Here is a 72,089-nt window from a genome sequence, read left to right as displayed (position 1 = left end):
TGTAAATTAGTACAACCATTTGGAGAACCGTTTTGGAGGTTCCTCCAAAAACTAAAAATTGAGCTACCATATGCTCCAGCAATCCCATTGCTGACTATATATCCAAAGGAAAGGAAATCAGTATGTCAAAGAGATATCTACTCTCCTATGTTTGTTGCAGAACTGTTTACAACAGCTAAGATTTGGAAGCAACCCAAGTGTCCATCGACAGATGAATGGATAAAGAAAATGTGGTACATATACACAATGCAGTACTCTTCAGCCATGAAGAAGAATGAGATCCTGTCATTTGCAACAGCATGGAGGGAACTGGAGACTGTTATGTCAAGGCAAATAAGCCAGGCACAGAAAGACAAACATCAGACGTTCTCACTTATTTGTGGGATCTAAAAATCAAATCAGTTGAACTCATGGGCACAGAAAGTAGAAGGATGGCTTCCAGAGGCTGGGCATGGTAGTGGGGAGTTGGGGAAGTGGTGGAGATGGTTAATGGTTAAACAGAAACAATGAATAAGACCTATTATTTGATAGTACAATAGAGTGACTATAGTCAATAATAACTTAACTGTACATTATAAAATAAAGAATGCAATTGTATTGTTTGTAACTCAAAGAATAAATGCTTGAAGGGAAAGGAGAAGGAGAAGAAGGAGGGGAAGGAGGAGAAGGAGAAGGAGGAGAAGGAGGAGGAGAAGAATAAGAAGGAAGAAGAAGAAGAAAAGAGAAGAAGAAGAGAAGAAAAGAAAGAAAGAAAGGAGGAGGAAGAAGAAGAAGAAGAAGAAGAAGAAGAAGAAGAAGAAGAAGAAGAAGAAGAAGAAGAAGAAGAAGAAGAAGAAGCAGCAGCAGCAGCAGCAGCAGCAGAGCAGCAGCAGCAGAGCAGCAGCAGCAGCAGCAAAAGTACTAGTAGTATAGTAGTGGTAGTCATCTTCACTGGCCCCTTCCAATTATGATGGATCTTAGACCACAGGCAACTGACCAGTGTGGGTGTTCTACAAATATGTCCCTATATGTATATCCGAGTTATACATTTGCGAGCCAGTAAATGAATTCCAATTAGGTCTGCAGAAACTGTGAACTCACTAGTAGATCTTGGCCAGAACTCACCTGGCCCGCACACGCCCCCTTTCTAACAGAGTGCCACATGACTTTTGGGGTATCAGTGTCAGCTCCTACTCTATGCTTGACATTTCTCAAGATACCTGGGCATTCTCCTTTCTATAGTTCATGGTGACGTGAATCAATGGATGGATGCCTCTTGAGGGGAGGTCTGGGTGAATCATTACTGTGTCCACAGGCTGTGGTCCTGCACAGACCTTCTCTGCCTGGGTACCCAACCTCCTTTTCAGTCAAGAAGTTCCAGGTGTAAAAAGTTGATTCAGGTCCAGAAATTGGACAAAGGATCCTGAGTTTCCTGTGGCAGGGGTTGGAAGGGCCGTGAAACTCTTCAGTCTACCTGTCATCAGTCTTCATTTCTTCTGATGGCACATGTTGAGAAGTACTTTGTTTTACTCAGGAGTAAAGTGGCAACACATTCTATTAACAATTTCCATAACTCTCTGTTGTCAGGTTTCCTTGGGGCTCATTACAGTAATTCAATCCACCTGGCTGCTGACAGTCAAATGCTGACACCTGCCTTCTATAGTTTAAGGGTCTTGTCATCTCCATTTCTATCTGTGGGCCTACTTCTGTACTTTCTTCTCTTACTGTGATTTAACCCTAGTTATGGCCTATGGCAAGGGGATGTTTGGGAGGTACATCCTGAAGGGATTATATGTTGACTTGAGAGAGAAACCTGTACATTTTCTTCAAGCAAGAAGAAATGCTAGCTCATGATAAGAAGGAGTAGCTCACTTCTGCAGTTCAAGAGATTCCTCAGATTTGTGGAAATTCAGGTTTCTAGAAGTCTCATTCCAAACTACACTATGGGTCTCAATTTTGCCCAATGTGGGCCCTGGACCTGGAGAAACAGTCCTACTTTGGGAGGAAATTTAGCCTTCTTTGGAGGTTTACTTCTCCGATTATTAAATCACAAGCTTTCTCTGCCATCCTGTGCCAGGAGATGAAAGTCTCCGTATAATCCCAAGGAAGCCCTATGGCTTTCGCAATTGGCTTTCAAGTGCATAATAATTTATCTGTGATTTCTTTGTCTTTTCCTAGAGTGTGAATAGAGCTTAGTAGTAGCCATGGAATTTTATTTATCCATTACAGTCTCCACCATATTTTTCAAATGCCTGAAGCACTGCAACAGATAGTCTGTGTGACTGATTTTATTGTGCAGGATGTTTATGTGAGAGTACATATGGGATGAGCACTTGTGGAGAGCAGAGTCAGAACACAGAATTTGGAAAAGGAAGGAAATGAGCTACTATGAGGTCTCATTACCCTCAGCCAACTCCATAGGGTACTCTGAAGCTAAAAATGACCCTTCGGGTTTTCTTACGTTGATTAAAAATGTCTGATTTTATACTCCTGCCTCCGCCGGTCACTGAACGTGGGCCACTCTGGAAAAACAAGGAGGCTCTCTGGAGCTGAGGTGTTCTCCAAGGAAGCTGGTAGCTGAAGGCTGTCTGCGGACAGCACTCCCAGCAGAGCGAGGAAAACATCCTAAAGGGGAATCTGAGAGTGTTTTAAAATAGAGTGGATTAGTAGAACATTTGAAACAGATCAGGAAATGACTGCCTTGGAGAGATAGATTATTAGTCACAGTTCCCAACAGAAGAAAGGATGCCCAGACGTGGGAAATCTCACGGCAAAGCACCAGGGTTGGTCCGGGGGTCAGAGGGAGACAGGAGAACTGCAAGCCAGAGCATTTGTTGTGGTCTCTGCCTCTGTGGAAAAGAACAGGCAAGGCAGAGTAACCAGTTTAGGACTGGCTAGTTTGAATAATTTAAACAGCTTTGGGGCATAGGGGCTGTCCCTAGTTGCCTGGTACCTGGTCCTGGGGTGATTAGGGCAGGTGGATAACGACCCAGGGTGTGAGAGCCCAGTAAAGGAAGTGGTTGGAGGTACTGTATCCGTGTTGATTTGTTTGCATTTGAAAAGCATGCTCCAGGGCAAGGTGTTTACTATTTCTAAGAATTGCCTTACCAGGCCTGGGAGGAGCAGGCCTTCCAGGGTCAGCAAGGCCCAGGATGTCAAAGCATCAGCATACAGAAAATAAAAGACTTGCTTAATAGATCTTTATGTCCACCATGGAGGGTATGTGAGGCTAGAGATGACAAGAAGGGTCTTTTCCAATTTATCCGTCTTTCTGGTGCTAGGCACAGGGCTTAGAACATCATATGCGCTCCAGAAGTGTTTGTTAACTGGACATCGTGAACATCTGGTTCTGGGTTAGGCAGTAGACAATAAAGAGGAAATGATGACAGAATCCACCGCATACGGAAAGTATTCAACACGTATTTGGTGAAAGAATCAATCTATGGATGAAGCCCAGGGACTCCTAGTCAACACATCTCAGAAGAATCATGGAAAAGCCAGAAACTGACAACCACCTTCTGTGCAGCTGTGGATCCCTCCTTTGTATTTCACTGAGTGAGTTTCAGGAGGGTGAGTTTCAGGAGGGTCTGAGTAAGGTTAATGAGTAAGAGTGGCAGAGGGTCTGAGAAAGCATATCTTCCAAATCAGAGGCAAACCAGGTCAGAAGCAGGAATACAGGGGTGACAGTCTGTCAGAGTTGGGGATTACAGCAGGAATCACACCCTAGAACTGATACAGTTTTTGCTGATTCAGGACACAGTGGGGAGAAATGCAGGTTACAAAATAACCATCAGGGTGCCGAGTTTTGAGATATAGTATAACATTCTCCCCTTTTCAGTACATCATTCTGTGCTTTTTGACAAAAGCATGCAACCATGTGATCAACCCAAGAATGAAGATCTAGAACATGTCCAAACCTCCATAAAGTGTCCTCATGCCCTTTTAAAGTTGATCTTCTATAACCCAAGAGAACCACTGATTGATTTGCTCTCTCTAGTTTTCCCTTTTCTATAAAGCCAAAGAAATGGCATTGTATGTAGTCTTTTGAGTATGTCTTCTTTCACTTAGCATAATGTATTTGACAGTCATCCATTCTGTGGCACGCATATTATGTTATCAGTACTTAGACCTGTCTTGTTGTTGAATAGTCTTCCATTGTAGGTACATATCACAATTTGTTTATCCATTCCCCGGTTGATGCGCATTTGGGATGTTTCCAGTTTTTAGCAATTAAGAAAGTTTTGCTGGAAGGTTTTCTGGGAAGAAGGATTTCACCTCTCTTGGGTAAATACCCCGGAGTGGGATTGCTGTATAAGTGTATCTTTAACTTCACGCAGGCCGGGCGCGGTGGCTCAAGCCTGTAATCCCAGCACTTTGGGAGGCCGAGACGGGCGGATCACGAGGTCAGGAGATCGAGACCATCCTGGCTAACCCGGTGAAACCCCGTCTCTACTACAAAATACAAAACAAAACAAAACAAAACAAACAAACAAACAAAAAACTAGCCGGGCGAGGTGGCGGGCGCCTGTAGTCCCAGCTACTCGGGAGGCTGAGGCAAGAGAATGGCGTAAACCTGGGAGGCGAAGCTTGCAGTGAGCTGAGATCCAGCCACTGCACTGCAGCCTGGGTGACAGAGCGAGACTCTGTCTCCAAAAAAAAAAAAAAAAAAAAACTTCACGCAAAACTGCCAAATTGTTTTTCAAAGTGTCTGGGCCATTTTATATTTCCACAGACAATGAGAGACAGTTCCTTTTGTTCTTTTCCCAGCACCTGACAGTGAAACAGCATGGTACCGATAGAAAAACAGACATATAGACCAATGGAACAGAATAGAGATCTCATAAATAAGACTGCACATCTACAGCCATCTGACCCTTGACAAACCTGACAGAAAGAAGCAATGAGGTAAGGATTCCCTATTCAATAAATGGTGCTTGGAGAACTGGCTAGCCATATGTAGTAAATTGAAAACGGACCCCTTCCTTACACTTTATACAAAAATTAACTCAAGATAGATTAAAGACTTAAATGTAAAACCCAAAACTATAAAAATCCTAGAAGAAAATCTGGGCAATACCATTCAGGACATCGGCACAGGCAAAGACTTCATGACAAAAACATCAAAAGCAATTGCAACAAAAGCAAAAATTGACAAAGGGGATCTAATGAAACTAAAGAGCTTCTGCACAGCAAAAGAAACTATCATCAGAGTGAACAGACGACCTATGGAGTGGGTGGAAATTTTTGCAGTCTATCCATCTGACAAAGGTCTAATATCCAGAATCTACAAGGAACTTAAACAAATTTACAAGACAAAACAAACAACCCCATTAAAAAGTGGGCAAAGAACATGAACAGACACTTTTCAAAAGAAGACATTTATGCGGCCAACAAACATAGGGGAAAAAGAAAAAGCTCAACATCACTGATCATTAGAGAAATGAAAGTCAAAACCACTGTGAGGTACTATCTCACAACAGTCAGAATGGCGATTTTTAAAAAGTCACGAAACAACAGATGCTGGTGAGGCTGTGGAGTTTGATCACTTTCAAACTGTTGGTGGGAGTGTAAGTTAGTTCAACCATTGTGGAAGACAATGTGGTGATTCCTCAAAGACCTAGAAGCAGGAATACCATTTGATCCAGCAATCCCATTACTGAGTATATACCCAAAGGAATATAAATCATACTATTATAAACATATATGCATGAGTATGTTCATTGCTGCCCTATTCACAATACCAAAGACAATGAATCAACCCAAATGGCCATCAATAACAGACTGGATACAGAAAATGTGGTACATATATACCATGGAATACTACGTAGCCACAAAAAGGAGCAAGATCATGTCCTTTGCAGGGACATGGATGGAGCTGGAAACCATTATCCTCAGCAAACTAACGCAGGAACAGAAAACCAAACACCACATGTTCTCACTTAAAAGTGGTAGCTAAACAATGAGAACACATGGACACAGGCGGGGAAACGACACACAGTGGGACCTGTCAGGGAGACGGGGGGAGGGGGAACATCAGAATAAACGCTAATGCATGCGGGGCTTAATACCTAGGTGATGGGCTGATAGGTGCAGCAAACCACGACACACGTTTACCTATATAACGAACCTGCACGTCATGCACATGTATCCCGGAACTTAAAATAAAATGAAATAAAATTTTAAAACACATGAGAATTTTTAAAAAAGAAAAAGTTTTAGGCCTAAAAATGACATTTACTTCATGAAAGCAGAAATCCAAGAGTTCATAGTTTTAAAGCGCTGTGAAGTGAAAGCAGAAATGTCAATGAAAGTGAAATTGACAATTAATAACTAGCCACATACAAAATTTTTTTTGAGACAGACTCTCACTCTGTTGCACAGGCTGGGGTGCAATAGCGTGATCTCGGCTCACTGCAACCTCCGCCTCCCGGGTTTCAAGCGAGTGTCCTGCTTCAGCCTCCAGAGTAGTTGGGACTACAGTCGCCCGCCACCACACTAGACAATTTTTTCCATTTTTATTTTTATTTTTTTAGTAGAGACGGGGGTTTCACCAAGTTAGCCAGGCTGGTCTCGAACTCCTGATCTCAAGTGATCCGCCTTCCTCAGCTTTTCAAAGTGCTGGGATTACAGGCATGAGCCACCGCGCCTGGCCGCCACATACAAATTTTACTTAAGATCAATGTAAATAACTATTGGATTAATAAGAAAATTCAAATTAAGAATATTTTACAAAGTCACAGTAATTTAGAGAAAGTCTTCTGACTGGAGTCAGGGGACTTGAATTTATCTAACTGCTTCTACCAATACTAGCTTAATGTTACAGAAAAACATCAATTATGGCCTTCTCCACTACTATTCACTAGAATAGAAGCTATTGTTTCAGAAAAGTGCTCAAAACATAAAAATGTCTTCAAATATTAATAAAGTAATCACATTCTAAAAATAATTATACCATATATTATTGCCAGAGAAGGTGGTGACATTCCAAATAAAACTAAATCCAGAATTTCTCATGGAAAAAAAAAAAAAAGAGTAGTATGAACAGCTCTTGCCTTCTTCTCATCTTATTAATTGTGATACGGAGTAGACATTTTTTTACCGTGACTTGGCAAATTTTGTTTCTCAGTTTCGAGTGTTGATCAGCTTCCACAATCTTATTCTTTGTTCCTTCTATGTCATGAATGTCTCCAAGGAATCCTATAGTGTAAATTTTTTTTTGCAAGTGTCACTTTCACTGAGATATCTTAATCCTTTCCATCAAAACCGTTTTGCAATTTCCACTTCCGGCATTACTTTTTGTCATTTGTTTGCATGTTTTTGTCTTTGTTGGCCAATTACCTTTTTAAGCTATCCAGTTCTTTGGTAAAATGTCATATGAGTGGTTCACTGGGAGACAAGGAGGAAACTCAGCTTCATTCTTGGCTGTTGATGCATGAAATAAGTAATAGATACTCAGTGACCAAAGATGATTAGATTTTGAAAGAAAAGTGACATGACTGGTCACTGATCCTGATGCTCATCTATTATTTAAATAGTGATTTGTGGAGTGACACAAACAGAATTTGAAAGAAGTGACATGACTGGCCACCGATCATGATTCTCATCTGTTATTTCAGTAGCGATCTGTGGACTGAAGAGCCAGCAGCAATGTTTGGTCTTTATGTAGTTACTGACAGTTAGTTTACCATGGTAAGTGAAATTTGACCCATACTCTGAAGGGGCTGGTGTTATTTAACTAAATCACGGTAAACGACCTTAGTGCATGTCGGAACTGTGCAAAGGGAGGACTGTATATAAAAATATGGTTGACCAATTTTTAATATTGACCTGGTATACGGCAACCTAGGTACACTCACTCATTAGTTCTAGGAGGTTTTTCATAAATTCCTAGAAATTTTATACATAGCCATCATGTCAGTAAATAGGGACACTTTTTCATGACTTCATTTGCAATCTGTGTGCCTTTTAGTGCTTTCCTTTGCTTTATTGTACCAGTTGGGTCTTCCGAGGAGGTATTCAATAGGAATGCTCAGAGTGATTGTCTTTGCCGCAGTGCTATCATTTCAACATGTTGAACAATGTAAACACATTAGTAATCTGTCTTCTTTTTTTACTATGTCTTTGACCTGCAGTATTTTATCATTTCAACCCGTAAACAATACAAATAAGTTATTAATTAGTTATTCTACATTTTTTGTTTCTCACTAAGTCTTGAATATACCACGTGCATTTTACAGTTACCGTACATCACATTTTGGAGTAGCCAAATTTCTAGTGCTCAGTAGCCACATGTGGCTAGTGTTTACTATACTGAACAGTGCAACTCTAGGGGAAGAGCAGAGGGAGCAAATACATATGGAATGATGTGTACCATGAAGGAAATGTACATGGTACATTTAAAAACAGCATGATGAAGTAAGGGAAGTAATGGGAGAGAAGTGGGATAAGTAAGGAGAGGGAAGAGAAAAACCTCTCGGAGGACGTAACATTTAAGCTATGGCCTGAGTCTTGATGAGCTATCCAACAGCATAAAGAGGCCAATGTGGATTGAGCAGAGTATGCAAGGAGCAAAGCAAAAATAAAAATAAAAATCAAAAAAAAAATCAAAAAAATCTGGGATATAGACGGGTTAAATAACTTTCCCAAATCCCCTAAGAAAAGAGCGGGGAAACCGACAAATCATAGGAAGATCTGTACTGTGAGTGACTTCGTGTAGGGTCTTGTTTGCCTATTCAGTCTTAGCACCAGGAACAGTACCTAGCTAATAACAGATCTTTGGTGAATCTGTGTGAAATAAGGGCAAACTGAGCCCCACGCTTCTGAGACCTAGGAAAGGAGATAGCAATATACTGATAAAGACACCAGTAGGTAGTGGGCATAGTTTGTTTGTTGTTGTTGTTTTTCATTTTAATTGCCAATGGTTTGTCATAAGCAGCCTAAGGCAATCACGAATACAAGAAGATTAAAGGACCTCAGTGAGTAATATTATTGGCTTCAGTAACCAGCATCTACTCCAGAAAAACATCCAGGAAAGATTTCAATTGTCCTGTCTTGCGTCAAGTACCCATAAGTGAACCGATCGGTGTGGACAGGCAAATGGTGTGCCACGACTGGGTCAGCCCATGTCACGTACCCAACACTGTGGTCAGTAACAAGAAGGAGGATGTAGAGGACAGTGAGCAAGAGACCCACAGGACTTCGTAAAGTCTGCTGTTTCCTTCTTAGAGTTTTTCTATTATAGAGGTCAGTTACACATCCAGTCTTCCTAACACCAGTTTCCTGGAACAGTAGAATTGTACATTATGTGTCTTTACAAATTGGGCTTCAGGCAAGAACACTCAAATGTTTTAGGGGCCACACATCAGTGATGAAACAACTCCTTGTCCTGTGAAAATCACTCAGAGTGGGTGGTCTAGTTCACGTCGTTCTGTGGTACTGCCTGCAGCATCACCTTCAATGAGGCCTGCACTTCAGCAAGCTTGTATGTCCAAACTGCCATGAGAATGCCATTGTTCATAGCAATGGACAGGGACAGGATAAATCACGTGCTTCAACTCCATCAAGGCTGTTAAGTGCTGCAGAAGACTCGTGAGCATAGGCATTGTAATGCGTTTGAAGACAAAAGCTAGAGACACAGAGGTAGGAACAGTGTTTCAGGGTTGGGATGACAACAGAGAAAGCAGAATCAGTTATCGGGCAGTTGTCTATCTCCAGACGCTGCAGGGCCCCTGAGACCATCTCCAGCAGAGCCTGGAATGGCTCAGAAACTTCCCAAGATATCTGATTGTTCGTCAGACTCAACAGTCTTACGTGGGTAACCTGAGAGCTCTGGGATAGGACAGTGATGTCTCTGGTATAAAGTCCACAGAAAGACATATACAGTGTACACAAATGAGATGGCAGGACTCTGTAGAGAGAAAAAAGGAAGGCATTTCTGAAGAATGAGGGTTGGATTAGAGCAAGCAGTCCTGAATTATAGATACTTATGACTCTAGAATAAAGTAATCTGTATATCCATTGCAACAGCAGTTGACATTGTGAACTTTAGAGTCAGACTCAATAGATTTGTGACCCTAAGAAAGTTACTTTTCCATGCTGAGATAGTTTTTTAATCTTTCAAATGTGCACAACAGCAATTATTATAGAGGATTGTGGGATAGATTAAGTGAAAAAGAATTTAACTTAGTGCCTACGGTATAATTAGCGTGTATCTAGTTCAGTTATTTGATGGGGATGGGTCTGGGAAAGCAGCCGACTGAGAATTCCCTTTGATGAATTTCCAAATGACAAGTTCTCCATTCCTGTCTTAAGCCTCGGGAAAACTACAGGAACAAAACGATCTGGCGGTATTACCTATTGTGACCAGCCCATGGGGATGTGCATCAGTGCTACAGCATCAGTTATTTCTCCGACTGAATGCCTCCCTTTCCCCTCTAGAAGGCTACATACTCCAATAAAAGAAGGACTGCTGTCTTTTTCACCAATATGTCCACAGAGTTATCTTAGTGTCCGCGCATGGTTGATTGACTGACTGACTGACTGACTGGGCACAGCTGACTTTTCTAATCGTGTCTTTCTCCTCAGCATGAGGGACCACACTCTCTAACTTGGCCAGTTTAAAACATCCAGCAGTGCCCGTGCTGATGTGGAAGGAGAAATAGCTTACAATGTGTTTAAGAATATCTAAGAATAGTCACGACTGTAATCCCAGCACTCTGGGAGGACAAGGCGGGTGGATCACGAGGTCAGGAGATCGAGACCATCCTGGCTAACATGGTGAAACCCGTCTCTACTAAAAAATACAAAAAATTAGCCGGACATGGTGGTGGGCGCCTGTAGTCCCAGCTACTAGGGAGGCTGAGGCAGGAGAATGGCATGAACCCGGGAGGCGGAGCTTGCAGTGAGCCGAGATCGTGCCACTGCACCTCCAGCCTGGGCGGCAGAGCAATACTCCATCTCAAAACAAAACAAAACAAAAAGAATATCTAAGAACAGTCGCAGTCCTTTGTTCATAATGGGGCATTCAGGGAACCCAAGTCCCTCCCCAACTTCTCACCCGAAAATTTTGTCCAGTTGATCTGTGAGGCAGAAGAAAGACAAGCTGAGTTCCTGGAGGTTGTTCATCGGCTCAAGATGAGTGAGAAAAGTTGAGAAGTTTCTCCCCTTACAGGATTTTAAGAAGATTTTAGACAGACCAAGTCTGTCCTGGTGGATCATCTGTGTCAAAAGGGCTTCACTCAAATAAGCCTGATCTACTTCCAGGTGATCAGTGCATCCCAGATCCAAAAACTACAGGATGCTTCTGTGGGCAGACACTTGAGGAATTTGCAAATCTGTGCAGCAGGGATGCAAGGACCCAAGGCTCTGCTCAACTTTACCCGAAAGGAAAGAAAAGAACTGCCTTGTTCTCAAGGTACCATCAAGGGAAATGTCCACTAACAATCCCATGCATTCCCTGGATGGGCTGAGACTCACACTCTAAATGTACAATTTCCAGGCACCTAACACTTCGCTTGGCTTCTTCTATTTTCAGGATAGAGTGTTGAGAGTAAACACAAGACTGAAAACAAAACGGGAATGTGCTCCTGATCTCAGAGCACGTGGTTCTGCTGCCTGGGTCCTGCTTTAAACCCAGGACCCTCCGTTTTGGCCGTCTGCAGGAAGAGGAAGAGACAGAATATGAAAGGTAGCTGATTTTAATATAACCCAGCAACATCAATGAGGGGAAGGAGGGACAAACCCTTATCTTCGCTCTTCACTCTGCAAACAATCTACCAACAATTTTTTTTTCCTTACAAACTCAACATCTTTTACTGTTTTTCCCATCCTTCCTTCTTCTCCGATCCTCCCTAGTCTCAATGTCCATGTTGTTCTTCTATGTAATCATACCCAGTAGGTAAATCCATCAATAGTATTCTCAATCACCTCTATTCCACAATCACCTCTGTAAGACATTAGAGTCCTTGAGGTGACCCCAAGTGTTGGATCAACAACCTCACAGTGATCCTCAGCATTCACCATCAACTACGTTTGGGAGACTGTTAGGCCACCCCCTGCCTCAGGCTCCAGCATACCCTCCTGATGACTCACTACGTCTCTAGTGTACATAGGGTTACCAAGAGGAAGAGCTCTGGGCAGGGAAGATCTGCGGACCATCAATCGTGGCTCCCAAGATTTCATAGTGTGACTCCTGTACACTCAATGGTCCAACATGGAGACAACGGGAGGGCCAAATCCTCACCATGGCCTTCAGTTTCATCTTCTGCCCACCCAAGAAGGCAGTGATGAACAATGGAACAAAGAGGTCTCATGGGAGCTCCTCAAGAGCATGGATAGCTGCAGGCTCATCACTCAGCCGACTCCATGCAGCAAGCTCTACCAGTGTGGCTGGCACTTTTTGGTCCATCGACATGAACCTGCTTTAGGGTGAGGAACATTCACATATCCTGAGAAGATTTTCACAGTCTCTTGCCTGCCACCAAAGATAGCAATAAATGAAATATGTATTGAACAAGTATATAGTGAATCAAACAACCACTTCAAGAGACCTCTACTATTGACATGGAATAGAAATAGACTTGTATGTGTGTATAAATGTCTCTGTGTGTGTCTGTCTGTGTGTGTATACACACACATATATATTTAGATAAGATAAAATGCCATTTGAAATCAGCTGTAAGTCAGCAGAAGGCAATGTCGACCACCCAGGCACCTGCCTCCCAATGTTTCGTGTCAAAAGGATATAAACCAATCAGAAAGGAAGAGGTAAATCTATACAGAAGCCACATCCTCATCGTTACTTAGAAACAGATAATGCCAAATCTTTAGTAGTGGGTAAAAGGAGAAAAAGCATGAAATCTCAGCACATGATCCGTCATGCTCCCATCACTAGGCTTTGTGGCAAGCAAAGACAGACTCAGAAAAGCTGCAAGAGACACAGAGAAAGGAAGAGGCAAGGGGCCTAAAGTTGATCTGAAACTACAGTTAAAATGACTGAGCCCAGACTAAGTCTAAAAAATACCAAAAAGGTGTCCCAGATAATAAGAGCAGGGACTATAGGGAAGAACCTCTAAAATATGTGTAATTTAAAGAGGTAGAGATGATCTTAGAATGCAGTCTTTGGGTTGGGTGCAGTGACTCACGCCTGTAATCCCATCACTTTGGGAGGCCCGAGGCAGGAGGATCACTGAGCCCGGGAGTTTCAGACCAGCCTAGGCAATACAGTGAGACCTCGTCTCTATGAAAACTTAAAACAGCGGCCGAGTGTGGTATTGCGCACCTATGGTCCAAGCTACTCGCCAGGCTGAGGTGGGAGGATCGCTGGAGCCCAGGAGGCAGAAGGTGCAGTGAGCCGAGATCACACCCCTGCACTCCAGCCTGGGAGACAGAGCGAGACTCTATCTCAAAATAAATAAATAAATAAATAAATAAATAAATAAATAAATAAACAAACAAACAAACAAACGTAGCCTTTGAAATGTACAGCTTCTGGGGAAGAGTAGGGGTGGCAAACGGAAAGGGAGAAGCATGCTTTGCCACTTTGGTAATGATGGGGAAGGAAACAAAAGGGGAAAATGAAGAATCTTGCGAGACATAAGAGAACCACAGAATCAGAGCACTCATAACTTCTTTGTCCACTACCAAAACAAGCAAGCGAAATCAGTAAATTTAAGGCCTGAGTTTTTCTACACTGACAGAAAATAGCACCATTAAAACAGGAATCTGGTAAAACATGCCAATATCATAAAAATGAACAAAAGGAACGATAATTCCTTACAAAAACATTCCAGAAAGAGAAAAAGAGCAGAAGACAAAATTTCACACATATTAAACAACCATGAAACAGAAGGAAACTGTACGTCAACCTTCCAGACAGAATTACTTCCATTCAAACAAGCATTTGAGGATATAAAACCTGCCTTGAATTAGAATATTATTTAAAATTCTAAACTCAGAAATGGGCTTAGAAAAAAGTCTGAAGTAATGATTTGATATCCAGCTCAGCTGATCCTTCACAAGTATCACAGCTTATAGAAAAGCAGACAGGAACTTAGGAAATTACATGCCCATCAGCCCTTCCTGAGGACTCCACTAGAGCAAGGGTCTGCAAACTATGGCCCATTGGCTGGAATATTTACTATATGGCTCTTTACAGAAAACGTTTGCTAACTTATATTCTAAAGGATAAACTGGGACTGTGATTCCACAGGTAATGAATGACAGGAAAATCTTCCCTACGACATCTGATGGCGAGCATTTGGTATCTAATACTAAAATAAAGGTAGAGCAAGGAAAACGACTAATGTGCATTTATTTTATATTGTGGAAAAAAGAAATAGTGCAAGTAAAATAAGAGAAGTGAGAAATGTCTGTTCATATCCTTTGCCCACTTTTTGATGGGGTTGTTTGTTTTTTTCTTGTAAATTTGTTTGAGTTCTTTGTAGGTTCTGGATATTAGCCCTTTGTCAGATGAGTAGATTGCAAAAATTTTCTCCCATTCTGTAGGTTGCCTGTTCACTCTGATGGTAGTTTCTTTTGCTGTGCAGAAGCTCTTTAGTTTAATGAGATCCCATTTGTCAATTTTGGCTTTTGCTGCCGTTGCTTTTGGTGTTTTAGACATGAAGTCTTTGCCCATGCCTATGTCCTGAATGGTACTACCTAGGTTTTCCTCTAGGGTTTTTATGGTATTAGGTCTAACATTTAAGTCTCTAATCCATCTTGAATTAATTTTCGTATAAGGAGTAAGGAAAGGATCCAGTTTCAGCTTTCTACTTATGGCTAGCCAATTTTCCCAGCACCATTTATTAAATAGGGAATCCTTTCCCCATTTCTTGTTTCTCTCAGGTTTGTCAAAGATCAGATGGCTGTAGATGTGTGGTATGAACAGACATTTCTCAAAAGAAGACATTCATACAGCCAACAGACACATGAAAAAATGCTCATCATCACTGGCCATCAGAGAAATGCAAATCAAAACCACAATGAGATACCATCTCACACCAGTTAGAATGGCGATCATTCAAAAGTCAGGAAACAACAGGTGCTGGAGAGGATGTGGAGAAATAGGAACACTTTTACACTGTTGGTGGGATTGTAAACTAGTTCAACCATTATGGAAAACAGTATGGCGATTCCTCAAGGATCTAGAACTAGATGTACCATATGACCCAGCCATCCCATTACTAGGTATATACCCAAAGGATTATAAATTATGCTGCTATAAAGACACATGCACACGTATGTTTATTGCAGCACTATTCACAATAGCAAAGACTTGGAATCAACCCAAATGTCCATCAGTGACAGATTGGATTAAGAAAATGTGGCACATATACACCATGGAATACTATGCAGCCATAAAAAAGGATGAGTTTGTGTCCTTTGTAGGGACATGGATGCAGCTGGAAACCATCATTCTCAGCAAACTATCACAAGAACAGAAAACCAAACACCGCATGTTCTCACTCATAGGTGGGAACTGAACAATGAGATCACTTGGACTCGGGAAGGGGAACATCACACACCGGGGCCTATCATGGGGTAGGGGGAGGGGGGAGGGATTGCATTGGGAGTTATACCTTATGTAAATGACGAGTTGATGGGTGCAGCACACCAACATGGCACAAGTATACATATGTAACAAACCTGCACGTTGTGCACATGTACCCTACAACTTGAAGTTTAATAATAATAAATAAATTTAAAAAAAAAAAAAAGGGAAGTGAGAGAGAGAGAGAAAAAAAAAGAAACTTATTTTTTTTTCACGAGGCAGTAGACAAGTGTTAAAAGGAAATTGGGGGTTAAAAACAAACTAGTGGACCAGAGAGTAAAATGTTCAATAAGAAAGCAGGTGCTAAAAATATTTTTTTTTTAACAACAAAGGTTACATGCCAACGTTAAAATTGAAAATTCACAGTGAAGATATAATACTTAGGAATATTTATGCACCAAATAACATAGCAACCACCTTTGTAATGCCAAAAGGTATGGAGACATGGAAGCACAGTAATAATAGGAGATTTAATACGTGGCAAGTCTCAGTACAAGGCAACTCCAGTGGTACAATAAAGAGATGTATACCGAAAATGTAAACAACACAATTAATAAGATACATTGTGTGTTTGTATACACACATAGGCATACATACACACACATAAATCTATACCTTGGAAATAAAGAATATACCACCTCGTCAAAAGCTGATGGCACGTTAACAAAACGTGATCGTAATTACCTCACATTGAAGACCTCACTAATTTCCATAAAGTAGAAATATTACAACCAACCCTCTGCAATCACGATGCAACAAAAGTAGAACTTACTAACGCAAACTGAAAGCAGAAAGGATCTTCTACCTGGAAAAAATGTTAAGCTTTCTATTAAGCAAATGTCGAGATAAGGAGGAGATACAAACTGAAGTTACAGAAATATTTAAGAAGAGTGACAATGAGAGCTTACATATGAGAATCTGTTAAAGATATTTAAAGCACTGATTGGAAGCAGATTCAGAGCACTAAATACTCTCATCAGTGAAAATGAACGAATAAAATTAAATAAAGTAAAGCACTGCCTCAAAAATCTAATAAAAGAACAACCCAGGAAACCAAAATAAACACAAATAAAGAAATAACATAAAATTAGAAATTGCCGGGTTTGGTGGCTCACACCTGTAATCCAACCACTTTGAGAGGCTGAGATGGGAGGATCTCTTGAGGCCAGGAGTTTGAGACCAGCCTAGGCAACATAGGGAGACCCTGCCTCTACAGTAATAATAATAATAATGATAATAATGATTCATTAGCTGGGCATGATGGAACATGCCTGTAGTCCTACTTACTGAGGAGGCGGAGGTGGGAAGATTGCTTGAGTCCAAGAGCTCAAGGCTGCAGTGAGCTGTGATCACAACGCTGCACTCCAGACTGAGTGATCCAGGGAGACTCGGTCACTAAAATGAATGAATGAATGAATGAATAAATAAGCAGACATTAATAAGATACATAGTAGAAAAACAATGTGTGTATATTTATTAAATCAAAATCCTATTTTTTTAATTGGACAAACTCACTAGCTAGACTAATGAAGGAAGAAAGGGAGAGAGCACAAATATGCAAAATAATAAATGACAAATGATAATCATTTAAACAGAAAAGATTAGGTTACTTTTCAAACCTGTATATAAAGAAATTAAAAATACACATGAAATAAATAATTTCCTAGGAAAATACAGATTATCAAGATTTTTACTCTAATGCTGGAAGGCTTAAATTGGCCAATTTTCACAGAAAAAAAAAAAAATAGAAAAAGTTATTAAGGAATAACTCCCAAGGAGCACCTGGCTCAGATGCTACTACAGGTGAATTCTACTAAACCGTCAAAGATCAGATAGTACCACAGTGCCAACGCTCTATAAATTATTAAACAGCATAATAAAGGAAATTTTCATAACTCCCTTTATGAAGCAAGTATGACATGGATAGATAAGTGTAGATGCAAAAATGCTAGATAAAATATTAGCAAACAACATCCAACAACACATTTAAAAAATCATAATATACTTTGGCAAAGTGGGATTTCTCCCATCAATACAGATTGGTTCAATATTAGAAAGTACCTTGATATCATCCACCAGATTGGTTCAATATTAGAAAGTACCTTGATATCATCCACCATATTAATACACTTAAAGACAAATAGCATATGGTTATCACCACAGATGTTGAAAAACCTTTGGAAAAATTCAATACCTCTTTCTGTTAAAAAATAGAAAAGCCTTAAGAAAATAGGGACCACGGGATGCTTTCTTAACATGATAAAACATATATACCTAAGTCCTAATGCTAGCAACTTATTTAATGGGGTTGCGGGGGGATACTCAAAGTTTTCCCCTGGAATCAGGAATAAGGAAAGCATGCCTACTACCTCACACCTATTCAATCTTGTATTACAAGTATTAGTCAATTGACTAGAGAAATCGATCATTTTCCTAGGAATGAATAAGAAGAACTAAAAAGCACAGCAAAGGAAACAATCAAGAAAATGAAATGGCAACTTACACGTTGGGAAAAAAAATACCTGCGAACCACATATATGAACAAGGGGTTAATATCCAAATTTTGTGAGGAAATCACACAACTGCATAGCAGAAAAACAATCAAATTTAATCAATGGGCAAAGGACCTGAATAGATATTTCTCCAAAGAAGACATACATAATGACTAACAGGTATATGAAAAAGTGCTCAACATCATTAATCATCAGGAAAATGCAGATAAAAGCTACTATGAGGCAACACCATACAACCATTAGGATAGCTATTATCAAAAAGTCAAGAGATGGCAAACATTGCCGAGTCTGTGGAGAAAAGGGAACCCTTGTACACTGTTGATGGGAATGTAGATAGGGACAACCATTATGGAAAACAGTATGGAGGTACCTAATAGATTTTTTTCTGTTTTAGAAATAAAATGGCAGTTCTAGATTTTTCTATTTTACAAAAATTATATGGTAGTGAAAAACAGAACTATCATACGACCCAACAACTCCTTTGCTGGGTATCTACTCAAAGGAAATAAAATAACCACCTTTTAAAAGCAGCTGATCTTTGAAAAGTATCTGAACTCCCATGTTCACTGCAGCATTAATCACAATAGCCAAGATATGGAAACAACCTAGGTGTCCATCAAGGGACGGACAGATACAGAAACTGTGTTGTATATATATACTTTAAAAAGGAGATCTTGCCATTTGCCAAAACATGGATGAATCTGGAGGACATTATGCCATAACAATGAAATAATAGTGAAATAATCCAGATACAGAAAGAGAAATATTGCATGATCTCATTTATATGTGGAATCTTAAAAAATGAAAGTAAAATAAAACTCAAGTATACAGAGACACAGAATAAAGCAGTGGTTATCATCACCGGGGTGGGGCGGAGGGGATGGGAGGAGAAAAGGGGGAGATGTAGGTAAGAGGATGCAAAGCAGCAGATATATAGGATGAAAGAGACTAGAGATCTAGTGCACAACATACTGGAATACAGTTTATACAATTGTACTATTAAATACAATGTGGGATTTCTGCTAAATGAATAGATTTTAGATACGATGTGGGATTTCTGCTAAATGAATAGATTTTAGCGCCTCCTGCTACCAAAACCAAAAATGGGTAACTATGTGACATGATGGGTATGTTAATTTGTTCCACTATAGTAACTATTTTACTATCTATATGTGTCCCATAACACCATGTTGTATACCTTAGATATACACAATAAAACTTACTTTTTACAAAGAAAAGTAAAGCCATCTCTATGTGCGGATGATATTATAGTATACCTGAAAACCCCTATAGAAACAATGATACATCAACTGAACCAGTAAAAGAAGTCAGTAAGGTAGCAAAGTATAAAATTAACATACAAAAAAATCAGCAGTCTTTTAATACACACACAAAAAATAAGCAGCTGGAGGACACATTCACAGACAAGGCCCCATATACACTAGCAACAAGGATTAAAGTTTAGGAATAAACTTGGTAACAACATGTATACAAGAAAAATTGTAAAATATGCCTGAATGACACCACAGCAGACTTGAACAAATGGAAACACATACGCTGTCTGAGACGGTCTGAATGTTTGTGTACCCCCAAAATTACTATCTTGAAATCTTTACCCGCAAGGTGATACCATTAGGAGGTGGGGCCTTTTGAGAGGTGACTAGGTCATGAGGGTGGAGCCCTTATGAACGGGATTAGTTCTGTCATAAAAGAGGCTCCAGAGAGCTGCCTTGTCCCTTCCACCATGTTGAGGATACAATTAGAAAGCACCATCGATGAGGAAGAGGGCCCTCACCAGACACCAAATCAGCCAGCATCTTTATCTTGAACTTGTCAGTCTCCAGAACTGCAAGAAATAAATTTCTGTCGTTTATAAACAACCTAGTCTACGGTATTCTGTAATAGCAGTCCAAACAGACTAAATCACTGTCCTAGATGGAATAATTCGGCATTAAAAAGATGTCAGTTCTTCCTCCATTGGCGTATAAATTTAACTCACTCTCAAAAATGCCAGCACACATTTTTATGCATTTAGGCAAATTGATAATAAAGTTAATATACTTTTTGAAAACATGCAAGCATAGCCAGGAAACATGTGAAAAAGAAAATCTATGAGAGGGGACTTATGATACCAGCCAGAAAAGCACACTATAAAGCCTCTGTAATTACGACATTGTGGCACTGGTGCAAGAATAGACTACTAGCCCAGTGAACTAGAATAGAAAACTCAGAAATACAACCAAATCGTATGAAAGTTAGTACATGATAAAGATGGTACATAAACTCTCTAGGGCAAAGATGAACATTTAATAAATGGTCCTGGAACAACTGAGATGTCCGGAAAAATAAAGGTAGATCCACATAACACAGCGTGCACAAGAATAAACTGCAAATAAGTTAGGGATCTAAACATAACAAATGAAACCATGTAAGTTCTTGAAGAAAAACATGGCAGTGGTCGGGGAAGTGGGGTGGCTCACGCCTGTAATCCCAGCACTTTGGGAGGCTGAGGCGGGTGGATCGCCTGAGGTCAGGAGTTTGAGACCAGCCTGGCCAACATGGTGAAACTCCGTCTCTACTAAAAATACAAAACTTAGCCAGGCGAGGTGGCGGGCGCCTGTAATCCCAGCTACTCGGGAGGCTGAGACAGGAGAATTGCTTGAACCTGGAAGGCAGAGGTTGCAGTGAGCCGAGATCGCACCACTGCACTCCAGCCTGGACGACAGAGCGAGACTCCATATCAACCAAAGAAAAGAAAGAAAAAGAAAACAAAAGAAAAGAAAAGAAAACATGGCAGAACCCCAGTGTAGGGAAAGGCTTTCTAACTAAGATTCAAATTCCGAAGGCAATGAAAGAAGAAAATAGTCTATCGATTTGACCACATAAGGATAAACGAAAGTGATGCAAATGCTTCATAAATATATCAAAGAGCAAGTGACGAATTGGTATAAAGTACTTGCAGCATATATCGCAGACAACTGGATAATATTCCAAATATATAGAGAACTCTTAAACATTGAGGGATGAAGGACCACAACAGCAATAAAAATATGGGGGAAATATATGAACAGATAATTCCAACAAAAAGTATAAAAACAGTCCTCAACATATGATAAGTGTCAAAACTTACTCATAGTTAGACAAAGATACATCACAGAAACAGTGAGATACCATTTCTCACCTAACCTGTAGAAAAAAGTTTCAAAACTAAGGCGACGTGTTCTGTTAGTGAGGCTGTGGGCAAACTGTCATTCTCCTATATTGCTAATGGAAACGAAAACCAGTACAATCCTTCTGGAGAGAAACTTGGAAACACCTGAGAAAACTACATGTGCACTTAACTTTTGGCCCAAAAATCCTACTAGTGGGAATATACCTTGAAGGTACATTTCTACCAATACAAAAAAAAAAAAAAAAATCATGTCCAGGTTTATTCGCGGGAGCAATGTCTGTAACTGTAAAATCTTGGAAGGAATTTAAAAGCCCGTACAGGCCAGGCACCACGGCTCATGCCCGTAATCTCAGCACTTGGGAGACCAAGGTGGGAGGATCACTGGAGGCCAGGAGATCCAGACCAGTCTGGGCAACATAGCAAGGCCCTGTATTTACAAAAAAAAAAAAAAAAAAAAAAAAAAAAAAGTCTTCAATTAGCCAGGCATGGTGGCACACACCTGTAATCTTAGCCACTTGGGAAGCTGAGACAGTTGTGAATTGCTTGAGCCCAGGAGTTTGAGGTTACCATGAGCTATGATTGTGCCACTGCACTTCAGTCAGCCTGGATTATAGAGCGAGACCTGGTTTCTATATTAAAAACCAAATGCCCAAACGTAGGCGAGTGGCTGAATAAACTATGTGTGGTACAGCCACACAATGGAGTACAATGCAGCTGTAAAAAGGAACGATGAAGATCTCTGTGAAACAATATGGAGTGATTTCCAAGAATGCTGTTAGGTAGGAAAGGCAAAGTGCAAAGGAACATGTATAGCATGCTATCCTTCGTGTAAGAAGGGAATATAAGAAAACGTGTATGTATTTGCTCATTTGGGCAAAATAAATACAGGAAAATTTAAACTGGAAACCGAAGGGATTGATTACCCTACAGGGAGGGCCAGGGAAAGAAGTGGAAAGAAATGGGGAATGGGAACAGGGTAGAAGGGATGACGAAGGAGTGACACTTCCCCAAGTATAGGTTTTTGTATACCTCTGACTCTTTGGATCATAGTAATGTTGCACATACCCAAAATATAAATAAAAAATTAAAATCAACCAGGATATTGGGGTGAGGGTACCCCAAATCAAACAGAAACAGGTTCAACTAACAATATTACAAATGAGTATCTTAACCACCCTGAAGGAGACAGGAAGAAAAGATCTAAGATACATAACTTTGGATAGCAGTATTTTGACTATATCCTCTAAGGCCAAAGACAAAAACAACTGTACAAAAATATAAGTTATTAATATGTTTGCAACAGGGGCATTTGTTAGCAATTCAGATGCTACTTTATGTATCTACTGACCAGAAATAAACAGGTATATAAACTATCTGATAATGAAAGCCAGGTCAGAGAACGAATCGACCAGAAAGTCTAGAATGACTGGAATTGAAAGTATCAGTACAAGCTCCTGGCTTTTAATAGCTGTACCTACAGATAGATACCAAAATAAATGTACATGTGTCTATAGGCATGGGTATATATATACATTATTTCCTACCCCTTTCCATAGAGAGAGAGCCTTAGCGGCAATGAAACGCCATTAATAATGAACGCACACCAAGATACTGGTTGGTAAATGTCATTCCCCATGAAAGGGAACCAGGGCTCCTTGTAGAAGTTGTTTTAATCCAGGGCTACAAGGGGTGTGTGTGTGAGGCGAGGGGGGCACGCATATGATGAATCTGAACATCTTACAGTGCCAGAAAAAGGTACCAAAAAAGGATAGGGTCATATCAAAAGACCACAGAACCAACCAAAATGAGCTCCCAATGGCCAAGGCTAGAAGAGTTCAAGGAACAAAATAATGATATAATTAGATTAAATTTTTATTTTAATTTATTTCAAGTTCCGGGATACAAGTGCAGGATGTGCAGGTTCACTATATAGGTAAACCTGCGCCCTGGTGGTTTGCTGCACCCATCAACCCATCACCTGGGTATTAAGCCCGGTATGTATAACATAATTATTCAAGAGCCCATACAGAGATAAATAAGTTGAAGAAATGAGTAAATGAGGGAGTAAAGATAGCTCTTCCTTACAGAAGAATTCCAGTTAAAAAACGTAGCAGAGGCCGGGCGCGGTGGCTCAAGCCTGTAATCCCAGCACTTTGGGAGGCCGAGATGGGTGGATCACGAGGTCAGGAGATCGAGACCATCCTGGCTAACACGGTGAAACACCATCTCTACTAAAAAAATACAAAAAACTAGCCGGACGAGGTGGCGGGCGCCTGTAGTCCCAGCTACTCGGGAGGCTGAGGCAGGAGAATGGCGTAAACCCGGGAGGCGGAGCTTGCAGTGAGCTGAGATCCGGCCACTGCACCCCAGCCTGGGCGACAGAGCAAGACTCAGTCTCAAAAAAAAAAAAAAAAGAAAAAAGAAAAAAAAAAGTAGCAGAAATTAGGACAACAGATAATCACCATTAGGTAATATTTGCTGTAGGCAAGATCCCTAGACTGATTTTAACAGTAGTGGGTCAAAGTCTGCAAAGAAACAGGAATATAAGAAGATCTATTGTGTTTCTTCTTAAAGAACTTTTCATACTATATTTATTACCAACAAAGAAGAAAATAGTAGCATTACACTGGGGCAACATAACTCCCACCCCTTTAACCAAGTGATCAAGGTGAACACCACCAGTAACACAACTTATGGATGTCATGTACCCGATATGATCCACACAGGAGGAAACAAAATCATGTTTGTGGTAATGTGGCATAAGACCTAAAATTAGAGGCCCAATTAGATGGATGCCTTGACATCTGGGGAAGAACAGGAGGACCCTGAATGGCCTCACCACAGGTTATCTTCCCTATTGGGTTCCCAGGGAGAAAGGCCCCCTAGCCAAAGTACCCTCCTTATTATCGTGTTGAACAGACACAGTGCCTGCTTATCTCTGGGTGGCATGTTTCAGGTCCCCACCAGCCTGCAGAATTATTCAAACAAGCCAGTCGTCCTCCCCTGAACCAACGGTCACTTCATCCTCTGGTTACTACAAAGACTTCCCCCTGAAAGCCCCTGCTTGTTCACTCTCTTCCAGAGTGTGACACTGTGTGGCTCTACCTGGCGTGAGGTGCCCTCCTCTCTCCGGCTGTGAGTAAATGTTACTAATAAACTGCTGTGGATTCCATCTGTCCAGTATAGGGTACCATGTGTTCAGTCACCCCCATAACACTAGGGTGGGAATCCCTCCCTCACCACTGGGAAAGGGAGGAGAATAAAACAGGTGTGCTTGCTACAAATACACAACTTCAATCTAATCATAAGAAAACATGAAACAAACACAAATTGAGAGACATTCCACAAAACACCTGACTGGTATCTCCGAAAGTGTCAGGGCTGTGAAAGACCAGTAAAGATTGAGGAAATGTCAGCCTGGAGGATTCTAAGGAGAAATGAGGACCAAATGCAATGAAATGTCCTGGATAACATCCTAGAATAGAAAAAGGACATCAGTGAGATAACTGGTGAAATTCACACAAAATCTGTAGATTAGTTAATAGTTATAACATCAACGTCAAATAATATGTAATGTTATATAAATGTATATAATTATACATTTATATACATCTATAATTATATGTATACATATATGTATATGCATATATACATATATAATTACAATCATACAATGTTATATAAATGTAATAACATCAATGTTAACTTTTGGTAATTAGCATCGATGTAGTACTATTAACTAGTACATCAGTGTAATGTAGTAATTAGTTTTGGTAATTTTTCTATGGTAGTATAAGATGTTAACATTACAGAAATCCAGGCGAGGGCTCTCCGTATAATCATTTTTGTAACTTTTCTGTAAGTCTAAAATTATTTCAGAGTAAAGAATTTTAAAAGACAAAATCAGTGGCTAAAGGGCTGGCAACCTATAAACCACGCTGCTTAACAATAACCACCTGAAACATAGTCAGAAGGATGTATACAAACAGGGATACATGCTCATACCACATCATTCATTAAAAAGATTATAAGAGGTGAAATCCCAGTCATCTTCAACACATAGGTGAATATGTATTTACTCTTCGGATGAGGAAAGCATTTTTAAGCATAAAAGGCATGAAATGCAACAGAAAGAAAAATATCTATACAATCCAATATTTACAATTCAAAGCCCACCATATCAAAATTAACCAGAAACAAAACTAAGATGCAAAAGAGAAATACAACTTTTTGAAGAAGAGAAAACTTGCCTGAGGAATTGTAAAGAGAGAGCATGAAGTGATTAGCCATACAATTGAAGCTAATCACACGTGAGGGTAAGGGATACATAGAGAGTGGAGTAGAGAGTGGACCACTGAGCAATCCAGCTAGATTTGCCTTTCCTATTAATCCCTAAACCTTGACCCTAGGTAATGTAGGCCAAAATAGGCCTAATTTATAGAAAATTTATAGAAAGGCCAGGCGTGGTGGCTCACGCCTGTAATCATAGCGCTTTGGGAGGCCGAGGTGGGGGGGATCACCTGGGGTCGGGAGTTGGAGACCAGCCTAACCAATATGAAGAAAGCCCCTCTCTACTTTTTTTAATTTATTTTTATTTATTTTTTTATTTTTTTTATTTTTATTTTTGAGACGGAGTCTTGCTCTGTCGCCCAGGCTGGGGTGCAGTGGCCAGATCTCAGCTCACTGCAAGCTCCGCCTCCCGGGTTTACGCCATTCTCCTGCCTCAGCCTCCCGAGTAGCTGGGACTACAGGCGCCCACCACCGCGCCCGGCTAATTTTTTGTATTTTTTAGTAGAGACGGGGTTTCACCGTGTTAGCCAGGATGGTCTCGATCTCCTGACCTCATGATCCACCCGTCTCGGCCTCCCAAAGTGCTGGGATTACAGGCTTGAGCCACCGTGCCCGGCCTGCCCCTCTCTACTAAAAATACAAAAAGTAGCCTGGCATGATGGCGCGTGCCTGTAATCCCAGGTACTTGGGAGGCTGAGGCAGGAGAATCGCTTGAACCCGGAAGGTGGAGGTTGTGGTGAGCCGAGATCGCGACATTGCGCTCCAGCCTGGGCAACGAGAGCCAAACTCCGTCTCAAAAAGAAAAGAAAAGAAAAGAAAATTTATAGAAAAGATACTGTTGTAATTTACCTAACTGGAAGAAGACTTGGAACCAACCTGGGAGCTACACTTCCTCTCAGAATCTTTCCACAGACAAGACGCAATCTTGTGAGTGGGGTCCAGCGTCCTAACGGTTCCTTCTCGAAGCAGTGGGGAGAGGACTTCAATTGGCTCAGCTTGATCAGGTGACATCCTTTGGCCAATCAGCTCTATACTGGGAGGTGGAGCCAGGTTCCTGTCCCTCCCTCTCCTGGAGCTGGCGGGAAGGGGAGCAGGGAAGGAGATGGCGGAGAAAGCAAGGGTGGGAAAGCGGGAGGGGCGGGAAGGATTGTGGGACAGCGGGGTGGGAGTGTGTGAGGTGGAAAGGGAGGGGTGCTCTGATTATAAGCCTGCCCCACCCGCTAATTTCGTCTTAGGTGAAAAGTGAGGCACAATTCCATTGTGCACGGCCTGGGTACTGGCCAGTCAGGGTTTCTTTTCTTTCTTTTTCTTTTCTTTCTTTCTTTTCTTTTCCTTCCTCCTTCCTTCCTTCCTTCCTTCCTTCCTTCCTTCCTTCCTTCCTTCCTTCCTCTTTCTTTCTTTCTTTCTTTCTTTTTTTTTTTTTTTTTTTTTTTTTTTTGAGACAGAGTCTCGCTCTGTCGCCCAGGCTGGAGTGCAGTGGCCAGATCTCAGCTCACTGCAAGCTCCGCCTCCCGGGTTCATGCCATTCTCCTGCCTCAGCCTCCCGAGTAGCTGGGACTACAGGCGCCCGCCACCGCGCCCGGCTAATTTTTTCTATTTTTAGTAGAGACGGGGTTTCAGCATGGTCTCGATCTCCTGACCTTGTGATCCGCCCGCCTCGGCCTCCCAAAGTGCTGGGATTACAGGCGTGAGCCACCGCGCCTTCTTCCTTTTTTTTTTTTTTTTTTTTTGAGATGGAGTCTCACTCTGTTGCCCAGGCTGGAGTGCGTTGGCGGGATCCCATCTCATGCAACCTCTGCTTCCCAGGTTCAAGCGATTCTGCTACATCAGCCTCCCGAGTAGCTGGTATTACAGGCGCCTGCCACCACGCCCGGCTAGTTTTTCTATTCTCAGTGGAGACAGGGTTTTACCATGTTAGCCAGGATGGTCTCGCTCTCTTGACCTCGTAATCCGCCCGACTCGGCCTCCCAAAGTGCTGGGATTACAGGCGTGAGCCACCGCGCCCGGCCCCAGCGAGGGTTTCTACCAGGCCACGTCTCAACACAGGCAATTAAAAACTCAAATGTAGTGGACGTGTAGCAGGAGATGTTTACTTTAAAAACCCGTGGCCACTTGATGGCAAAAGGCTGTCAGATATTAGTGTCTCTGGTTCTCTGATATATTAAAGAAGGAACTGAGTCCTGACCAAAGACAGGAAAAATGTGTTGTTCTCTGCAGTGAAGCCAATAGAGTATTTACATTGATGCCTGGCAAAGGCGGCACAAAGGAGAAAACTTCCACTCATCTAATGATACTATCAATTGCAAGGCAGCCAATATTTGTTTGAATGTCCAACCCTCAGGCCACACTCCTGATTCCACTTCTTCCCTATTTGATTTTTCCCCCCACAGTCATCTTCTGGAATACAATATATTTTACTCATATGCTGTTTTTGGTTTTTATTGTCTGTCTCCCATGGTGGAAAAATACAAATTCCAGAAGGGCGAATATCTTTGCCTATTGCTCATTAATGTATTCTAAGTGCCTATATCAATGCCTGCTTCAGTGGATACTTTGAATGAATAAATGGATTTTTCTCCAGCCACACTAGCCTCCTTTTTGTTGCTCTAAAACTAGCTCAGCAAGCATACTCCGATACCATTATGTGTTTTTCTGTAACAGCCTGGCCTTATATATCAATATAGCTACCTTCCTTACTTAGTGTACATCGCTGATCACCTTATCAGACACGTGGTACTTTTCTTCATGACAGTTAGCATGTCACTGTGTTGTTTTTATGTTTTGCTCTGTTGTTTTCTTTTACTCTAATTACAGGTAAAGAAGCAGATCAGCTATGTCTGTTTTAATTTTTGCAGTACCGTGTCATCTTTCAGTAGATGGGGTAATGGGCATCAGATATCTTAGGATTCAATCCGTGGCATTGCCACTTTGTAGCTAAATAACCTTGGCCAGGTAAACTCTTCGAAACTTTTATTATACATCTTTAAACTGGGAATAGTAATAAATTCAACCTCATAAGGCTGTGACGACATTTCATTAAGATAGTCCATATTCAGTCATGCACCGCATAATGACTTTTTGTTCAGTGATAGGCCACATATATGATGGTGGTCCCATCATATCGTAAGGTGATAGGTGTAGATTCCTGTTCTGATACCATCCTAACAAGCTAAATTGCTTGTTCACCTTGCCTCTTCACAGATGGCTGGGATGGGAGCTGAATTTTTACCCTAGCCCCCCTGAGAACATTTCCAATAAAAAAGGGGGCACCAATTCACAACACTTTGTTACCTCAGAGGTGGGGTGGGGGAGTATAGGCACAGTTCTTTGCTAGGCTTCAGGGAAAGGGGAACTGGATGGCTGACTCAACGTATTGTTGCTGCAGTGCGGTGGGACAGAAGCCTAGGTCCCCACTGGTCTCTGAGAACATCAGGGGAAGAAGGGGGAAAGGAGACTGCCAACAAATCCTGCCTCCCACCACCTGATTCCATCTTGATGATGGGTGGACGCGGAGGCACAGCTCTCCATAGGGCCTAGCTTGCACAGAATGCCTGAGGGGGAAAGCAGAGTGTCGATTAGCCCCACCTCACACCACTTCATTGAGTTTGGATGAGTGTAAAGGTTCAATTTGCCACTGGGCATCACTGACACCAGAGATGGGGATAAATGGAATGCTTACTAGTCCCAACTTGGACTGCCTTGTTCAGTGTCATTGATGTCAGGTGAAGGTGAAGGCTCATCTTGCTGCTGGACACCACTGACGCTACCCTGACAGGTGAATTGGATCATCACCATCTGCTTCAGAGAGGCAGGATAGAAGACAAGTTTCCTTCTTGTTCCCTGAAACCTCGGGGGGTGGGGGAGGTAAGGTTTTTCCATTGTTGTTTGTCTAGTGTAGGGGAGGGGAATCTGTCACAAAGGTTTTTCAGTCTTTAGATCACGTTTTTTCTGGTCTTTTGGCAGAGGAAATAGGCTTTTCTTGGAGCTTTGTGTCTGCCATTGTTGGTGGTTCTGGACTGTGGGCTTCCGCAGTACCCTATCTGGGATATTGGGTGGAATTAGAAAAACCAAGGGAATGCACTGCCTGTGTTCTTGCTCGAGTCCTGAGAGCACGAGTCAGTCTGCTTTCCCCTTTCCACGTTTCAGAGTTCCCTTTGCTGGTTTGCTGTTACATTCAGGGTGTTCTGATGTAGAGGGACCTTCTGGGAGGAAAGGGCAAACTCCAGCTTGGCCAGAACTGAAGGTCTCTAGGATGTTTATTTTTGAGAATTTTATTTTGACATCTCTTGTGGGCCTACCAAGATCTGACCATCTCTTGATCTTCTATTAGTTGGAGAGCAAGCGGTTTCTCGATTAGTAGATGTAATCATAAACTTGCCTTTGTGATCCTTTTCTTCTCCCTGTACTTCCTGATTTCTGAACTCCTATGACTCATGATGCATTCCCAATAAAATCTGCCATATTAAATTCATTTTCTAGCCTGTCATGTTTCCAAGTATGCCTATTTAACTCTCTGAGATGTATTTATTTGCTTATTTATATTTTAATATTTGTTTCTCTCAGCAGCGACCAAACACTAGTTGCAAACTGGTAAGTTTTCCTTACACAAGATTTTTTTTACAAGTCAGAGTCTGAAAGGTCTGGCCTGACTGGTGGATGGAATCTGTATGAAAGACAAGGACATCTTTATGGAAGATACTAGTAAACTTTTTTGTCAGCTTAGAGCCCGTTGTCCTGGCTTTGCTCAGAAGGTTCGACACTGAAAGACTGTGAAACCTTCTGAATGTGAAATAGTGTATTGGAAGTGTGTCTTTGTTTAATTAATTCCATAGGTTGGGGGTCATGACATTCTAAAGTAAATATGAAAGGAGACTATTTTCTGAAGAATAGAAAAGGCGTGTATTAAACTCATTACACTGACCAAGCATCCACTCTCAGGCATCTTCTTACAGTGACTTCTTAATACAGGCCAATATCTCTGATGAATATCGATGCAAAAGTCCTCAATTAAACACTAGCAAACCCAACTCAACAATACATCAGAAAGATCCTTCATCATGACCAAGTGGGATTTATCCCTGGGATGCGAGGATGGTTCAACATATGCAACTCAATCAATGTGACACATCACATCAACAGAATGAAAGATAAAAAACATATGATTATTTCGATTGATGCTGAAAAAGCATTTGATAAAATTCAGCATTCCTTCCCGATAAAATTCCTCAACAAACTGGGTATGGAAGGAACATGCCTCAACATAATAAAAGCCATAGACAACAGACTGACAGCTAGTATCATACTGAATGGGGAAAAAGTGAAAGCCTTTCCTCTTAAGATCTGGAACATGACAAGGATGCCCACATTCACCACTGCTATTCAACATTGTACGGGAAGTCTTTGCTAGAGCAATCAGATAACAGAAAGAAGTAAAGAGCATCCACACTGGAAAGGAAGAAGCCAAATTATCTTTGTTTGCTGATGATGTGATCTTATACTTAGAAAAACCTTAAGACTCTACCAGAAAACTATTAGAACTGATCAACCAATTCAGTAAAGTTGCAGGATACAAAATCAACCTGCAAAACTCACTAGCATTTATATATGCCAATAGCGAACACCCTGAAAAAGAAATCAAAATTAATCTTACTTAAGACAGACACAAATAAAATTAAATACCTCGGAATTAACCAAAGAAGTGAAAGATCTCCACAATGAAAACTATAAGACATTCATGAAAGAAATTGAAGAGGACACAATAATGGAAAGTTATTCCGCATTCATGGATTGGAAGAATCAATGTTGTTAAATGTCCACAATACCCAAAGCAATCCACAGATTTGATGCAATCCCTACAAAAGCACCAGTGACATTCTTTACAGAAATAGGAAAAGCAATCTGAAAATGTATATAGTACCACAAAAGACCCAGAATAGTCAAAGCTATCCTGAGCAAAAAAGAACAACACTGGAGGAATCACATTACCTGACTTCAAATTATACTACAGAGCTATAGTAACCAAATCAGCAAGGTACTGGCATTAAAACAGACCCATAGACCAGTGGGACAGAATAGGCAACCCAGGAACAAATCCACACACCTACAGTGAACTCATTTTTGACAAAGGTGCCAAGAACATACATTGGGAAAAGGACAGTCTCTTCAATAAATGGTGCTGGTGCTGGGAAAACTGCGTATCCCTATGGAGAAGAATGAAATTTGACCATTATCTCTCATCTTATATAAAAATCAAATCAGAATGGATTGAGACGTCAGCCTATGAAACTACTACAAGAAAACACGGGGGAAACGCTCCAGGATACTGTTCTGGGCAAAAATTTCTGGAGTAATACCCAAGACGCACTGGCACCCAGAGCAAAACTGGACAAATGGGATCACACACAACTAGTTAAAAAGCTTCTGCACAGCAAAGGAAACAACCACCAAAGTGAAGACACAACCCACAAAAAGGGAAGGAATATTTGCAAACTACCCATCTGACAAGGGATTAATTACCAGTATAATATATAAGGAGCTCAAACAACTGTACTGGAGAAAAATCTAATAATCCGGTCAGAGAATGCGCAAAAGATTTGAATACACATTTCTCAAAAGAAGACGTACAAATGGCAAACAGGCAGATGAAGAGGTGCTTAGTATCACTGATCTTCAGAGCAATGCAAATCACAGCCACAATGAGATATCGTCTCACCCCAGTTAAAATGGCTTATATCCAAAAGACAGGCAATAACAAATGCTGATGAGGGTGTGGAGAAAAGGGAACCCTCGTACACTGTTGGTGGGAATCAAATTAGTACAACGACTGTGGAGAACACTTTGCAGGTTCCTCAAAAAACTAAAATTTGAGCTACCGTATGATCCACCAATCCAACTGCTGAGTACATACCCAAAAGAAAGGAAATCAGTATATGGAAGAGATATCTGCACTCCTGTTTGTTGCAGCGCTGTTTACAATAGCAACATGTGGAAGCAACCTAAGTGTCCATCAACAGATGAGTGGATAAAGAAAATGTGCTACATATACCCAATGGAGTACTATTCAGTTGTAAAAAGAATGAGATCCAGTCATCTGCAACAACGTGGATGGAATTGGAGATCTTTTTGTTGAGTGAAATAAACCAGGCACAGATAGACAAACATCGCATGTTCTCACTTATTTGTAGGACCTGAAAATCAAAACGATTGATCTCGTGGACACAGAGCGTAGAAGGATGGTTACCAGAGGCTGGGAAGGGTAGTGTGGAGGCAGCGGGTAGGTGGGGATGGTTAATGGATACAAAAAATTATAGAAAGAATGAATAAGGTGGGATATCACAGCATTTTGTCTAAAGTCAATAATAGTTGAATTGTACATTTTAAAGTACCTAAGAGGGTATAGATTGTTTGCAACACACATGACAAATGCTTGAGGGGATGTGATGTGATTAGTACACATTGCATGCCTGTTCCAACATATCTCATATACTCCATAAATATATACACCTACTATGTACCCACAAAAATGTAAAAATGAAAAAAATTAAAAGAACTTCAGGCTAATGAACTATGATATCTGGCAGTAAAAATAACTAAACAGCAAAACATTCAAGGTACTGCGTGACTTTGTTCGGCCACTCAGGCAAAAATGAGAGGAGAGAGAAATGCTTTAAAGATGGAATTTGTAAATTAAAAGATAGGGAGAAGGTAAATATGTTGAAAAATTTCACCCTAGCCATGTAAAGAATGAAAAAGCGTGTTTAGGAGTGCAAACTAAAGACATGGCCAAGTGACCACTTTGCTAATGAGATGACCATGGATAGAAGGGAAAGGGGTGTTATTCAGTAAGACAAAGACCACTGAAGAAAGGCCCTGATGAGATTTCAGAGTTTTCCAGGCTGCTCCTCCAGTCACATGTCCAGGGTACAATGCGAAGGCAAAGTTTCCAGAGAGACGCCCACAGGACCTCAACATCTGCTGCCCCGTGCTGCTTTAAGTGTCTGCTCCCCGCACCTTGATGCAGCACTCCTCGGCTGTCCCAGCCATAGTTCAAGCGCGGGGACCGCGTGCTGAACAGGCTGCCGGTCTGGAAGGCTCCAGCAGTGGACCTTGGCGGCATCCAAATGGTGCTAATTCTGCAGGTGCACAGTGTTGACGAGCTGTGGGTCTGTGATGGCCTCCACCTAGATTTCGCAGAATGCTGCAGGCAGCCTGAGGACCCATGTAGAGACCTGCCACAGGGGCAGAGCTACCAGAGAGAGTCCCCACCAGGACAGTACCTGGTGGGGCTGTGGGAACAAGTCAGTTGCAGAGAGTCCCAATTTGGGTAATGTCTAGTAGAGGCGTGGGAGCTGGACTGCTACTAAGATCCCAGAATTTCAGAGCTACTGGCATTTAATGATACCCTGGGAGAGCTGGAGGAATAAGACTCCAACCTGTGAGAGCTGCTGGGTGGACTGAGCCTATCAAAGCCATAGAGGCATGGCTGCCTGAGAATCTGGCGGCCCAATCCCTGCCTCAGTGTGCCCAGAAGGCAGAACTTGAACATTATTCTCAAGCCTCAAAATTTAATGTTGTTTGTTCTGACGGGTTTCGGACTTTCTTAGGATCAATTATGCCTTTTCTCTTGCCGCTCTCTCCCTCTTGGAATGAGAATGTCTATCCTACGCCTGTCCCACCATTTTATTTTGGGAATAGACAACTTGTTTTGATTTCACAGACTCACAGCTAGGGGAAATTTGCCTCAGTCTGGATCCTGCCTTGAGTCTCACCCATCTCTAATTTAGATGAGACTCTGGACTTTGGGTGCTGGAGTGAGTTAAGACTTTGGGGCTACTGGGATGGAATTAATGTATTTTGCATGTGAGAAGGACATAAATTTGGGGGGCCAGGGACAGAATGCAATGGTTGGTTTGAATGTGTCCCCAAAAGAGCATGTGTTGGAAACTTAATCCCCAGTGCAACACCTAATGGGAGGTGTTTAGGTCATGAGGGTTGCACCTTCATGAATGGATTAATACCAATTATAAAAGTGCTTGAGTCTATGAGTTTGATCTCTTGCTTTCTCTCACTTGTGCACTCTCGCCCTCCCACCTTCTGCCATTGGATGACACAGAAAGAAGGCTCTCATCAGATGCAAGACCCCCACCTTGGACTTCCTAGCCTCCAGAACTGTAAGATATAAATTGCTGTTCTTTATAAATCACCCAGTGATACAGTTTGGCTCTGTGTCCCCACCCAAGTCTCATCTTGAATTGCAATCCTCACGTGTGGAGGGAGGGACCTGGTGGGAGGTGACTGGATCATGGGGGCGGTTTTTCCCGTGCTGTTCTCATGATAGTGAAGGAGTTCTCACGAGAGCTGATGGTTTTAAAGTGCGGCACTTCCTTGCTCTCTCTCTTGCCTGTCACCATGTAAGACATGCCTTGTTTCCCCTTCGCCTTCTCCCATGATTGTAAGTTTCCTGAGGCCTCCCCAGCTATGCAGAACTGTGAGTCAATTGAACCTTTTCTGTTTATAAATTACCCAGTCTCAGGTAGTATTTTTATAGCAGTGTGAGAACAGACTAACATACCGTAGTGTTGGGTGTTCTCTTATAGCAGCACAAAATGGACTAAGACAGGTATCTCAGGGTTCACTTTGCCCTCATCCTCAGGACAATGGAAAGCACTCAGCCTGGGCCCTTGCCACCTACCACCTCTACCTGAAAGTGAGTCTGCTGGGTGTCCTGTGGGTTGGAGTGGGAGAGAGGGCCCAGAACCCTTCATGCCCTGTGAGATCCTGAGGCCAAGGATTGGCACTGACCAATTCACCCATGGTGTGGCATGTGGGAAGTGACCTGTCACCACTGTCTTCACACGGTGTTTGTGAGGAGAATCTGTGGTGTTTGTGTGAGAATCTGGAGCTGGGGTTCAGAGAAAATTGAGGGGATCTGTCAAACAAGGCAAGAGTAGGCCTCAGACCATTTTGTCAGGGTCACATGAGCAAGGTGGAGTTTTCAAAATAAGTCCTTTCCTGAAGGGCATAGTGAGGAGAGCCCTAGGAGCCAGAAGAGACTCTACTTCCTGTTCTTAGTGCCCCCTGAGTTTGCTACCAACACCCAGGGAGCTGTTTCCAATTGAGTCACCCCTGCAGAGCAAGCTAACTATAGTCAGGAGACCTGGAACCCAGGTACTTGTAGCTACGGACATGGGGGAACTCTGAGGGCCTGCTGTATGCCAGGTTCTGTGCTTGCTGCATTACATTACATTTTCTTCCTCCATGTATTCCTCATAACAGGATTCTGATAGGCAGAATTACCAGCTTCTTGGCCTGTCTTAGGTTGCTGAAACTTAATGAGTTGCAGAAGCTTGTCAGGGTTCAGTCAGATGCTACGTGAAATTGCCAGCATTAGAACTGAGCTTTATTGGATGGGCGTGATTTCACCATACATAGTTTTAATAAACTCTTGCTTATCACATATTCTTAAGGAAGGACAAAGTTACAAAAATATCTGAAAATAGCTGAATGACAGAAAAAAAAAGTTCAGTCCATCTCAGAGAAGGCATGTTAGAGACAGACATGGAAAGTATAAAGGACATAGGAAAGATAATTTAGTGGCCACTGGAATGAGAGTAGAAAAAAAGAATCACACCTTTTCCTTTTAAAGTACTGAATGTACACAGATGCTATCTGTTTGTCAGAGTCAGACTTATAACCCCAAAAGTCTCAGGACAGATCAGTTTGCAAGGGGAAGGGAGTGATAAAAGGGACTGATATGCAGTGCATCAACCAGAAATTTCTATAATTGTCCATCCCTTAAGAGCAATCCCTTCTTGTGTCTCTATGCCCCGAGAGAGGACACCCAACCCCTGAGAGAGCAGAAGATAAGTCCGCACATGAGAGTTTTAACATTCTGAATGATGGAATTGTAATATACAAATCACACACCTACACAGGTAGGGGTAACTCCCAAGTCAAGAGTTATAATCTTTCTTTAAAAAAAAAAAAAAAAAAAAAAAAAAAAAAAAAAAAAAGCATAGCATGAACACTTCTTAAAACAAAAATATATGTGTTTTTTTTGTTAATTTGCTATTACATATTTTCAAGCGTTTCTCTCAAGAAATTTTCCTAATTAAAAAATGCTAAACATTATAAATGTATATTTAGAAGATGAAAGCATTCTACATCTTCCCACCACTGTGACCCATACATATTCAATGTAAAAAGATTGGTGTATATTTTTCAGATGTGTTTCTCTTTGGGTAAGATGTCTACCTACGTGTCGTAGTCTGTTTTCTACTGCTATAATCACAATACACAGGCTAGGCAATTTATAAAGAAGACAATTTTATTTGGCTCACTGTTCTGGTGGCTGGGAAGTCTCAAGAGTGTGGCACCAGTATCTGGCAGGGGACACTGAAGGTGTCACATGGTGATAGAGTGTGTGAGACAAAGAGAAAATGGGGTTCGGACTTAGCCTTTTATCAGGAGCCCACTGTCATGATAACTAACACACTCTCACAATAACGACATTAATCCATTCTTGAGGGCTCTGAACCTAATCTGTTCTGAAAGGTCCTACCTCTCAACATTGTTACAACAGCAATTAAGTTTCCAACACATGAACTTTGAAGGACATATTCAAAGCATAGCACTACCTTAAATATATTTTTAAGTATTCGTTTGTAGGTTCTTTCTAAAATTTGCAATCACATAAATAATTTTCTTCAAATTGGCTTCATTACTTATTTGGACATCAGATTTTCATTTCTTCAATTAGTGTGGTTTTGTGGCAGGTCAAGTCTCACTAACACCGGCCTCCGTATCAACTGTTTCAGTTCTGACTCAGTGGTGAAGTTAAATATTAAAAGCTGAAAGAGCCAGTGCCCTCATCCAAAGGCTGGAATGTAACAAAAGCCCACCAAGAGTTTTGCCGAGGCCTTTCCTGGGCCTTAAAGCATGACAAGATAATGAAGGAATTCTTAACAGGAACCATTCAGGATTAAACGACTTTCACTGGGGGTCTGAAGAAACTCCCCAGGTCTCCACAAACAAGCTTTATTGGGGACTCCAGAAGACAAGATAAGGGTAATCACCCCAGCACAGGGACCCATTTAGATTAAGTAAATGTACTGAGGCTCCAGAAGAAGGTCTTCAGGACTCAGATCTTAGTCATAGATTAGGAGAAGCTAATCACTTATGTCTTTCGATGAATGCACACTTACACATAGACATAGAGCTTATAAGGTACATAAGCTCTGGAAAACTTTGTAATTCTGAGTTGGTCTGGCGATAATTTCCAGGCCTTCTCCCTGTAACCGGTCACAGAAATAAAAACTCCCTTCTCTCCTAGTTCATCAGCATCTTGTTATTGGGAATCAAGAAAAAGCAGCCCGACCCTCGGTTTGGTTCAGGGACAGTCTGACATGTGTCCATAGGTTTACTGGAAAATCATTTTGCTTTTTAGGCAAAGTATCTGTTGACATCTTTTGCCCCATTCTCTACTGATTAGCAAAAGTCCTTTGTGGTCAAGCATAGTAGGATCAAAGTCTGTAATATTGTTCACAAATATTTACTCACGGCTTTTCACACTTCTGGCGGTGCAAAAAAAGTTTTAATTTATTCATTGATTTTTTAAATATAAAAATAATGCAACCCATGGTGGAAAACATAAAACTGAGCAATTGTGTTGTATCAACTACTCAACCACTGGAGATTCCAGCCTTCAAAGGCTTGAAGGCTTCAGAACACAATGGCAAAAAGCTTTAGACCTAATTCTATATTTGTGAGCAATGGGGATAATTGAATGCGTGTTTGGCTTAAAAGTGATACCATGTATAGTGCCTCTGGCTTAAAGTAATTCTGTAAGTGTTAATTTCCTTCCCTCCCTGGAGGTCTTTCTCCTGTGCTTCTGCCTGAACTCCACACACCACCAATCCATGTGTCCCTATATCCAAGCCTCTAGAACTGAGGGGCAGGATTTCATCTCCACCATCATCTTCGCCGTCAAGTAAGGGGGATGTTTGTGTACCTTGTGGGCATGACGTAGACACCAGGGTACTTAAAACTAGACCTGTGACCCTGGAAAAGCTTTTAGTTATATTACAAATTTATTTAGATAAATTAAGGCAAATTTTTAAAAGACATCCATCCACACCTCACCCCCCCTTCCCCGAGAAAGTCACATATAAAAATGTGAATTATGAAAAAAATATTTGGAGCATATTTTGTAAGCAAATGTTTGGTATGTAAATACATCTGACTACCTGAAAAAGTATTGTTCAAACTCTACAGTGAAATAATTCGGAGAAGAAGTATACATCATGATCAAATGTAAAGATAAAAGTAAAAAAAGCAATGAGGTATATAAATATAAAGGCAAATTAAAGATTAGTGTGTGCATATATAGTGAACCAGACTTTGAAGAGTATATATGCCCCTACAAAACTAGCTTTACAATATTATACACATGGAAATATATCCAGGAAATAAAACCTAAATTACCAAGAGCAGACATCTTGTTGTGCAAAGTGATTGTTAAAAGAAAAGCTTCAGGCAAATTACGTTTAACAAAGTTTGAGCAAAGAACAATTTACACATCAGGGATCAGTCAGTGCCAGAAGTGGTTCCGTGAGTTCTGCTCCCCAACTTGAGCAGTATTTACAGACAGAACATAGAAGCAAAGTACAGAAATAACTTGATTGGTTACAGCTAGGCATCTGCTTTATTTGGACATGGTCTAATCAGTTGGCAGCCTGTGATGGGCTGAAGCTGAGCCTCCTGTGATTGGCTAAGATTCTGTTGTTCGTTATACTCCTAGTTCGGTTTTCAATTTGTTTACAAACTAAGTTAGGTTGCAGTTTGTTACCTAGGAAGTCAAAGTAGGAAAACAGACTCAGGCCAATGAATACCTGCTTATTAAATTTAACAGGGTGAAAGGAAGATACAAGAAAATTTATCTAATAAAGATGTATTTTTCCATTTCATTTACTTTTAGAACAAATGTATTAATTTTGAAATCATCCAGAGTAACTGACATACAATTTTTGTAATTTTGTGATAGATTCTGGGATAGGAATTTCATCACAAAAATGTTGTGTAAATATATTTCTGGATATGAAAAGATACACACACAGAGTATTTATGTCCCACCGCACACACACACACACATATGTGTGTGTGTGTGTGTGTGTGTGTATACACATACACCACACCCCGTGTAGCTTTCTTGACATCAGTGGTCAGTGACCTCCAATTTCTAAGTTTTCTTCAGTGAAAATTATTTGGAAAAATAAAACAATACTTACTAAATGTTTTTTTCATTCACTAATGCTGAAAGAAAGTAAAATGCAATCATGATGAAATCTCCTTACTCAGCAATTCTCTTCTTTATTGTGACACACATGACTATCATAGTGACCCTCCTCTGCACTCGCTGAAACTAAAGCCCCTGTCACTGCACTAAGACACTCAGTTTATGCCTCCCCTCCCTTACACACTCGGCTGAGGGAGCTAGTGGCTATTACAGGGTTGGGGTCACAGCAAAGATGGCAGAAATGTGATTTTTATTGAGATAGTGAAATATTTTCTGCAGTCTGGAAATAAATGGATTAAACATAAGAAAAGAAAAGTCATGATCAATACCCTACTCAGCAATAATCACCACGTGGCTGGTTCCCGAGAAGCTGTAGTGTGCAGGGACAAGCCCAAGTTGGGGCTTGTGGAAGAGCCAAGAGACATATATAAAGTCACCAATCTGCTTCTTTGTGGATAAAACTTGTTACGTGATCTCCTTCAATCGTCGTGAAACCTTTCACAATAGGTATTACCACTGTCCTACCTTACAAGGAGGGGAAAAGTTAGAGCTGATTAATAACTTGCCTGCTGGGGCTGCTCTTTAACACTGATCAATCCGGAGGCTGAAGTTCTAAGACCTCCAGGTATTCTTCATTAACTTTTTAAACACGAAACCCATATTACTTCTTTAATCATAAAAATCTATTATAATTAAAAAATAAACTACTTGCAAAAAAAGTAAAAGATATATGAAATAATTGGGAAGACAACTTGGCAAATATATCTCAGATGAGACATTAACATCCTTGATACAGAAATAACTTTATAGAGGAATAAGAAAATGATGTCAACCTAGAATTATCATGAAGAGCAACAAATATGCCAAATAAAATGCCATGAAAATGTTCCCAGTTACAGTAACTACAGAAGTTGTAATGCAAAACTTGAGATAATGTACTAAATGAAAAGACAAATTTTCAGAAGTGCGAAGGCTGGGACATCGAATAGACTTTCTTTTTTCCCGATGGGAAGGGTGTCAGGAAACAGGCTCTTCTTATGTACTGTGGGTTTTCATGTCAAAATTTTAAGTTTCACTTGGCAGAATCCATTGAAATTTAAGATGTTCATACTATTTGCATGAAATTTAAAATGTTTATGCCCTTGGTGTAGAGAGAGCCCCAGGGAGCTGATGAGGGCCCAGCATAACATGGGGCCCCTTTTGAATTTCTCCTTATGGTCAATATCCCTGCTCCCCATTGACCCTGCTGCTAAGGGTTAGGGGTTAAAAATTTTCCCAGTGTGCTGATGAGAAATTCTGTGTGGAAGGCCCCATAGAGAAGCTCATCCTCAGACATGCAGACACGGCTCCATACTTGTGTATTCCTTTACACCAGAGCCTCTAGCCTCACAAACCTCTTCCCTGGTGACGTTTCTGAATTTGCAGTTTACTCCATACTTAGGGCCCAGTGGAGTTTGTAGTCAGTAATGGCCACAGCTTTATCTCCTTGCGTGCAAACTGACCCTACTCTGCACTCGCTGAAACTAAAGCTCCTGTCACTGCACGAAGATACTTAGTTTGTGCCTCCCCTGCAGACACACAAAGTCACAGATGGACAGGCAGACATGAAAGACAAGGGAGTTCATGCTCAGTGAAAGTGGAGGTGTATTCATAGGGGTCCAGATATGTGTTGGAGGGCCCTAGTTGTCATACATTTCACAGATCACAGCCTGCATGAGGTGGTGGGTACTACCACTCACCCTGTGCATTTCCAAATGCTCTATCTTGAATTCTGGAAAATGAGCCACTGGCTCTTCTGCCTGAAGATGCAGGTGCCATTTAATTGTGAAAAACTGAAGACGATTGTTGCTCTATAGGCCTCTTTAGCTGACGGAGTTATAATTAAACCTTTCAGGCAAAGATCTGTCTGAATATTTAGGGAATTGAAACAAACAACTAACAAACACTGTTCAGACTTGCTCTGACTTCGAAATATGTGACCTGTTCTTTGCCACGTAGGCCGCGCCAAAAGCTGCTTGAATGTCCTCACAACATGGCAGCTAAAGCCTCCAGAAGAGGGGATGAGTGAGAGTGAGTGCGGCAGGCCGTGGCCAGTCTCTTAAGTTGCACCCTGTCATTTCTCCTCGTTTTTCTAGATTTATCCCCACTTCCTAAGAGCAATCCAATCCAGAGCAAATCTTGACTTCCTTAAGCCCCCGACAAAAGTCAATAAACACAAGCCCAAATCCTAAAATAAGTCATCCCTAACACCCTCTTATTGGGAGATCCCCCATGGGTCTCCCTGGTTCACATTCTCCCTCACTGCAATGAGTCAAAAGCCCACGTTTGTTTGGCTCCAGGTATGCTCCTGGTGATATTTTGGCCAGAGAACACTGCCAGAGGCATGGTCCTGAATTGGCTAGCCACCCAGGGGTGGTGATGCAGAGTTTCTTAAGCCTCATCACTCCTTGTTTCCACAGTATCTGGGCTCCACGCTGGTCAAAACAATCTGTGGGGGACAGCGTCCACTGCAGATGCCTGTACCAAGCTGCGCGTAGATTATCTGTGGTATGGTGAGGAGTGTGAGGTATAAGTAAGGGCTGATTAGGATGGAGGGCAGCAAACGGCAGCCACGGCCAGGAGGGTCCAGCTACAGCTGCTCTGCTCGTGTCGCCGGGCCCTGGAGCACTCCGCTTAGGGATATGGTGGCAGGGAGGCCTGGATTATGGAGTTCATGAGGGCTTAGCTCTGAGAGGAGGCATTATTCCCCATATGTTGCTTCTCTTCCTGCCCATCACGTACGAAGGCATCAAGTTCCTAAACACCTCCAACAAGGGGTGCTTCTCACAGGGAGCTTCTGTGGGGAATGAGCCCAGAAGCAGCTGTAGAAACTCCTGAGGAGAGTAGCCTTCAGGCCCTTTTCCATCCCTTATCTCCAACTAACTTGTGTGCCTTCCCTCAGAATACCTCTGGCTCCTGTTATTACTCTGCACTCCTAAGAGTCTGTCCCAGAACTTGCCTCTGAACTGATATCCTTACCCTTGGAGTCCCTGCTTATAGCACCTGCCCTCAGCCCTAGTGCATAATTGCTGCTGATCTTTGCAAATATGGATTCCATTAGTCCTAGTTGTCTGCTCATGAGACTTTAATGGCATCATTCCCTTAATGATCTCAGAATTCCCCTCCATGCAGCACTTCTTGAGATCCCACCCTCCTGTAACCCCCCTGCTAAAGAAAGCAAGTGGTTGGATGTAAACCCTTCACCCCTTCAATGGCCATATCCAAGAGCAGAAATCTCAAACCTAGATCACTGTTCCTCACCCACACCAAAATAAAATAAAATGGGGAGAAGCGGTGTCTGGGTGTTTTAGCACCCTAACCTGCATGAAGGAAAGCTGGTGATGTAGTGGTGAGAGGGCGCACTTTCTAGGGATTGAGGAGGGAGGTGATATAGGCACGCCCTGAGGGAAACCAGTAGTCAGGGAATCCCAGGACACTGCTTGCCCCCCAGGAGAACGTCACTGTTGAGCAGGAGATCTGTAGGCTGGACTCATCAACAGCGCTCTGCCAGTACCTTGTTCGTAGTTAGCAATTGCTTGATGTGTACATGAAGTCTTCGCTATCACTCAGTCTAATTCCTCTGTATTCAGTGGTGTATTAGTTTGCTAGGGGTACCATAACAAAATAGCACAGACTAGGTGGCTTAAACAACAGAAACTAATTATTTCACAGTTCCAGAAACCAGAAGTCCAAGATCAAGGTATTGGTAGGCTTCGTTTCTTCTGAGGCCTCCCACCTTCATTTGCAGATGGCTGCCGCTTTGCTGCCTCTTCGCATGGTAGTCCCTCTGTGTGAGTGCATCCCTAGTATCTCTAATACTATATGTCCTAACTGCCTCATTTTACAAGGACACCCGTTAGATTGGATGAAAGCACACACCAGTGGCCTCGTTTTAACAGAACTACCTTGTTAAAGGTCCTGCCTTCAAATACAATCACATCGTGAGGCACTGGGGGTTAAGCTTTCAACGTGTGATTTTTGGGGGACCATAATTCCGTACATAACAATTGGTGACATTAAAGCACAGAGGAAGGAAGGGGCTTGCCCAACACTTCAGTGACAGGCTCCCCTAGGTCAGGCAAGGTCTGCATTTTGCCCAGCCTTCCTCCTTTGTCGACATGGAGGCCCTATTTACCAAACCTTCAGTCTAATACTTTATGTGACATTCTCCCAATTTTCTTCTTTGGGGCGCCTATGCTCTCCTGGGCAACAGATTTTAAGATGAGGTCATACTGGCGTCCTTATAAAAGGGGGGAAATTTGTACAAGACATGCACAAAGTGAAAATAATGTGAACAGACATAGGGAGAACACAACCATCTCTAAGTCAAAAAGAGAGGCCTGGAACAGATCCTTCCCTCTTAGCTCTCAGAAGGAACCACCATCGCTGACACAGATGTCTAGCCTCCACAACTGTGAGAAAATACATGTTTGTTGTTTAAGCCACCCAGTTTGTATACTTCATTATGGCAGCCCCAGCAAGCTAATCCACCTTTTACAGAGCTCCCTGCTGCCCTCTCAGTACCAGGGTGGATGTTGCTGTTAAGTGTCAAGAGAAAATGGTGTTTTCCAAAAGATGTGTGGCTCTGGATCCCAGACAACTCTTGGCACTCCCAACGTCATTGGAATCTTATGTGTGTCCCAAATCTTACCACCTGCCTGGTGGCAGTGGGGTGTTTAGGAGCAGAGGCTCTGGTAACAGACTGCCTCCGTTTGATTCTGGGCTCAGACACTCACTAGCTGTATGATCTTGCACAGCTTTCACTGTGCCTAGTTCCTCAGCTGTAAAAACTGGGATATAGTGCAACCAATCTCAGAGGCTTCTTTTGAAGACTAAATGGGGCAACTTAGTTACAGATTGTGTAACTGTAGCTCACATTGCTAGTATAATAATCTCTCTGGTCCAGATTATGCCTGTGCCGGTGCTCTGCGTAGGGGCATGGTGACACAGGACAGGCATCAGAAAGAGAAGAAACAGCCCCTAAACCCCCAAATTATTTCGGTTGTAATCTGTTTCCTCCCAGGATCTGACACAGGAGACCATCCTGACTTTGGGGCGGGCATTTAAGGTGGCCGATCAGCTAGCCCTAAAGGCCCAGAAGTCCAGGCCGATGGAAGATTTTGCAGCTGGGAAACTGAAACAAAATCTTCCAAACCAGTCTTTAAGCTTCAAGTTGGCATGAGGAAATTGGAAATACATAGATTCCAGTCCCCAAGGCTCTCTACCTCCTCTCTAGCCTTGGGATTTGAGGTCTTTACGTGGGACTGCATGCAGAGAGGGTCTTCCCACACTTCTAGAGACTTTGCCCCTCCAAAAAAAAAAAAAAAACTTCCTTCTTAACTACTTTCTCTGCTGCCAAGGTCTTTGCCTTGGGGGGGAAGCCACCACTCTGGCACCAGGTAGACAGTGGTCAGCCACAGTGCATTGCTTTGCTCCCCTCCCTTGCTGGACTTATCCCAGGGCTAAGCCACTGTGAGGCCACAAGGAATACCGCTCACAGAGGAGCCCCTGATAATGTAGATTAGTAACTACTGGGGGTTAGGGCAGGGATCTGCTAATAGGTACAGGATTTCTTTTTAGGATGATGGAAATGTTATCAAAATAGATTATGGGAATGATCACACACAACACAGTGAGCACACTGAGAAAAAAAAAACTGAATTGTATCTTTTAAAATAGGAAACTTTGGTTGTGTGAATTATATCTCAATAAAGAATGTAGCACAAGGGAGTGACTCGTGCAGCAAAGAAAGCCTATATTGTCTTAGAGAATACCTAAATTATCACAGACTGTTGGTAGAAATATGGATGATAAAAGGCACTGCTGTTGAGGGCTCAGAAAGAAGAAACATGTTTTTGGAAACTGGGAGACAGGGTATTCTTGTCACATCGGGGCAGAAAGCTCAGCTCAATTGTGCCTTACATTTGTGTGGAAAGCAGAACTTAAAAGGGATAAACCCAAATATTTATTTGAGTAGATTTCCCAGTAACATGTTGAAGCTGTGGCCTGGTTTCTTAGTGGTGCTTATAGCATAATACAAGAATAAAAGGAGAAATTGAGGGATGAGAGCTGTTAAGCAAAAAGGAACCAAGACTTTAAGATGTGGGAAATTCTCAGCCTATTCAGACTGCACAAAATGCTAAAATTGGGAGATTTACTCTCAGGAAAACATGCAGTAAGAAGAAAGCCAAGGATATGGCTGGAGAATCTTTTGCTAAAGCATTGAAAGGATGAAAAGATCAGAATATTCGCAGGGCTCAATTAAATCATGCATGCGACTCGTGGGTCCCCTCGATCTTCTCAGCAGAATCCAGGAATAGAGATAAGATTATCCAGGAAAGATCTGTCAAGTAACCTCTTGTCCAGTGGAGAGAATCCTCAACACATAGAGTAGACCCATGAGGTTTTCAAAGAATGCCATGCCAGCAGAAACACTGCCAACTTGAACTGAAAGTGACAGAGAGAGGATGAAATAAAAGAAGGCTGTTGGACTTCCAAAATTCTACAGGCAAGAAACAGGCAGATAAAAGTATTCTGCTGCAAACAGGTATTACTCTTCAAAACAAAAACAAAAACAAGAAAAGATGACTCTGAGGACAGAGCCTGGCTCTGTTCACTTAAAGGATGGAACCTCAGGCATAGAGAGCAGAACCTCTAGCCACGGAGGAATATTCCCAGGCCTTGAAACCTAAACGAGTTTACCCGATTGGATTTCAAGTTGGTTTGGAGCTCGTAACTTTTTGCTTGCTTTCATTTTTTTCCCGTTGGGAGGGGGAATGTCTATAACTATTATCCTATGTCCGTGTCACCACTGTAATCGAGAAGAGGTAACCTTTTTTCTAGCTCGCAGGGCCACTGACGAAAAGAAATTTTGCCTCAAGAAGGATCATGCCCAGAGTCTGTCTCATACCTGGTTTAGATGATTTACAGATGAGATTTTCAACTCTAGTTGGAGTCAAGACTTTTGGGGATATTGAGGTGAGGCAAATATATTTTGCATGTAGAATGAACATGAATTTTGGGAAGTTAGAGGGTAGGCTGTGGTAAGCTAAATAATGGCCTCCAAAGATATCCATGTTGTAGTCTCTGGAACCCTTGACTGTCACCTCATATGGCAAAAGGGACTTTACAAATGTGACTAAGGATCTTGAGGTGGGGAGATTATCCTGCCTGGCGCTAAATGTAAGAACGTTTCCTTATTAAGAGGGAAGGAGAGGGACATTTCACATAGAAGGACACAATGTGGTGACTGACACAAGACGCTATGATGCTGGCTTGGATGGTAAAGGAATGGGAGCTCTGGAAGCTCCAGGGAAGAATCCATTGCCTTGCCAAGGAATAAAGAATACAGCTTCAGAAGCTAAAAATGGCAAGGCAATGGATTCTCCGTTAGAGCTACCAGAGGGAGCCTGGTCCTGCTGACTTCCTGATTTTGACCCACTGAAACTGATTTTGGTCTTCTGACACTCAGGATGATAAAAGAATAAATGTATGTTATTTTAAGCCACAAAGTTCACGGGGTAGTTTGTTTACAACAGCCATAAGAAAAGAAGAAAATAATACAGGAACCTCTAGAGATGATCTAGTCCAGTGGTTTTGAAACAGTCCTCAAAACTCCTTCTTCCAGCTCTACTTCAACTCAAGCTGCCTAGCTTTGATCTCTCTTATTCATGGTCTTTCTGGAAAGATTTCATTTTTCGACAAATAACTCTATAGAATCGAACAACAAAATCAGTAATTTAGTCAAGTATTGAATTTTATAGATGAAGACAAAGAAAAAGCCCAAGAAAGTGAAATGATTTTCCCTTACTCACTCAAAGAAGACCAGATAAATAAATAAATATACAAACAAACAAACACAGGTTCTCACCCTCAATTAGAGCTTTCTGTACCACATTGTTCTAAAATTGGAAAAGTAGATTGGAGATAAATTGTTAAGGAATAATTGAAATAATATATGTAGAGTGCCTAAAAGAGTACCTGGCGCATACACACTCAAAAATATTAGTTTTAATTATAATATATACTTGCATATGCACAGAATATCTTTAGAAGTATACACAAAAACCTGGAAATAGTTTCCTCTAAGTAGGGCAAATGAGATACAGGGGTGGGAAAGAAACCAAATTTTCTCTGTACTGCATGTCATTTTTAACCATGTGCATGTTCCACCTATCTAACTGTGCATCCATCCATCCCTAAATGGTGAACAGAATTGAGTGGAGCTATCTTTCCTTGTTTAGGATCAGGATTCCCATTTCCTCCATGTGGAAGCACAAGAGAACCAATAAACTCAAAATCTCCAAGAAATCAAAATAAGTCAGATTTTAATTATAAAGTATAAAGCAAAGTTTCACTGCAGCCGAAAGTCAGTATCCATCAACTACTCAGTCATCTTCACAGGGATCGCTTCAGAACACACTTGTCTGTAAGATAATCTGGCTCCCAAAATTAATATTTTTTTAAAAAATTGTACTAGTATTGTCTAATCAGATTATAAAATTTAACTAGGCCAGGCTCACTGCCTATTTATTAATTATAAAACATTCATCTGCCATGGTCTCTGTCCTGAGATTATCTAGTCACAAGATTAGAACACTTGAGTGATCCATTCCACAGCTTTTCTGTGTGCCTTATCTCCAGCCAAAGTAAAAGTAGCACTCTGTTTACCCAGCTATGTCACCCATCTGGTATCCACCCTCTAGGGAAATCAATCAGGTGGTTCCCCTGGGACTAACGGAACTCCAATCTCATCTGTTACTTTTCTTGGGCTGAGTAAATCGTACTCAGCTCCTTCCATCTGCCGAAATAATGAGGATATGATTTTTTTTTTTCACCCAGTTTGGGTCTATCCCATAAGTAAGTTTCTATTTTTCCCTGTCCCTTCTAAATCCAAACCTAGTCCAAATCCAAACCTAATTTTTTACCTAATTTTCTAGATTGCTGCTTGTCTGCTGCAGTTGGCCTGGGAATGATGGGATGAACCTCTGCAGTCTTTAAAAACAAGCCCAAGTCCTTGTGGACCAAGAACATTTATCATTTGTGTTGCCAAGTCAGCTCATATTCATAACTTGGCAGTTGGAGTCCCAGACTAGGAGTGGGAAAAAGCATGGCAGCGGCCTCACGCTTGAATACGCACATCGATTCTGTCAAGAAGAATGAGATGTTCTAAGCCTAGAGATGTGGAAAGATAAGATTAATTCAGCTATAGAAATAGGATCGGGGTGAACTTGATATGACACTCACTGACCTAATTGCTTCGGTTTACTGTCATCATCAGAGATTCCAAGCCTGACCCCTAGAATCACTTGAAAGAAACAGAAATCCCATGGAAGCTGAGACCTGTCCTTAGCTGAATGCTTGTTGGCACAAAGTTGATATTCACAATATCAACTTTCAACCAATCCTCAGTTTTCATACTGCTTAAAACCGGACATTGGAACAGGAGCTGGGAACTCTTACTATTGCTGTATCCTTGAAAATTATAAGGAAATGTGGTGCTAGAAATGGAGTTCTATGACTTCTCTTCATCTGCAATTCAGTGAATTTCTGACTTCCAGAAGCCCTGATATTCATTCTCTGGATAATCTCACAAAGAGTTTTCAAAGCCCTCAAGGAAATGAGTTTTCACTGGAGAAAATAATGCTAGTGATTGCAGGTTAATGAGTTCCCCCCTCCCCCACCAGATTACTTAAGGCTGTATGTCTGCTGCCTGAACCCTGAAGGCCAGGTGGTGATCCAAGGCCATGCATGGTGCCCAGCTTAGGAGCCAAGGTGTCCGTCAGAACCAAAACATCCCAGGGCGTACTGGGAAACATACCAAGAAAAAGAGTCTCATTGCATATGGAAGGCAAAGAGCCAGAAAATTAGCTTAAAATCAACTTGCAGAGGAGTGTCAGGGCAGATCCCCAGAGCTGTCCTGCTGCCACCCAGGAGTGCCCCATACGTAAGTCCCAATAAATTCATCTACTTATCAAGTTGAACTTGTCCGGGTCATTCTTTGGTCTCTTAGCTCCTTCCCAGTTTTGAGGGGGCATTATTCTATACAGTCCCAGGATTTTCCCTGACCAGTACCTGATGCCCAGAATCCAGCTCAGGCAAGCATATTGAAGAATGATCAGCCAGTGAAGGGAAAACGGAGGGCCCACTGGATTCTCACTCAGCTAGTTAGGGGATGAGGGTGCAGAACCTGACTTTAGCTAGAACACAGGAGGAACTGAAATTTTCTTGCAGCTCAGAAGTTTATTAGTGAAGGGGATTGGGCCATTTGATGTTTACATGCTTGACCCCTGCATCCCTTGTCCTGGCTGTAGCAAGGAAGAGGGCTGAGTGTTCGACTAACCACAGGTGATGTCCTCCCAGAAACATGCTGACCTCTCTCTCCTGGATCCCTGTTGCCATGGCTGGGGTCGAGCACTATCAGTTATGCTCCACATCTGTTTCTTGTGCTTGAGCTGGATGGATGATGTTTTTTAGGATCTCAGCATAGTATGGGCCAAATACCTGCTGATTATGATGCATCAGATTGAGAAACTTCCAGCCCAGTTCTGCCAACTCCCTTTCAATGAGAATGAGGCCTCCAGGAAAGTGTAGCAGAGACTCCTGCATGCCATGAAGCAAACAGCATTTGAGAAACAAACGGATCCGCTGATCTGGGAGCAGGGGAAAACAATGAAAAGAGGAACAAACAGGGTTCAGAAGAAATCCACAATGCCTTTGCTCTACCTGCTCACCAAAGTTTTGCGTTAACCGAGTTACTCACTGACCTCTCCGCTCATTCGGGTAAACTGTATACATGCGATTTTTGTTTGTTTGGGGGAGTGGAATGCCATCAAGCTCCCAAAGGATAGTGCATGATCAAAAGATGCTGAGGTAGTAAATTTTTAGGGTGTTCATAAGATTATGTAGCTGGACGTGAGATCCTAGTGCACATTTAACTTAATAAGAGGACTGTAGACCCGGTACCTGAAAGTAACAACACATGTTGCAAACAGTGCACCACGTTCAGGCCCATACACCCAATCCAGGCTATGATCAGATGCTAAAGTTCAAAGCAAGCTGGCCAAGTGCACTGCTTCCATTCCAGCATGGAACATACCCTACAGCCTAACTCAACATCACTTCCATGGAGAGGCGTAGGGGCCCAAATGGTAGCTTAAAGCATAGGATAGAGAAAGGGTTTCTCCACATATCTTGACCGACATTTAGAATATGCCCTGGAACGGGCTGGGTGCGGTGGCTCACGTATGCAATCCCAGCACTTTGGGAGTGCGAGGCAGGCGTATCACGAGGTCAGGAGTTCGAGACCAACCTGGCCAACATGGTGAAACCCCATCTCTACTAAAAATACAAAAAAATTAGCCAGGCATGGTGGCACCTGCCTGTAGTCCCAGCTACTTGGGAGGCCGAGGCAGTAGAATCGCTTGAACTCGGAAGTTTGAGGTTACAGTGAGCCTAGATCGTGCCACTTCACTCCAACTTGGGCAACAGAGTGAGATTTTGTCTCAAAAAAAAGAAAAGAAGAGAAAAAAGAAAATACCAGGAATGACTTCGTAGGGTTACTGTGACAGTATCCAACACCTGTGAATGACATATCTTGGGTGCAGAGCCGCCTTCAAACCATACATGCATTCTCCAAATTGAAAACGATCTATTTGAACCGTGCACACTATAGACGAGGAAACTAAAGTGAACAACTTTCCAAATGATCATGCCTTTTCATTTTTAAATGGTTAGGTAACTCACTTTCAGGGTAAGGTCTACCCACCCCCCTCCCCCCTACATTGTTGCCACTTTTCTGCTCGACGACCATGGGGATTCTTACCAACAATGCTCCGAATGCAGTTTTCTTTCTTGGTGATGTTCTGGAGTTGGCCTAGAAGAGATGCTGTGTTTTCACTGCTCAGAGTAGTGAGGCCCATGTCCTTAAGGCCTTGATGGATTTCCTGAGACACCTGTTCACTCACACTCAGCATAGTCTCTTCAGGCCTAGATAATGAGGGATAGAATGCAGAGTGGGCCTGGCAGAGGGACAAAGTCCGGAGAGCCTCATACCACAAACCAGGCCTATTCCAGGAAGAATTCCGGCTCTCTGCCACCAGAAGATAGCATTAGCCACCGGGCAGATGACATACACTCATTGTTACCCACAAGGTACCACTTGATCCAAACATACAGCACCATACGCCACTTCGATGAAAACAAAGTAAATTGGGCAAGGGCTCGGTTCCATCCTTGGATCTACTCAGCATTCTCCAGTCCCATCAACTGTATTTAAATATTGTTTTAAGACTCTATTGGATATTTTTCATGGTTTTTCTCCTACCCGACCAATTAGATTGCAAATAAATTAAGAGGCCTGGACTTCCAACTCCTCCTTTTACTTTGGTATAATATCCCTGCCCCCACATGCAGTGAATGGTCACTATCACTGACCAACTGATCAACTTCTGGATACACATAACACAAATCCACTGTCATTCAATCAAGTATATAATGATGCATTTTTAGCAAGCACATAAGGAATATTTGCAGCAAACTGGCTTCCACACTCTCCTCTTTGGAAAATAAGTTTTATTTTCTGTATCCCAAACCTCAATACAACTTATCAAAGACACCAAAATCTTTGCAGATCGTTTCCAAGGGCCTTTGTGTGGTTTGCGATGAAGAATAAGCAATAATAGTATTGACATTACCTATGTCCCAAATACCACACATTTTTCCCTCTAACAGAGATCTACGAATCTTACCTGGAGATAAATTCCTCAGTTAGGGCCTTGGTGATGCATTTCAGTCTATCCACAAATTCAGATGAGCTGAATAAAATTTCACCAGAGTAGCTTCTGGCCACTAGCAAGACTGAGGCCAGGACAGTTAACTGGTGCAACTGGAACGCCATTTCCTGGAGCCGGGTTCTGTCCATCAGCAGAGTCTGGTGAGGGAGCGAAGGACAGCCCATCAGAAGAGGAGGGTTTGAATGGAGGCACTGAATAGCATAGAACAAGGCAATGCCCCAACACACATCCCTACCTCAGGGAATTCTTCATTTTCAGGATCCCAGAGGAGGAGGTTCAGGTAGCCTTGGTATAGCACCATTGTTGGACTCGGGGGCTCTGAGTTGTTACCTGCCCCGTTTGGAAGTGAACACGCCACGCTGCGAGAGGAGCTAGGTGACTCAGGAGAACTCGGACATGGTGTAGTGATGTCTGTGGCTGCTTTGGTTAGCCATTTTGTGGTATAGTCGAGGAGACCTATGACGAGAAGGAAATATGCATCGTAAAATTCCAAGGCTTAAAGAGGACAGCTTTGAGACATACTCCTGGTCTATAAAGAAGTGATTTTGTAGATCTTTCTATCTTAAAGAAACGCTCCCTCTCCCTACCCCTTGCCCAAGGAAGATTCTTCCTTTTCAAGAAATAGAAAATAGCCTCTATTGCTATAAGAAGGCAGACCTGAGGTCGAATTTCCCCTCTCCTGCCCTTAAATTTTAAACATACTGGGCTGTTTATCAAGGAGTTCCTGGAATTTAGCTTGTTCATACTGGATGGAATGCTCCTGCAGGTAGGGTCGAAAGCTCTGAATGGTATAGTTCACCATGTCCATTTTCATTAGGCCCAGAACACGGAAGATGCCCCTGCCATAGGGAGAAACAGAACATTTACACTATTAAAGGAAATCTAGTGTGGAAGGGTGGAATCTAAGCAAGGAGCCATAAAAGCAGAGTATCTGAGAGTTAGAAAAAGCCTTAAAAACAAATAGTCCTACTTCAACTTATGAATAATGGTATTGTGGCCAGTGACCCAAGGCCATAGAGTGAGTTGATGGCAAAACTAAGGACAGTTATACCTCCTGACACTTTAACTACCATATTAGAGGTCTTTCGCCTGTAGTCATTTTGTCACCTTAAAAAAAAAAAAGTGTAGTCAGTGAAAGGAAAATCACCAAGGTGTTAACAATTAAATGTGGGTAGCTGGGATGTGGGTGACTGAATTTCTAACTCATTGAGCAGATCATTTTACTATTCCAGGTCCCGGTTCTTCTAGCTGTGAAACATGGATAATCCTCTTTCCTGTCCCCTCACAAGGTTTGAGTTGGGACAAACAGGACAACATCTGGGAAAAGGCAATTTGCAATCTATAGGAGAAAGAATTACTGTACTTTAATGTCTTAACAGTATCGTGACATAAAGGAGACCCAACTGATCTAAAGATCATCAAAGGAACCCTGGGAGACTGTCCTTGGAAAATAAAAGCCAATAATCCAGAAAGGAGAAAAGGTGTGTTAGTCAGGTCGTCAGTACATAAGAGCTAGATAAGGCAGGGGCTATATCACAGCATCTGGCTCAGATTTCTCCAGCACAGGGTCTAAGGCATATTTGGGGGACAGCACATCTAGACTCTCACCTCAGTAACTGCACTGGATCTGTTATGGCCTCTAGTTTCTGTATCGCTTCATCTCGAACTGGTGCACATAGCAGAGTCATCAAATTGAGAATGTAGTTAGAAAGATGAGGGACATCCAGGGCTCCATGTTCTGCTTCCTGCTTGAGGAGATCTGTGTCCAGAGCTTCTTCTATCTCATTTCTTAGGCGGTTCTGCCATGGTAATAGCAGTGATAGCAAGGTCTGCCCAACAAAGGAAATCAAAGGAGCCAAGTTCTGTTTACAACCTCAAACTTTCTCCAATGAACTATACTCTTAGGCCAAAGGCATCCCAGATTATGTCTTCTGGGGGGGGGGGGGTGCAGAAAACTGAGTCTCTAACTCTCTTAGAGAGTATTATTTCTTTCTGTTTAGAGGACAATTACCATTCAAGGTTTCATTGGTATCAGTTATTGTAGTAGTCATTATTATTTTTTAGGTAGAATGAGGTAAAAATATGAATAAAAATAGGAATGTGGTTTTAAATGTGTAGGATATTAGAAATATGAAATACACACCACCACAAGGAGATGAGGCATTCTTAATAAAGGATAAGGACATTTTTAGATTGTTTTACTCCAAAGTGTGAGGATAAAGTAGCAAATTTGGAATCTTTAAGGTTCCCTTGAAATAGCCTTTTGACTCAAACAGGTAAGTTCCTTGTGGGCAAGGGCTCTCCTATTCATCTCTGGGCTTCTGAAACACATAGACCATAGTGGGGTTTCAGTAAGAATTTGTTTATTTGAGTTATATATTGTTATAGTAATCGCCCAATGGTCAAGTTTCATCTCATACAAATAAAATGGAAGCTGCCCCATCCTATCTATTTAAGTAGTAGGTCACATTAATAAAAAAGTATGCTACTTGATATATTAATAGCCATTGACGATCCAAGGTTCTGAGATGCCCAGGAACTTCCCATCCACGAATGAGAGTTGGTTACTCACCTCCTTAACATCTTTTAGAAGTTCAAGAGCACAGGTGAAGTCAGGAGGAGTACTCAATAGTTGTTCCTTCAGATGGTTCCAAAAAGCATTGTACATTGCCTCTGCAAACCTGTCTTCTACACTATAAGAAGGGTTAAATGAGCAGATTGCTCTTTACCTAGAGAATTGATACAGGATCATAATTTCCCAAACAACATTTAAAATTATGAAAGACCATTAAATTGACAGGCTAGGAGGACCTATGTTTACACTTGAGAAGGGCTGAATAAACTGAAGTTAGTCTCAGATGGAAAAGCATTGGCTAAATTCTCTCAGAAGGGTACCTCAGGGTTCCAGAGATGCTCTCTTTCTGCAGCAGAAGAACCATAAACTAGGAGTTGAGACTCTGACTTCTAACGCTAGTTCTGCATCTAGCCTGGATGTGTGACTTAGTTTCCACAGCCAGAGACTTAAAACTTTGAACCAGATGCTATTTTTCCTTCAGGCCTGAAATCTAGGAAAGGATTTTATCTCTTGATAATACTTGAAGGTCTTTTGAGACACTTTAAATTCAGCAAGCCCAAAACTGAACTCCTGATCTTCCTTCTTTATATTTGTTCCTCATGTATACTTAGTTTTGTAACCAGAAATCTGAGACTTTTTCTCTTTAAAAAATGTAATAGTAGGCCGGGCATGGTGGCTCACCCCTGTAATCCCAGCATTTTGGGAGGCCGAGGCAGGTGGCTAACAAGGTCAGGAGTTTGAGACCATCCTAGCCAACATGGTGAAATCCCGTCTCTACTAAAAACACAAAAATTAGCTGGGCGTGGTGACAGGCACCTGTAGTCTCAGCTACTCGGGAGGCTGAGGCAGGAGAATTGCTTAAACGCGGGAAACAGAGTTTGCCGTGAGATGAAATAGCACCACTGCACTCCAGCCTGGTGACAGAGCGAGACTCGTTCTCAAAAATATATATACACACATATGTTTGTGTGTGTGTATATATGTATATGTATAGCACATATCTGTGTGTGTATATATGTATATGCATATACACATATCTGTGTGGGTATATATGTATATGTATATATACATACCACATATCTGTGTGTGTATATGTGTATATGTGTATACACATATCTGTGTGTGTATATGTGTATATGTGTATACACATATCTGTGTGTATATATGTGTATGTATGTCTATGTATACACATATCTGTGTATGTGTGTGTATGTATACACGTATCTGTGCGTATGTATACACATATGTATGTATGTGTATGTATACACATATGTGTTTATGTGTATGTATACACATATATGCGTGTGTGTATATGTATACGTACACACACATGCGTGTGTGTATATGTATATGTATACATACGTGTGTGTATATGTATATGTATAAATACGTGTGTGTATATGTATACACACATATGGGTATGTGTATATGTATATATACACACATATGTGTATGTGTATATGTATATATACATATGTGTGTATGTGCATATGTACATATACATGTGTGTATGTGCATATGTACACATACATATATGTTTATGTATGTGTACATGTATATATACATATATAATAGTAATGTATGCCTTCTGTTTACAAAAATACAAGTGATTAATAAATATATAAAATAAAAATTCAAAATTTCTCCTCCAACACAACAATCTAACCTGTGAAAGTACAACTATTGTCTATCTGGTGTGTACTGTAGCCCTTCTTAATTCCTTTCCCCTCATGTCTTTTATCCACTCAGTCACCAAATTCCAGAGATTTTGCTTCATAAATATCTCTGGAATCAGTCCCCACCCACTGTCATCTCTTTCCCGAACTATTGCTATGGTATATTAAATGACCACCTTCTACCTACAAAACCTTACCCCAACAATGATACATATTTTTGATAAAATCAATGAGTTTTCTAAGATAGAAATCTGATCATAATAGCATACTCATTTAAAGTTTTTCAGAAGCTGCCTATCTCTAGCAGTGTACGTGGCCTTTAAGACCCTTCACGATCCTATTCTGCCACTTCTCCTACCTTAACTTTCTTTCTCCTCCTACGTCCTGTGCTCTAACAATAACAGTCCACTTATAATTAATATATAATTGTCTTTCATCCCTCTATGCCTCTGAAATGACATTTCCTCTTCCAGGAGAGTCCCTTCTCCCCTAAACCACCTGAAAAGACTCAATTCAAGTGTTACCTTATTAAGAAAGTCTTCACCAAAAAACAATAACTGTGCTTAGTATAATTTTATAAGCCCAAAGGGAAAACTAATTGTCAATTATCTGTAGATAATGTATAACCCCAAACTCTATTTCAACCTCTTATCCAGTATACATTTTGTATTACTACATTTGAAAAAGCCTGTTAATTTGAATACACAGTGAAATTCAAGCCCTAAATAATATCATTCCTCCTGCTTCATCTACCCACCCCCTGAGACCCCTAGCCACTTTAACAGACCTTCATTCTCTTAGTTTCACTTTTTTCTACACCCCAACCAGGAGAAAAATGAATCTAACTCAGGCCCCAGGAACTATAAAGGCAATGAGGGAGATACCTCAAGACCTGTGTTTTGGTAAAAACTTCCTTCGGGTAAGCAATCCTTGGCAACAGGCAAAGGCAAATCTAAGAAGTATGAAGATCAAGAGAACCACTGACAAAGCAAGGGGTGCTTTATGCAACAGAATCCCAAAAGTGGCAAAATAACAGAAGCATTTAAGGTGGGAAATTAGAAATACCATAAAATACAGATTCAGACAAAGAAATCACCCCATTTAACTCTTAATAAATACTAGAAGCATTCAATCCATAAATGCTGAATGATTCTTAATCATATATTGCGATATCAATATAATTAAGAGAAACCAATATAAAGCCTAATTGTAGAAGCACACTATTTATTGACAGGGATCTAACCTTGATTTGCAGAATCTTTATTACACTGATTATGAAGCAGAAATGTCCCCTGAAATTTCCTACCCATGAAGACTGAACAAAACCACTATTAGAAAATCTACTGATCTGCGTCTCTTTAATCTGTAGACAATTAAAAGATGAACGGCTAGGAGTTACTTCTTCCAAGTCTGTCTGAAAAGATCTGAAAAATCACTCTATGTTTCATTATTAACTAAGATCCTGAAATGAACATTCTGACAATACAGAATGAATACCCCTTTTCCAAGATGCTTGGGACGGGTGTACTTTGGATTACAGATTATTATTATTGTTGTTTTTTGGAGACAGGGTCTCACTATGTCGCCCAGACTGGAGTGCAGTGGTGTGATCGCGATCTCAGTTCACTGCAACCCCTGCTTCCTAGGCTCAAGGTATCCTCCCACCTCAGCCTCCTGAGTAGCTGGGACTATAGGCATGCACACCATGCCCGGCTGATTTTTGTATTTTTTGCATAGACAAGGTTTTGCCATGCTGCCCAGGCTGGCCTTGACTTCCTGGGCTCAGGCAATCCACCTGCCTCGGCCTCCCAAAGTGTTGGAACTTAACAGTCGTGAGACACTGCGCCTAGCCAGATTATGGATTTTTTGGATTTTGGAATATTTGCAGCATACTTGTAGTATACTGCAATGAGCATTTCCTTTGAGCATCATGTTGGTACTCAAAACGTTTTGGAGTTTGGAGCATCATGGATTTCAGATTTGGGATGTTCAACCTGTAACTGGAGTGGTTTATTACCTGTTTAAATATAATTTGCTGCTTTGACCCTTTAAAAGTTAAAATTACACTGGTTTGTTGGTACTATATAAGACATACTCAACCATTAAATTTATTAATAAGATGCTTCAAACCTGATCAAAAGCCATTTGTGCTATGTACCTATGCCCCAGGAAGAGTAAAATGGAAAAAAAACCTGAATAATCTGTACCTGTTTGGAGGTAAAATGGTCTCTTCCACATAGAAATCTTGGTTTACTACGATTTCATGTGCGATGCTCAGCTTGGAAACTTCATTAACTGTCTCTATCAGATCTGTGACAGAAAAGACATCAGGTCTGCTCTCTGGGGAAAAAAAAAAAAAAAAAAAAGTGTAACCACCATCAACAGGGAACCCACAGAAGGATAATTTTTATTTTATTTAGAGATTCACTCTGCCAAGTAAGGCTCCCAAGTTTAGATTCATCAAACGGATCTTACATAGACTCATTCAGACATTTTACTATTAGAAGTTTTCTGAAATCCTTGCTCTTCAGTAACACTGAACATCTCAGAGAAGTCAGGCATGGGAGGAAGAAATTAGTTTTTGAAAAACATAAAACAGATTTCAAAATCTTCCACTTGAAATGTAAAACCATAAGTAAAACACAGCAAACAATGAATAAGTTGTGATTTGTAAAATTAACGTGTATCTAAAAGTAACTGTGTTCCCACTGTTCTCTTCCTACCTCAGGCGCTACACACAAGATGAAGGCTAAAATCTCCTTATAGATACCACACAAATCTTACTAGATGGCTCTAAAGCTGAATCCTGCTTCTAAAACAGTAGTTTCCAAACCTGGGGATTCAACAGACAACATTTCAAAACACAAGTGACGGATAATGATTAGAACAATTTTTATTTTTCCACATATGGACATGAAAGCAAACAAACAAACAAACAAGAAAACTACCCTACCATCATCAAAATAATCACTTCATAAAAAGAAAACATATTTTAATACCTCAGAAAGTATGAAGAAAACACAGTCAGCATTAAGAATACTTTTAAATTGAATCAATTTAACATTATTTTGAAAACTCATTACAACATCTTTATTGTTTTATTTCATTCAATATTGGTAAGAACTATGTCACAGCCCGGCATTGGAATTTTGGAACCAATGTTCTAAATTCATTATACAGAGTACTTTCAGTAGTGAAACAAAGTATATATAGTAGTTACAATTATTACTTGATATGTAAAATAAAATATGCAATAAAATGATTTTGTAACTCAATTTCAATGTACTTTCATAACTTGGTGAGAGAGAACTATTTATCCTCAAGATATAATAAAACTCACATATAAGAATCCTAAAACTCACTCCAAGAAGATGGTCTATGTATGCCCATTTATTTTTCATTAAAAAACAGTTGATGAGACTTTTGTTGAAAAGTTAGTCTCATCAACTGATATTTCCTTTCTATCCTAACGAAAAAGCTACATATGTTAAAATACACCATCTAATTAATTCATTAAGACATCATTTATTTGAGAGGCATTATGAAGTCTGAATTGTGCTATTCTGCTTACTAGCAGTGGCCCCAAGTGGCCACCAGAGAAACACATGTGATTCAACTTCATACTTTTTCCCGCTTCAGTCTTCAAGAGGTTAGATCAAACTGCTACATCTGGAGAAGTCTGCAGATTAATCTTTGGTTAAATTCACTGGAGATTATTGTAAAAGAACTGCAATTTGAGTTCCTGTGAGGTTGGACTAGTCAAGCCAAAGCTTCAAATGCCTAACATAAGGTGTGAAAAAGATTTAAAGTCCCAAAGTTCACATAAAAATGCCATTATTAAATATCTAAATAATTTTACCCCAGAGCAGTGGTAATTTTTATGTCAACAAAGCACCCCTGGAAAAGGACAGAACACAATTGAAGCAACAGATAATTTGGATCACTTCTGATCTGTCCTAGATCTACCATTTACACTTTACAAAATCAAAATACAAGAATGCTATTTATTTCCCATGCTTTGAACTGACTAAATCACTCTCGACTACTGTAAAACACAAGTAATTTGCTTTATTGGTCTCTTTCTCTAAAACCAAAATCTTTTAATTTTACTTACCCATTTGGGGCCTAAGTCCTGCATGTAAAAATTAGAGGGGGCAGAAAGACAAGAGAAAGAATAATCCAAAAGAGGACTAACAGAAGGATTAGTAAGGAAAAATGCAGGGTTGCAAGAGCCTTCTATATCCCTTAAAGGCCCTTAAATCACAGGCTGTCTATTCCTTTAGCCTAATTGCTGTCCATAGAAGTGATGACATGATTCTAGACCTACCAGGACACTGGTCATGTAAACAGAAACTCTTGCTTTTCTGGCTCTGCCCTGGTGTTTTAGGCTCAGGGGCCCCATTCTCTGCTACACTGGGATCATTCTGGAACACAGTTTCCTCGGTCTTCGGCATCTTGATGTTATCTGGAATTGGAGAGAAAAGAAGACACAAGCTGTGTAAGACCTGACTCTCGCCCACGGACAAAAAGAAAGAGCGCTCTTCAACTACAATTGGGTGTCCTGGTGAATGAACCCTCTGACCTCAGTTGAAAGGATTAAGGACTAGGGCTCAAAGGTTCCCAAAGGAACAACTAGGGTCTTCAAACAGGCCTTGAGGGGAAGGGGAATTAGCGGCACTTCCTTTACTGAAATCAAGAAGTTTAGTGTTGGGCAAGCAGAAGAGGAAAACAAGGCCCAAAGATGGACAATAACTCGCCAGAAGCGGGGCACACTGCACATTACTGACCAAGCTAGGAAAGGAATCTTTCTCGGCTTTCACTGGTCCTGGAATACCTTCTAACTCCTTAGCTACTGCTCCAGACCTTCCTGAAGGGGCTCTGGCGGCCTGGATTCAGGCAACAGGGTATCCCCCAGGGCCCTCGGAACCCTAGTCCCTCACCTCCTCCTTGTACCTTTGCCTCGCCGCTGTGTCTGCTAGTGAAGCCCCTCTGCCTGCCCAACCTGGTCGTGGGAAGTACCATTGTAGCCAGCAGGAGAGGGGAGATCATCAGAGAGGAGTAGGACGGAGCATGGAGATTATGAGGTCCGCCAGGATCGCACCCCTACCAGTGACACTAGATAGGACAGTCCAAACGTGAAAACAAAGGGTGATCCATTTCCAGGGTAACAGGGTGGTATCGATTGCCCAGGGTGCCTTGGAAACCAACAGAACAGGAAAGGCAACCAGGGCCTCACCATTGGGTGATAAAGGCAGGAGGCTGAGATAAACATAAGGAGGCTTCGTGTTCATACCCACTCCCCCCCCTGCCCCGCCCAGGCTCAGAGCCCCTCAGGAACTTGGAAGTAATCTTCTCTAGCCCTGCTCCTCATGAATGAACTGTTCAAAGCTTTTATCCCTACTGCTTCAGAAAAAAAAAAAAAGATAGCATTGAAATAACTATTTAGGGGAGAAAATAAGCATTTGTTATTTATTTGTTTCACTTCATGCTGTTCATACAGCCCCTACAAATGAAGAACCAACAGGGCTACAAAATTCCAGAAGTCTGTTTTGGGTTTTCTTTCATCTTTTGTGTAAGTGAATCCTCCACACAAAGTTAAGGAGAGACACATAAACTGTTAAACTCTCATTTTACAAATATGGAAATCAATAATCATTTTAAAGGGCTAGCCACAGAAGCTGTGTGGTAAAGGGGCAAGACCATAAGCCTGAGAGGAATCCTACATTTTGGTTAGGGGTCTTTCAGCTCAATTCTTGGCATGCTCTTCATTGCAATCCAATTGTGAGCTTTGGAGCTCATCTGTAAACTGAGGGCACTGGAACGGATGATCCTAAGGGGCCTCATGTTGCTCACTCTTCAGTCCTAGTCTACTTTGTCTCTTCACTGGCCATTCACCACAGTCATATGAGAATCCCTGGACTGGCCTATTTCCAGCATATATACATTTCCACAATATACTATTCGATCCCTCTCTTACCCTGACTTAATTTCTTAACACATTGACTTGTTTCTTTTATAAATCAAGACTATACGGTGACCAGATTCTCACCACAATCCTCATCTTGTTAGTGGCAATAGTACAGTATGAATATCTTGCACAACATGGGAATTTTGAAGAAGAAAGTTACGGGAAAGAGGTTCAAGAACTTTCCAGCCTAGGAAAAATCCACCTTAACTTCCAGGCACAAGAGGATATGAGGGAACTTGGCTAGTAAAGTTAGCTCTTAGCTAAAGAGTTTATTTTACTAATAAATACTAAATCTGAATTTCCTCCTCATCCTCTCCTAGTATTTCCTTCAGTAATGTCAACTGTGAAACAAATTGCTCTCACATCAACCCCAGGATAAATGTTTAAATATATTTTTCTGGTGGTGGCAGAGCAAGATGGCCGAATAGGAACAGCGCCAGTCTCCAACTCCCAGCGCGAGCGACACAGAAGACTGGTGATTTCTGCATTTTCAACTGAGGTACTGGGTTCATCTCACTAGGGAGTGCCGGACAATCAGTGCTGGTCAGCTGCTGCAGCCAGACCAGCGAGAGCTGAAGCAGGGCGAGGCATTGCCTCACCTGGGATGCGCAAGGGGGAAGGGAATCCCTTTTCCTAGCCAGGGGAACTGAGACACACAACACCTGGAAAATCGGGTAACTCCCACCCCAATACTGCACTTTAAGCAAACAGGCACACCAGGAGATTATATCCCAAACCTGGCCGGGAGGGTCCCACGCCCACGGAGCCTCCCTCATTGCTAGCACAGCAGTCTGCTATCTAACAGCAAGGCAGCAGCGAAGCTGGGGGAGGGGCACCCACCATTGCTGAGGCTTAAGTAGGTAAACAAAGCCTCTGGAAAGCTCCAACTGGGTGGAGCTCACAGCAGCTCAAGGAAACTTGCCTGTCTCTGTAGACTCCACCTCTGGGGACAGGGCACAGCTAAACAACAACAAAAGCAGCAGCAACCTCTGCAGATGCAAAGGACTCTGTCTGACAGCTTTGAAGAGAGCAGTGGATCTCCCAACACGGAGGTTGAGATCTGAGAAGGGACAGACTGCCTGCTCAAGTGGGTCCCTGACCCCTGAGTAGCCTAACTGGGAGACATCCCCCACTAGGGGCAGTCTGACACCCCACATCTCACAGGGTGGAGTACACCCCTGAGAGGAAGCCTCCAAAGCAAGAATCAGACAGGTACACTCGCTGTTCAGCAATATTCTATCTTCTGCAGCCTCTGCTGCTGACACCCAGGCAAACAGGGTCTGGAGTGGACCTCAAGCAATCTCCAACAGACCTGCAGCTGAGGGTCCTGACTGTTAGAAGGAAAACTATCAAACAGGAAGGACGCCTACACCAAAACCCCATCAGTACGTCACCATCATCATCAAAGACCAGAGGCAGATAAAACCACAAAGATGGGGAAAAAGCAGGGCAGAAAAGCTGGAAACTCAAAAAATAAGAGCGCATCTCCCCCGGCAAAGGAGCACAGCTCATCGCCAGCAACGGATCAAAGCTGGACGGAGAATGACTTTGACGAGATGAGAGAAGAAGGCTTCAGTCCATCAAACTTCTCAGAGCTAAAGGAGGAATTATGTACCCAGCGCAAAGAAACTAAAAATCTTGAAGAAAAAGTGGAAGAATTGATGGTTAGAGTAATTAATGCAGAGAAGGTCATAAACGAAATGAAAGAGATGAAAACCATCATACGGGAAATACGTGACAAATGCACAAGCTTCAGTAACCGACTCGATCAACTGGAAGAAAGAGTATCAGTGATTGAGGATCAAATGAATGAAATGAGCGAGAAGAGAAACCAACAGAAAAAAGAAGAAAAAGAAATGAACAAAGCCTGCAAGAAGTATGGGATTATGTAAAAAGACCAAATCTACGTCTGATTGGGGTGCCTGAAAGTGAGGGGGAAAATGGAACCAAGTTGGAAAACACTCTTCAGGATATCATCCAGGAGAACTTCCCCAACCTAGTAGGGCAGGCCAACATTCAAATCCAGGAAATACAGAGAACACCACAAAGATGCTCCTCGAGAAGAGCAACTCCAAGTCACATAATTGCCAGATTCACCAAAGTTGAAATGAAGGAAAAAATCTTAAGGGCAGCCAGAGAGAAAGGTCGGGTTACCCACAAAGGGAAGCCCATCAGACTAACAGCAGATCTCTCGGCAGAAACTCTACAAGCCAGAAGAGAGTGGGGGCCAATATTCAACACTCTTAAAGAAAAGAATTTTAAACCCAGAATTTCATATCCAGCCAAACTAAGTTTCATAAGTGAAGGAGAAATAAAATGCTTTACAGATAAGCAAATGCTTAGAGATTTTGTCACCACTAGGCCTGCCTTACAAGAGACCCTGAAGGAAGCACTAAACATGGAAAGGAACAACCGGTACCAGCCATTGCAAAAACATGCCAAAATGTAAAGACCATCGAGGCTAGGAAGAAACTGCATCAACTAACGAGCAAAATAACCAGTTAATATCATAATGGCAGCATCAACTTCACATATAACAATATTAACCTTAAATGTAAATGGACTAAATGCTCCAATTAAAAGACACAGACTGGCAAACTGGATAAAGAGTCAAGACCCATCAGTCTGCTGTATTCAGGAGACCCATCTCACATGCAGAGACACACATAGGCTCAAAATAAAGGGATGGAGGAAGATTTATCAAGCAAATGGAGAACAAAAAAAAGCAGGGGTTGCAATACTAGTCTCTGATAAAACAGACTTTAAACCATCAAAGATCAAAAGAGACAAAGAAGTCCATTACATAATGGTAAAGGGATCAATTCAACAGGAAGAGCTAACTATCCTAAATATATACGTGCCCAATACAGGAGCACCCAGATTAATAAAGCAAGTCCTTAGAGACTTACAAAGAGACTTAGACTCCCATACAATAATAATAGGAGACTTCAACACTCCACTGTCAACATTAGACAGATCAACGAGACAGAAAGTTAACAAGGATATCCAGGAATTGAACTTATCTCTGCAGCAAGCAGACCTAATAGACATCTATAGAACTCTCCACCGCAAATCAACAGAATATACATTCTTCTCAGCACCACATTGCACTTATTCCCAAATTGACTACATAATTGGAAGTAAAGCACTCCTCAGCAAATGTACAAGAACAGAAATTATAACAAACTGTCTCTCAGACCACAGTGCAATCAAACTAGAACTCAGGACTAAGAAACTCACTCAAAACCGCTCAACTACATGGAAACTGAACAACCTGCTCCTGAATGACTACTGGGTACATAACAAAATGAAGGCAGAAATAAAGATGTTCTTTGAAACCATTGAGAACAAAGATACAACATACCAGAATCTCTGGGACACATTTAAAGCAGTGTGTAGAGGGAAATTTATAGCACTAAATGCCCACAAAAGAAAGCAGGAAAGATCTAAAATTCACACTCTAACATCACAATTAAAAGAACTAGAGAAGCAAGAGCAAACACATTCAAAAGCTAGCAGAAGGCAAGAAATAACTAAGATCAGAGCAGAACTGAAGGAGATACAGACACAAAAAACCCTACAAAAAATCAATGCATCCAGGAGTTGGTTTTATGAAAAGATCAACAAAATTGACAGACCGCTAGCAAGACTAATAAAGAAGAAAAGAGAGAAGAATCAAATAGATGCAATAAAAAATGATAAAGGGGATATCACCACCGACCCCACAGAAATACAAAGTACCATCAGAGAATACTATAAACACCTCTACGCAAATCAACTAGAAAATCTAGAAGAAATGGATAATTTCCTGGACACTTATATTCTTCCAAGACTAAACCAGAAAGAAGTTGAATCCCTGAATAGACCAATAGCAGGCTCTGAAATTGAGGCAATAATTAATAGCCTACCAACCAAAAAAAGTCCAGGACCAGATGGATTCACAGCCGAATTCTACCAGAGGTACAAGGAGGAGCTGGTACCATTCCTTCTGAAACTATTCCAATCTATAGAAAAAGAGGGAATCCTCCCTAACTCATTTTATGAGGCCAACATCATCCTGATACCAAAGCCTGGCAGAGACACAACAAAAAAAGACAATTTTAGACCAATATCCCTGATGAACATCGATGCAAAAATCCTCAATAAAATACTGGCAAACCAGATTCAGCAGCACATCAAAAAGCTTATCCACCATGATCAAGTGGGCTTCATCCCTGGGATGCAAGGCTGGTTCAACATTCGCAAACCAATAAACGTAATCCAGCATATAAACAGAACCAAAGACAAGAACCACATGATTATCTCAATAGATGCAGAAAAGGCTTTTGACAAAATTCAACAGCCCTTCATGATAGAAACGCTTAATAAATTCGGTATTGATGGAACGTACCTCAAAATAATAAGAGCTATTTATGACAAACCCACAGCCAATATCATACTGAATGGGCAAAAACTGGAAAAATTCCCTTTGAAACCTGGCACAAGACAGGGATGCCCTCTCTCACCACTCCTATTCAACATAGTGTTGGAAGTTCTGGCTAGGGCAATCAGGCAAGAGAAAGAAATCAAGGATATACAGTTAGGGAAAGAAGAAGTCAAATTGTCCCTGTTTGCAGATGACATGATTGTATATTTAGAAAACCCCATTGTCTCAGCCCAAAATCTCCTTAAGCTGATAAGCAACTTCAGCAAAGTCTCAGGATACAAAATTAATGTGCAAAAATCACAAGCATTCTTATACACCAGTAACAGACAAACAGAGAGCCAAATCATGAATGAACTTCCATTCACGATTGCTTCAAAGAGAATAAAATACCTAGGAATCCAACTTACAAGGGATGTAAAGGACCTCTTCAAGGAGAACTACAAACCACTGCTCAGTGAAATAAAAGAGGACACAAACAAATGGAAGAACATACCGTGCTCATGGATAGGAAGAATCAATATTGTGAAAATGGCCATACTGCCCAAGGTAATTTATAGATTCAATGTCATCCCCATCAAGCTACCAATGAGTTTCTTCACAGAATTAGAAGAAATTGCTTTAAAGTTCATATGGAACCAAAAAAGAGCCCGCATCTCCAAGACAATCCGAAGTGAAAAGAACAAAGCTGGAGGCATCACGCTACCTGACTTCAAACTATACTACAAGCTACAGTAACCAAAACAGCATGGTACTGGTACCAAAACAGAGATATAGACCAATGGAACAGAACAGAGTCCTCAGAAATAATACCACACATCTACAGCCATTTGATCTTTGACAAACCTGACAAAAACAATAAATGGGGAAAGGATTCCCCATTTAATAAATGGTGCTGGGAAAAGTGGCTAGCCATAAGTAGAAAGCTGAAACTGGATCCTTTCCTTACTCCTTATACGAAAATTAATTCAAGATGGATTAGAGACTTAAATGTTAGACCTAATACCATAAAAACCCTAGAGGAAAACCTAGGTAGTACCATTCAGGACATAGGCATGGGCAAAGACTTCATGTCTAAAACACCAAAAGCAACGGCAACAAAAGCCAAAATTGACAAATGGGATCTAATGAAACTAAAGAGCTTCTGCACAGCAAAAGAAACTACCATCAGAGTGAACAGGCAACCTACAGAATGGGAGAAAATTTTTGCAATCTATTCATCTGACAAAGGACTAATATCCAGAACCTACAAAGAACTCAAACAAATTTACAAGAATAAAACAAACAACCCCATCAAAAAGTGGGCAAAGGATATGAACAGACGCTTCTCAAAAGAAGACATTCACACAGCCAACAGACACATGAAAAAATGCTCATCATGACCGGCCATCAGAGAAATGCAAATCAAAACCACAATGAGATACCATCTCACACCAGTTAGAATGGCGATCATTAAAAAGTCAGGAAACAACAGGTGCCGGAGAGGATGTGGAGAAATAGGAACACTTTTACACTGTTGGTGGGACTGTAAACTAGTTCAACCATTGTGGAAAACAGTATGGCGATTCCTCAAGGATCTAGAACTAGATGTACCATATGACCCAGCCATGCCATTACTGGGTGTATACCCAAAGGATTACAAATCATGCTGCTATAAAGACACATGCACACGTATGTTTACTGCGGCACTATTCACAATAGCAAAGACTTGGAATCAACCCAAATGTCCATCAGTGACAGACTGGATTAAGAAAATGTGGCACATATACACCATGGAATACTATGCGGCCATAAAAAAGGATGAGTTTGTGTCCTTTGTAGGGACATGGATGCAGCTGGAAACCATCTTTCTTAGCAAACTATCACAAGAACAGAAAACCAAACACCGCATGTTCTCACTCATAGGTGGGACCTGAACAATGAGATCACCTGGACTCAGGAAGGGGAACATCACACACCGGGGCCTATCATGGGGAGGGGGGAGGGGGGAGGGATTGCATTGGGAGTTATACCTGATATAAATGACGAGTTGATTGGTGCTGAAGAGTTGATGGGTGCAGCACAGCAACATGGCACAAGTATACATATGTAACAAACCTGCACGTTATGCACATGTACCCTAGAACTTAAAGTATAATAATAATAATAAATAAATAAATAAATAAGAAAACGTGGCATATGCACCATGGAATACTATGCAGCCATAAAAAAGGATGAGTTCATGTCCTTTGTAGGGACATGGATGAAGCTGGAAACCATCATTCTCAGCAAACTATCGCCAGGACAGAAAACCAAACACCGCATGTTCTCACTCATAGGTGGGAAATGAACAATGAGAACACTTGGACACAGGAAAGGGAACATCACACACCAGGACTTGTCATGGGGTGGGGGGAGGAGGGAGGGATAGCATTAGGAGATATACCTAATGTAAATGGCGAGTTAATGTGTGCAGCACGCCAACATGGCACATGTATACATATGTAACAAACCTGCACGTTGTGCACATGTACCCTAGAACTTAAAGTATAATAATAATAAAAAATGTAAAAATAAATAAATATATATATATATATTTTTTTCTTGATTTGAACACAAAATTACACAATCATAAGCCATATGTTTCACTATACCAGAAGTTCATTTCTCATTTTAAAAATCAGAATTCTATTGCATTTCGTTCTAAGAAAGACCTTCCAGAATGACATCAATTTATCTTCTCACAAAACTGCATTGTTAAAAAAAAAAAACTCTACCCAGTGATACCTAAAATTCTATTAGCACTTCATTCAAATAGTGAAATAGTCTTTATAAGTGTCTCGTAATATTGAAATCTCCTGGGAGATGTAATGAGGAGAAATAGAAGTCTGGGAAAAATAAAGGAAGAGAACTAGTGAAAAACAGCAAATCACATTTTGCCTAGGGATGGCCCAGATACTGCATTTAATAATACTTTTTATCAATAGTTGTCAAGAACCAACTAGAGGGACAGAGAAAGATGGTGGAATAGGAGACTATACCTTGTGTACTCCCTGCAGGAACACCAAATTGTAACCACTATCTGCATACAGAAAAGCATCATCATGAGAACCGAAAATCAGGTGAGCAATCACAGTGACTGGTTTTAACTTCATATTGTTGAAACAGACATTCAAGAGGTCAGACAGAGACAGTCTTAAATCGCAGATGCCACCCCTCCCCCATCCCCTGGCAGCAGCTGTGCAGCCCAGAGAGTCCATACACTTGGGAGAAGAAGAGGGCAGTGACTGGGAAACTTCACATGGAACTCAGTGCTACCCTGTCATAGCAGAGAGCAAAGCCGTGCTGGGCTCAGCCAGTGCCCACTCACAGAGGGAGCATTTGGACCAGACCTAGCTAGAGGGGATTCACCCATTCCAGGGTGGAGAACTTGAGTCTCTCAGCAACCCACACTACTACAGGCCAAAGTACCCTGGGGTCCCAGGTAAACCTGAAGGGAAGCCTAGGATACAAAGACTGCAATTCCTAGGCAACTCCTAGGAAATTAAACAATATGCACATAAATGAACAGTGGATCAAAAAAGAAATTAAAAAGGAAACTGGAAAATTTTACGAAAGAAATGATAATGGAAACACAACATACCAAAATCTATGGGATACAGAAAAAACGGTACTAATATCAAAATGTATAGCTGTTAATGCCTACATTAAAAAGAAGAACAACTTCAAATAAAAAACCTAATGATGCATCATAAAGAACTATAAAAACAATGCAACAGAACAGAACCCTCAGAAACAATACCACACATCTACAGCCATTTGATCTTTGACAAACCTGACAAAAACAATAAATGGGGAAAGGATTCCCTATTTAATAAATGGTGCTGGGAAAAGTGGCTAGCCATAAGTAGAAAGCTGAAACTGGATCCTTTCCTTACTCCTTATATGAAAATTAATTCAAGATGAATTAGAGACTTAAATGTTAGACCTAAAACCATAAAAACTCTAGAAGAAAACCTAGGTAATACCATTCAGGACATAGGCATGGGCAAGGACTTCATGTCTAAAACACCAAAAGCAACGGCAACAAAAGCCAAAATTGACAAATGGGATCTAATGAAACTAAAGAGCTTCTGCACAGCAAAAGAAACTACCATCAGAGTGAACAGGCAACCTACAGAATGGGAGAAAATTTTTGCAATCTACTCATCTGACAAAGGGCTAATATCCAGAACCTACAAAGAACTCAAACAAATTTACAAGAAAAAAATAAACAACCCCATCAAAAAGTGGGTAAAGGATATGAACAAACACTTCTCAAACGAAGACATTCATACAGCCAACAGACACATGAAAAAATGCTCATCATGACCGGCCATCAGAGAAATGCAAATCAAAACCACAATGAGATACCATCTCACACCAGGTAGAATGGCAATCATTAAAAAGTCAGGAAACAACAGGTGCCGGAGAGGATGTGGAGAAATAGGAACACTTTTACACTGTTGGTGGGACTGTAAACTAGTTCAACCATTGTGGATAACAGTATGGCGATTCCTCAAGGATCTAGAACTAGATGTACCATATGACCCAGCCATCCCATTACTGGGTATATACCCAAAGGATTATAAGTCATGCTGCTATAAAGACACATGCACACGTATGTTTACTGCGGCACTATTCACAATAGCAAAGACTTGGAATCAACCCAAATGTCCATCAGTGACAGACTGGATTAAGAAAATGTGGCACATATACACCATGGAATACTATGCAGCCATAAAAAAGGATGAGTGCATGTACTTTGTAGGGACATGGATGCAGCTGGAAACCATCAT

General features: G+C 41.4%; 1 protein-coding gene across 3 annotated transcripts; it reads right to left on the bottom strand.

The window, feature by feature from the left end:
• Positions 1–16,827: 16,827 nt before the first annotated feature.
• On the bottom strand, positions 16,828–61,379 carry LOC140710835 (T-complex protein 11-like X-linked protein 2). Of its 3 annotated transcripts, XM_073013519.1 has the most exons (10): positions 61,209–61,379; positions 59,089–59,221; positions 55,203–55,323; positions 54,239–54,459; positions 53,333–53,469; positions 52,866–53,086; positions 52,586–52,767; positions 51,661–51,824; positions 50,340–50,488; positions 16,828–16,924 (listed from the first exon to the last, which is right to left on the bottom strand). In XM_073013519.1, exons 1-10 carry the CDS (start codon positions 61,333–61,335, stop codon positions 16,922–16,924), a joined length of 1,458 nt encoding a protein of 485 aa, XP_072869620.1. In that variant the 5' UTR covers positions 61,336–61,379; the 3' UTR covers positions 16,828–16,921. The 3 variants fall into 3 exon arrangements, with proteins under 3 accessions (XP_072869620.1, XP_072869619.1, XP_072869618.1); XM_073013518.1 differs by lacking the exon at positions 16,828–16,924 and having other exon boundaries at positions 48,141–50,488; positions 54,239–54,429; XM_073013517.1 differs by lacking the exon at positions 16,828–16,924 and having other exon boundaries at positions 48,142–50,488.
• Between the last annotated feature and the right edge of the window lie 10,710 nt (positions 61,380–72,089).

The sequence above is a fragment of the Chlorocebus sabaeus genome, chromosome X (genome assembly GCF_047675955.1).
Source record: "Chlorocebus sabaeus isolate Y175 chromosome X, mChlSab1.0.hap1, whole genome shotgun sequence".
NCBI classification, from domain to species: domain Eukaryota; kingdom Metazoa; phylum Chordata; class Mammalia; order Primates; family Cercopithecidae; genus Chlorocebus; species Chlorocebus sabaeus.
The sequence above is the reverse complement of the archived record's forward strand: the minus strand, read 5'-3'. Positions and strand labels throughout refer to the sequence as shown.

What these genes read in the sequence shown, in the direction of transcription:
- LOC140710835 (XM_073013517.1), bottom strand. Translation starts at nt 61,335, where the DNA reads ATGCCGAAGACCGAGGAAACTGTGTTCCAGAATGATCCCAGTGTAGCA. An exon ending in TTTACATGACCAGTGTCCTG is followed by an intron (nt 59,222 to 61,208) that starts GTAGGTCTAGAA and finishes TTTTTTCCCCAG; the next exon opens with AGAGCAGACCTGATGTCTTT. An exon ending in CTGCATTCGGAGCATTGTTG is followed by an intron (nt 50,489 to 51,660) that starts GTAAGAATCCCC and finishes CCCTGCTCCCAG; the next exon opens with ATCAGCGGATCCGTTTGTTT.